The 72,089-nt window shown below is 36.4% G+C and overlaps 1 long non-coding RNA gene across 2 annotated transcripts; it reads right to left on the reverse strand.

Moving 5' to 3' along the window:
- Positions 1-21,541: 21,541 nt before the first annotated feature.
- LOC114151263 (uncharacterized) lies at positions 21,542-56,088 on the reverse strand. Of its 2 annotated transcripts, XR_003596907.1 has the most exons (5): positions 56,077-56,088; positions 52,258-52,268; positions 36,641-36,742; positions 22,407-22,410; positions 21,542-21,554 (listed from the first exon to the last, which is right to left on the reverse strand). It is a non-coding gene; the product is annotated as an uncharacterized LOC114151263 (long non-coding RNA). The 2 variants fall into 2 exon arrangements; XR_003596906.1 differs by lacking the exons at positions 52,258-52,268; positions 56,077-56,088 and having other exon boundaries at positions 36,641-36,770.
- Between the last annotated feature and the right edge of the window lie 16,001 nt (positions 56,089-72,089).

Here is a 72,089-nt window from a genome sequence, read left to right on the forward strand (position 1 = left end):
ATTCCAGCGTCCTCCCGTCGCATGTTGATGTGCCTCTGGGCAAGGCACTTAACCCCAAATTGCCTACCGATCTGCGTATCGGTGTATAAATGTGTGTGTGTTTGTGAGTGCAACTGGGTGAATGTGACTCTAGTGTAAAGCGCTTTAAGTGGTCAAAATGACTGGAAAAGTGCTATATAAGTTCAGTCCATTTACCATAAGAAGGCTAAAGAAGGCTCCTCCCAACGATTTTCATGTTTTGTTTTTACTGTAACTTCCACTTATGTATGCAGATGTTTGCTCAAGAGTGACATTTCAGAATGTTTACATTGCAAGTGCTCAGACTGTGCAACAGAATCACACCAATTTTAGAAACATTTTTGTCATTGATGGAGTGAGAGCCAAATTCAGTAATACTGTTGAAGTAGAGCTGAAGACTCAGCTGCCTTCCTTATCTCTGCCGCTTTCACTTTGCTGTGTTTTCCAGAAGATTGTTCACTTTCCTCCAGACTTAAAAGAGAGAGGAGAAAGGGTCCAATTACTACACCTCTGTGCAATGACTACACTCACATTTCCTCACCCTTCTGGTGGGAGAAAGCAGCATCGATTCAAACAGATAAAGCATTTGACAAAAATGGAAGAGAGACATAATTCCATTTGTCTTGGTTGAGTCCATCCCCTGTGAGGTGTAAGTGTTGCTGCTGTCAGCTCTGCTCTACACCTGTTTGTTGGAGATAAAATCCCATCTCCAGACAACTGCCCTTTAATCACTTCACTTTGCACAAGACAGAATAGTAGGCCACTTGAGAAGGATATATAACTCACTAGATTTTTTTTCTTAACACTTGTAGCTCTGCTTATTGCTTTTGTATTAGACTGATGATAAATGACTCATAATGAACAAATTTGATCTCCATATTCTTCCACTTGCTTTCTATGAATATCTGGTTTTTGGCAGTTTTGGCTTTAAATATAACTTCAATTACTATTTTCAGTTTTACAATACTAAGTACCTAAATAATTCATACTGTGTAGTTGTACAGTCACTCTGTTCAGTCAGTAAAATATGCTGCCTAGTCCTTGGTGCATTCCCTTAGTTACCCATTTGGGCTTCCAACTTGGAAGTGTGTGCTGCCTTTTGGAAGAGTCTTGCAGCTCCTCCAAACAGCTGTCCTGTGCAGAGATTAGTTTTACCAAGACTACAGAGAAACAAAAACATGAATTTTAACAAAAGAAAATGTTTTGGCCAAAACATTGCTTTCTACTGAAAACAGAATACAGTTTTATTTCTGACTTCTGTTTATGATTATATTTTTGTATTCTATATTTCAAATCTTTAAAATGTGGACAGGTCAAATTCATGAACAAATGCTCAGTATTTTTAAATATGTCAGGCCGTAGCCAATGCCTAATTTCCCCAATCCCTGAATCCCTGTACAAAATGAAAAAAAGAGTCTGTATAAAAGGACACACAAAAGATAACAAAACAATGAAACACAAATGGGAACACAGTTGGCACATGGTACTATAGTCCAGGAAAATCTTATTCTTTAGGGTGGGTTTTATGTCATTCGTTGCTTTTGTTATTCACTTCTGTATTTGATTACTTACAGTATATGGTGTTTCGGTAAGCGTGCATTTCACCACAAGGAAATCAGACAAAACAGTGGCCATAACATAAGTACCAACAAAGAGTAAGGTAGATTAGACAGGACCCAAGAAACTAGCTTATGAACATTTCTGACCATTACATGATTGTGGTGTCTGTTGGTGTATTTACGCTTTTTAAACTAAAAAAGATTTACATAGTGAAAGTTTCTGTCTTTTTTTTTGTAAGCCAAAGAAACTTTAGTATTAAAGTTGGACTATTTTAAACATTTTAAAATATATATTATTTTTTCAAATATTCTTCATTAAATCACTTGAAAATCTCCAAGTTTATCCCAGAAATGTTCCTCAGGCCCATTTGGATGACTGAAATCTTACTTCTTTTTCATTAACATACTCAGCCAAATTATTCCATGAGCCAACCACCATTGACTAACTATGTTATCTTTCTGAAGGACAGTTCTTTCTAGCCCTCAAAGAAAGAAAAAAGAAAAAATAAGCTTCTTTCAGCTTCTTTGCTGAAAAAAGCATGGGAATACTTTGAAAAACTGATGGCAAAGAATATGATCAGAAGCTCCACATTTTTTCCAAGATGTGAAACTTTGAGGTTAAGCTGTGTTGCTGAGAGTGCCAAAGCACAGTTGCACAGAGCACAGGTGCTCACTCAAGAGTATACTTAGCCTTTTACATAAAAATCCAGTGTGTTCTTAAGAAAGCCGACAAGTATAAAGCACTTACATAGCTTCAAATATGCAGCCAAGAACAACAAAAAATGCACCATTAAATAATATTACATTTCACCTATAAAGCTGTCACACATTTGATATATTATTTCTTTAAATATGAAAGTGATTATGTAATTGTTTTCTTTTAAAAAACAAGTTGACCTAAAGTGCACTCAGTATTAAAAAAATACTAATCCAAAACTAGCATATACTGTATTAGATATAGCAAAATATGTACATAGTTAGTGTATTTATTTTCTTCTCTTCCAATGGAATAGGGATTATTAGTTTAAGTGAAAGCAAACTGAGACTTCAGATTTATCCATCCCAACAGATAACAGGAAACAATTCTGAGAAACTATGAATACTGTTCTTCTGGAGCTCTAAGTGAAATATAAAGAAAAACTAAAATAAAACACTACTGTAGGCAGATGGCAGACAAAAATTGTTATTGATTACACACCTCACTTCGAATTTATTCTTTATTTTACTTTTTTCTCCTCACCGTTATCAAATATCAGCCTTATTGTGATGTTAAGGAATGCATCTTTCATGTAACAGGAGATGCAGCCATGATGACATTTGTTCTAGTGATGGAATCTCCTAATGGCTTCATTTCCCCAGGCTTCATGCGGTTCAAGTTGAAGAGGATGATGGTTTTGATGGATAGTTCAATAAAACTTAAGTGCCACGTCAAGCTGGGTTCAGCTGTCATTTTAACTGAAGAGCCTATAGTGTTTGATGTTTTTATTCTTTGAAATATTGCAGTTAATGTAATCAGGCACCCAGCTGGGTCTCCCTGGGGGTAAATCCCCACCCATTGTAGTTTCTAATACCCTCGTGATTTTATTTAATGTTTTAGCTGATGCTGCTTTAAAATTTAAAGATTTGTGCGAGGTCTTTCCATAGTACCATTGCAGGCTTCAGTCCAAGTAGGATGAGCTTTCCATTCATGCTCCCCTCCCAAAGGCAACAAGAATGCAGACAGTCAAATTCTAATCGCAGCAAATATCTTACTTAGCTGTTCTTCAGGATCTGATGCTCATTGTTCACACCAGTTTCACTGTGATCAAAACCTTTTATAGCCCTCCTGCTCTGTCAATGGGGACAACCGCATTCTATATGACACTGCTTTTACATAGATGGCTCACTAAACCTATCTCATTATAATCCCATGAGAACAATTTAGTATTGATTTTCAACTCATTGTTAAAGCCACGGAGAAGGTGATGTGTGAGATGGTCAAGGCTGTAGCTAGATAGGTGTTGGGGAGCAGACAGACAGATGGACAATGATGCTCAAGGAGTTCTGTTATGGTCTGATAAGCAGTGGTTTGGTGGTGTAGTACAGAGGTCACAGTGACTTCTACCAGAATGACCGATCGTCAAGTGAAGACAGATTGTCTCAAAGCTCCTTGAATCCACTGCAGACAATCAACTGATTGCCACCAGGTGTAGAGTCTGCAGCAGAACAGCCACCCCTCCCAGCAGAGATCCTCTATGGAGTTAAGAAGTCACACACCAACACACACCCCCACCCATAAAGCCTAAGCAAACTCCAGGATTATGACACTCGTCTTTGTGTTTGTATCCATCTAAGACAATGTTTCTCAATTCTGGTCCTTAGAGACTAGGAGAAGTTTTGAATTTTTTCTTCTGCCATACACCTGACTTGAACTCATGGGTAATTAATAGGCTCCTGCAGCTCTTGATGGCATGGAGAGGAGGTGATCATTTGAGTCAGGCGTTCGAAAACAGAGACACATCAGTGATATTTTATCTGTAAAATATCAACAATGTAGACAATTGTGCATGCAAGTTCTTTACCCCCCAAAATGCTTACATATTAGTCAATGGTTCCATGAGGACACTGTTGTCCTTATGACAGTTAAGGGTTAAACAAACTATTAAAGTGCAATATGGAATGTCAACAAAACTAACTAGTTCACTTTGTCTATGAAAATTAGTTAATTTTTGCCATAGCATCAAATACCAAGGGAACAAGAAATCACTCCAGCTTTTTCATTTTCGTTCACCCTGTTCCACTTGAAGAGATAGCTGCTGTAGCTAATGGCGCACAGCAAAGGTTACAATCACTGGTGAGCAGAACACAGCCATATGTGGTGTGACCTCTGACTCACCTCAGCAAATCTACTGCAAATACTGCTGTTTTTTCTGTTACACTTAAATGATCCAACACTTTGTCCTTAGCCCCATACCTCCTCAAACGATAAGTATCACAGCACAGCACTTCAGATGGATCTCGTGAGGCTTTTATGTCATGCCACTACAAAAATATATATATGAGCTAGGGAACTGCAGTTATGTTTAACTTTGTGCAAAAGCTTAATCATAAAATCAGCTAGTGTATATTTGTACATCAGTGAATTTTAATATAAAGTAATACAACCATGCAGACATATATTGCATATATTCATGCATATTAATAAAATACATGTGTTTTTGGGTCACCTCTATTTTCCCATGTGCTTTTTTTTTGTTTTACATTGACAACTTTGAACGTGACAATACTTTGTTGGCTAAATAGACCAACAGCAACTAAAAACTTATATGAACTTGTATGAAGTACTGAGATAACTTCTGTCATAACGTGGCACCAAGGAAATAACATGAACAGAAACAAAAGACAGTACCACACACATAAGGTCAAAAACAGACAGAAAAATAAAAGAAATCCTTGCAGAATACATATATCATGTGACATTTTTACTGAATAATTATTAGAGATTTTAAATGAAGTCAGTTTGTTGATTGATAAACCAGGCTGGATGCCCATCCAATCACAGTAATACGGGTTTTGTCTGGAGAAGGACATTTTTATTACTGGGGTAAATCGCAGTCAGAACTACAGAATTAACTTTGTTAAAATAAATTTAAACAGCATGCTTTGAGATCAAAATTTGAGTTAAAAATTTGGTGTTGACATGCCAGTATAAAGTATATAAATATTTCTGTTTCCAAAACTGCTTCAATTTTTCCTGATTCTATTCCTACAATTTAAATAAATTATGAGAAATGCCAAAGAAAGTGACAGAATGATGGTCTTTTTTCTTTGGCTGTATGGAGCATAGAAACATATAAATAGCGGACACTCACATTGAGATAATGCAGTTTTGATAATGCTTCTCTGTCTGCATCTGGCAAACAGAGAAGCAAATCTTTTATCCAGCTGACAAAGATAATGATCTACTCACCCAATATCTGCATCTATATCTGTGTTATTCTATATAAATAAAATTTTAAATATGTATTCTATTTTTTGCATTAATTGCTTTAGCCCAGTGGTGCCCAAAGTCAGTTCTGGAGGGCCAGCATCCTGCATGTTTTAGGTCTCTCCCTGGTTTAACACCCCTGGATCAAATGATGGCTCATTCGAAGGCCTATGTAGAACATTCGCACACTGAAAAGGTTGTTATTATCACCAGGGAGTGAACTAAAACATGACGGATGCCGGCCCTCCAGGACAGTCTTTGGGCGGTACTGCTTTAGCCTATTGATTTTCTTAAGGCTTTTTTCTACTTTGGTGAAATCTTATAGATGCTGTAAGTTATATTAGTATTTCTGCAACAACCATATGCTATATATATATATATATATATATATATATATATATATATATACATTTTTTTTCCCCCAGTTTTAAATTAAAGCAATTAAATTTTGTCATGCACTTTGATTAAAGTAGAGTAATATATAAGCACCTTGAACTGCCTTGCTGTTGAAATGTGCTAAATAAACTTGATTGACTGATTGTAAATGAGTGGTATTTTCGACTCAAGATAATAATTCCATTAAATTATATTTTAATATATTTTTTGTCTATAAAACGAAGGCAAGTTATACCAATTGAGTTATCCGGGTAGAAGATTTATTTTTAAATATGTTGTATTTAGCTTGCAGCCTTATATAATCTTTTCTGGTCCTGAAAAGCTTATTATGTGGTTGTTATTTTAAAAAAGTGACATTGCAGTTTTTATTATATTTTTCCTCCTTATATCTGCATTTGCACCACTTTTTTTTATCTTGAACAACACACATTAATAAAACGGGGCTGCAGAGTTACACTTTTGCCCAAAGGGAAAGAATCAAAGCTTCTAGTTGAAAGAGGATCAATCTGCCCACTGGACCATAGAAACTGAGCAAAAGATAACAGGACTCTGACAAGCACACTCATGCCAATTTGATATGCCTGCAATGCACTATATTACAGAAGACTTAGGAAAATAAAAACTGCAAATTCTCTTCAACTAGCAAGTTAGAGAAGAAGCATATTAACTATAGTCAAAGAAATTAAACCGATTAATACAATTTTCTGCACAATTATTGCACAACAGTAGTAAATGCTTTAAAATGAACTATCAGACAAGTGAGGAATTTTTGTCAGAGGGGGTGCACATCTAGGTGCAGATCACCAGCTTTACAAAAAATAAAATGTACTTTTTAGAGAAAACATTAAGCCCTGTAAATCTAGGGGAATTCAAGCAAATATTAGAATAAAACAACTAATGTAACAACTGATGTCTTAATCTGAATGTTTTGTGTTAGTGTTGCATATGGGCTACGTTTCTTATTGTCTTCTTTGCATTTAATGCTTTTAGAACATTTGTACAACAAGCTTTTTTTATGCATGATATATAAAACTAAAAATTCTTACAAGATTAATTGCATTATAAAATCTCACAATCTGAGAATCGGGGAGATGTATTTTTGACACACCAAGCAATATCTTTCTCCTTTGTGTAAAACTGCAAGATTACAACTGTGCTTACTAATTGGTTCTTATCAGAAATTGTTTTACTTTTACCAAGAGTTAAAAACTGAACAGCTGACACTTCAGCCAATTACTGAGGTTCTGGCAAATCTTTAGCACAAAGCTGAAAATCTGCTGCTACTTTATCTACTCAGTCTGCCTTTAGACGTCTTATGAGAGACTCAGTGTGGGGCCTCACTTTCAGCTAAAGAGTTCTACCCTGTAGTCTGTGATCCTGTCTTGTTTTCAACAAATATTAGCCACTTTTTCTCCTCAGTTTGTCAGACTTTGTGAGGTTTTTCACAATATTACAACATTGCTCACTCAAGCCAAGTTATGTAGTAAATTTTTATGCTGGTACACTGTGTTCTTGTTTCCTAATTAAACACCAAAACCTATTTGCATGATTAGTTTTAAAGATAGTCATTGATTATTTTAGTGGCCAGATACAATATAACTGAAGTGTTAAGATTATGAAATTAAATTTCTTTTTATACCATAGTATGATGCAGAGGCTGGATAAATTTGAGGCTGATTAGATATGCTTTAACCAATGACACTGATAAGACTGTTGATACATACATATAATTAGGCAAAACTCTTGGTTGCTAGAGCTAATGACCCACATTTATTAGGTATTATCTATTCCTCACATACAGTAGATCCATAGTGAATAGATATTGTCAAACTTTTCTTTTTAAGTGACATTAGTTATTTTTCACATTTCAAATCCTGAGAAATATACTTAATCTCTTCATTTCTCCTTTAAATATTTGTTTCTGTGGATGTGCTGTGGTGTCGCAGGGGTTAAGCACAACCCACATATGGAGGCCTTAGTTCTCGACGCGGCTGCCACTGGTTTGATTCCAGGCCTGGCGACCTTTGCCAAGTGTCTTCCCCTTCTCTCATTACCCACTTTCCTGTCAATTAACTGTCAAATAAAGGACACTAGAGCCAATAAAACTTAAAAAAAAAATGTTTCTTTCATTTTTTCCTAAAAAAATTACTCCCTCAGATAGATTTTTAGGCAAAAAGGGCTATATGTGTTTTTCACTATTTTTCCAGTGTCACTGGGAGGCATGCGGAAGAAACATTGCAGTGGTTTTCCCCACTACACATCAGCTTTTCACCAGACCTAGTGACAGAACTACAGTAAGCTTCAGGCATTGCTTTTTCAATCACTCCGACTCCTTTGTTGTTACGCATTTTTGTGTAGTAAAATTTTCATTTGAGAATGACGACACATGGTCACGGATACACTTACACACAGGCACAGACTAAATCTGTTTCACAATATTACAATTTTCTGGAGTGGACATAAAGCTTTAAGTTCTGTTTTGCATTTACAGACTGATCTTATCTTCTGTAACCTTTTGACAGGCATTTATGTCCCAAAACACTTCAAAATAAAAAGGGAGCGAGTCAGTCATTGCTGAAAATGTGTTTGTTTTTGTGCATAATTATAGCCAGATTTCCCTTTGCATTTTATATTTGCAGTTTGTGACGGACTGTATGACTCAATACTTCCACATTTCCATTTAATTTTACATTGCTTTGACTGATTTTTGCAGTCAAGTAGGTTTAGCGGCATATACATTGGGGATTATTACGCATGAAACCTATTTCACCATGAATATCCAGAGAACAGTTGTTCTACTAGCAGTGTGGCCAAGATAAACTACATAAGGCTCCCTGCTGGGACTATTTCTTTTTTTGATTCATGATTGATAGTTGCAGAAAAGCAGTACAACCCAGATACTGAAAGACAGGCCTGACTGTGAATTTAATGGTAATGACAGAATAGTGATGAATCGAATCCATTCCATAATTCATCTTTTAATTAGACTGGTCCATGTCTATCCATCATAGTTGCAGAGAGATGAATGAGATAATTGTGGTTTATTGATGAGGCGGTAGTTCTTTTTGATTGCCCTCATATTTGACTCAAACACAGTGACTGTATGAATTTCTTTTCACATAAATGTGTTCCTTTAAGATCACTTTAATAGGTAATGTTAAATGTGTATATAGTATGATGTATGGAAACAAAGATCTTACAAAATGGCAGAATTAAGCTACTAAAACATTCTTTCTCATACTGCTCTTTTATCTTTGTCATTCTTTTTGAAATTAACACTTTTTTTCAGCTAAGTTTGCTGTGATTAATCTGCGTTAAAGCAAAAAGCACTTACCTCTGAGACTGAAAGAATTGGTGGGTGTTGATTTGTGTTTGTGTGCTTTCAAAGAGAGGAGCTCAACCTTAAGAACCAAACAACCTCACTGATCATTTCATAAGATAAAGCAACATCATTTTCTGTTTGGTTGCTGGCCAATAGGAAACAAGCCAAGATGGTGTTTTGACAGTGCAGAAGAATCCTGCTTATTCGCTTTCTCAAAAGCCAAACACATTTACACTCAGCTTCTCAGAGTATAATCCCACAACAACCACTCTATTTTATGCTTCTCCCTATGCCCACAGTTATACTGGCATTTTATGCCATCACAGAGATCTATCCATGTATCACTGTTTATCATTCCAGCTTTTGAGAGCTATGTATGATACTTGAACAAAATTATTCTGCTCACGATAGAAAGCAGGTTTCTGCTCATTTAAACATGCTTGAAATATTCAACAATCAACTTATTGTTTATTCATACTGGTTTCTTAAAAACTAATGGTGCCGCCTTAGGATAAGGAAGCAAAAATCCCCCCCAACAATTTGTTGGAAAAGAGGAGAATTTGACATAAAAACCAGACAAGGTTGTAAATGAAGCAGGAAAAATATTATATTTGAAGAGAAATGTTTTGCTCAGTGAGATTCATTTATAAATTTCTGCTTTAAATAGGAAACTGGGCAAATTTCTTCCCCCTTTTTTGCCATTTTCAAGCAGCTAAAGCAGGGGTGTCAAAGTCAAATGGACGGAGGGCCAAATAAAAAATTTAGCTACAAGCCGAGGGCCGGACTGATCGAATGTTCATTGAAATTTTTTTAAATGACGCATATAGTCTAGTGAACCTAATTGAACCTACTGAAAACCTAACAAATATATTCCAATATGATCAGATAAATAAAGCAATATTTTCTTATGGCTCTGTCAGTAATCTTTAATTTTCAACAGACACAACTGAAATATTTTTAAAATATAATTGGATTGAAATACAATAAAATAAAGTGCAAAAATCTATTAATCAAAAACAGCACTTTCATCAAGGAGAAGTAACATGCAGTGAAAACAAATATTAAACTTTAACTTTTAAACTTGAACTGAGTAAAAAACTCTAAATATGTGATTGCACAGATTGCACCGGCGACACATCTAAATTTGCAGTACCGTAATTCCGCCACATGTAGCGCTAAGTGGAAAAATTCCAACGGTTTCTGAAAGGGGAGACGTTGCACTTTCCAGCTGTAACTTCGCAGCTGCAGCTGCAGAGAGTGTAATTAATCCGGGGGGCACTCCTTTAATAGATGGTATATTTCGGCAATAACTTGATGGATATTGAAAGTTCCGGTTGTTATGGATACATGGGTAAGTACATCATCTCACAGAACATTTAAAGAACTACTTACAGTTCAAATAAGGAAGGTATTTTTTTTTCAGACGGGGTGCCGGCTTACTGCGGTCTGCGGGCCGGTTCTAATAATAAATCAAGATCATTCCAGGGGCCGTAAAAAACCTTCTCGCGGGCCGGATGTGGCCCGCGGGCCTTGACTCTGACATATGTGAGCTAAAGGATGTCATGACACCAGGGCAACGGAAACGTGGTAGAGATTTAACTGGGGGTGTAACTTGCACAAAACCCATTGTGTGGTATCTTTTCAGTATGCTTAAATCAAGAGAAACAGATGAAAATGTGAACAAAGACATTTTGAAATATCTGAAAAGATTTTATTGTATTGTCCTCAAGAACTGAAAAAAGTGCACAGTATGAAACTGACTGAAATTTTTTATTATTTTTTTTCAGTTAAAAGAAACTTGAAGGTTATAACCAATGCATGGAACAATAGATTCATTTGACTAGAAAAGTCTAGAGTTTGCCTCTGTGTGCATAAAAATCTCCCCTCCATCATCCATTTATTGGCTGTCCAACCTCTCAATCACAATTCACAGCAGTTAATTAAAAGATATTGCAGGACTTTTCAGAGCAGCAGCACAATACAGACATTTAGTGCAAGACTGTATGAGAGCAGTACTGACTTTTCAGTTTGTTTTTTTGTTGTTGATTTTTTAAGCTACTTAAGCTAGCAAGGGAAGCTTTTTGTATGCACGCAACAAACTTTAAGTAAATAACATTTGAAATAAGCTGAGTTGTTTTTTACCAATCTATAATATTCATCTGTCCTGTGATGTATGGCGACCTGTCCAGAGCGTACCCAACCTCTCGCCTGTTGACCGCTGTAGATATACCAGCCTCCCTGGCGACCCTGAAGGATAATGTTAGATAATGGATGAATGGATGGAGAATATTCATCATGTAAAAGTTGCATTTTTCCATGACAAAGGCGAAAGGAGGCTCATGGTACATATACGTAGAGTTGCCTATTATGTATGCAAATGTTTTATTTTTGACATCCAGTATTTAGCTTAATAGTTACTATGTTGATAAAATACGTTTATTGAACAATTGGCACATTATGAGACGGCTATCAACTGGTGAACTTGTTTTATACTTGTGTACTTTATAGAATCATACAATAAGTTAGTGTAATGTGGACTAAACTGAGCAGAGTTTAATAAAACTAATACCTGACAAGGAAAGTCTCTTCTTTAACCCGATGTCTAGAGCTTTCCACTAGTGAGTGACCAGTTATCTTTACTTCAACAACTGCAAAAAACCATTTGAAAAATTACTTTTTGATTTTTAGGAATTTTTGAAGACTGGGCTGACACTTGAGGAAATAATTTTTAACTCAAAGTAGATTTGATACAGGGAGAATGCAGTTGGCAAGTTATATAGTTGACATTGTACTGGTATAATGTCACATGCCATGCTGTGTGGAAGGTCGGCTGGTTGAAGCAACATGCAGCAGGATTTGAGTTTCACCATTTTTGGTTAGTAATTAAGTGAAAAGTGAGATACATACTTCATTATTGTTGAGAAACATGCACATAAAGCTCCACTTCTGCCCATTTCTTTTCCTCCATTGTCACTGCAACAGATTTCAATGATGACTTGGAGTCCTTTAGCGTTGTGCACTAAGTTCTGCACATAAAGCATTCATTATGTTTTCACGTTCAAAACAACCCTGTACTCAATACGTATGTGTGTGTACACGCATACACACAACAAACAAAATAAATACAGAAGCCATTTTTCTCTTCACCTTAGCCATACACTTTCAGAGGGAAAAGTTTTTGTTGTCAGTGTTTTCAGCCTGTGAGGGCATGGATGTCTTTTTTAGGGATCGTATCTATACAATTTTACAAAGCTTGCCTTTTTAATGTTTAGGTAGCATTAATATTTTGAAGCAAATCAAACTTGAAATGTGTCATACTGTGAAGCAGATCAAGAAATAAACTAATTAAATTTACCTTATATGGCAGGGTGACTTGCTAGCTCTGCAAATTTATAATTTTCCAACATATTTCATTTCTGCTTTTATAGCACATTTACTATACAGTTCTTCACTCTTATTAACCACCTTTCAAGCCAGAGCTTCAAGCAGATCATCAATAGCAGCTTGATTTTCTGATTAATGTACATACCACCAGCCTGCAAACACCGACATATCAGGCAATGTTAGCAGGTATGTAATTAAGCAAGTGAAAAATTTAGCAAGATAAAACTATATTGAATTGTCCTTATGCTTAACACATTTAAGTAGTTATAGATCTATGTTTTGACTTATTTTTCAACTATAAGCCTTAACACCAACCTACATTGATGACCCAAATAGCTGCCAGATGAGATTCATCTAACTTTTACTTATCAATAAGCCACTTGTTCTGTTCTGTTGACATGCATACTATGATATCTCTGCCCCTCTTTTCTATTACTCCTTATTTCCTCATTTGTCAGAATAATGTTCTGATCATTTCAGTGAGCTGTGTGTCAGATTCTACCTTAAAGTGGTAAAAATGGTGACCGCTATGCGTTCAAAATGCCACCTTCAGTGTTTCCAATGCAGATTTTTTTTTCTTCAGTTGCGCTTTACTGTAAATTATGCTTCAGATAAATATGATTTCACAGACGTTCAGAGCCTGGAGGCTCTCCACTTTTGATTTCTCTTGAGCATAGGCATGACACATCTTCCAGCTAAAAACTGTTAAATTTGCATCCTTTCTCTTCTTGAGAGATGATTATTTCAAAGTCTACTTACAGTAACCAATAACTTGCTGACAGTTGGTAAAATTAATGCCTGGAGGTACAAGAAAAAATAATTGCATTCTCTTCAAATTAATTCATATGTTGTTTTGAAAATGATGGATGATTGGGCTAGATTGATGAGTATGTCTGAAAAGGAATAGGAACCAAATGATTTAGAGTTTAACCATACAATCAATTGTGTCATTATTGTTATGAAATGCTTCTCCCCTTAGGAGAATTTTGGCATACCCTAAAGCTGTGTACTATTTAATTAAGATATTTAAATGTTAATTTAGTGTCTTAGCTGTTCTAAATAAGTGGATGTTCACAAAGAGAATCGCACATTATATTTTGCTTCCCCACTGGCGAGCGGCCATTTGATCATAGCTTTTGACCCTAATTAGTGTGTTTGCTAACTGGAATGGGCAGTTGTTGAGTCTCAGATCAACTTTAGCAACTCTGTATTACATCTAATCCCTAACAGAATAAATAATTATCTAATTAATTAAGAACATAACCTGGACAGGTTGTCAGTCCACCCCAATGCAACAGAGGGACACAAACAACTATGCAAGCAAACACTCATACCTAATGGTCATTTAGAGAGACCAATTAACCTAGCAGAGGTGGTCTAAAACTTCAATTGTTTCCCCTAATGGTGTGACAGTTGTTCATCAATTTGAATTTTATTCCCTTGCCTTACAAATTAATTTTTTTTTAAATTATTATTCATTACGTAAGCCAATGCCTGGCCCATTTGCTAGTGGTTAAAGGGAGAAGGTCGTGGCTTGCTGGTATACTGTGCTGCATATACTACATGCACATGGTAGCTTACCACTATCAACGTGTGATTATGTTCTTGAATGTGTGGCTGACTGAATTTAAAGTAAAGCGCTTTGGAGCCATCTGGATTAGAGAAAGGGTTATACAAGTACAGGCCATTTACCATTTTACTGGAAGCTATAAGAGATTCTTGGGAGTGATGGCATATAATGGTTGCTTCTCATTACTGTGTGTCTCAGCTTTTCTGCTTTGTTAGATTAAAGTTAATTCAAGACTGTGATTGAACCTGCTCTATTCTGCCCCATCCAATAACCTGAAAATAATATAATGGAAAAAGTTTCACCAATATTTTTGAACAGTTTCTGTGGAACACCTCCCCAAAGTTTCTGGCTTGCAAGATGACTGTTGTGAATTTTTCATTTTCAGATTGGTCCCACTGAAATATGTAAATTGAAAAACCTTAATTAATAAATGTGTAAACGAGAAGAATGATGAATGAAAAAAGCTCAAAACACATCTGTAAATAGAATGTATTCTGATTTTATATTTTAAATCAAAGTCTGAAAAGCTTTTGTAAAAAGGCATACCTGTTACAACAAATTTCTCATTATGAATGCAATTTAAATCAGCAGCACTTTTTAACAAACAAGCATTTAACATGAAAGCTCTGATGAAGTAATTTTCTGCATCGTTTGAGACACAGCAAAATCACAGAGTGGAAGTGTTGAGTCACTCATGAGGACAAAGTTAAAACTGCCATTTACCATTCACCTCATCTCATTACAATTTTGTCTAACTCTTTGCAAGCGGTCATTGTTTGAGTGTAATTGCATCTGATGGCTCCAAAATGTAAAAAAGAAAAACAAAATACATAAGTTGTGCTTTTCCACAGTCAATATTTTTAAATCATGCTCAATCAAAGACTGGAGTATGTTTTGATTTAAATCATTCCAATTAGCTCTCATTTTATGTTTAGCATAGTTACTCTGATGGAAAGTGAACCTCTGCCCTAGCCTGAACTTTGACCAACTTAGACTTAGACTGACTTTATTGTCATTTTGCATGCACAGGGTGTATACAGAACGAAATTTCGTTGCATACGGCTCAGGACAGTGTTTTGAGCTTCCAATGTTGTGAGGTTAATCCAGAATAAAATAAATTACAGTATAAAAAGACTTTGACCAATCTCTTTTTATTTAAAGATTCCACAGGATTTTATCTTGGTCACTCTTCCACCTCCTTGGAAAGTGATTCCAACTTTGACCTAGAGGTCTCCAGTTTGCATTCTGCATACATGTTTCTGTACACTGGGACAATCGGTGGGTTGCCAGTTCAATCCCACCACAGTCTGTCTCTGTCATTGTGTCCAAGGACAAAGACACAGACTGAAACAATGACCGAGACCCCGGGTGTCCCGGTACATGGCAGTCTCGCTTTTTTACACTGCCCCAAAGCAGCTGTGGCCAATCACCAACAAGTGATTGAGTGGGTTAATGACTGAATGTAGTGTGAAATGCTTTGGGGGTTGTCTGGACTTGATAAAGTGCTATACAAGCACAGGCCTTTTACACTATTCCTACCACCTGGTTATGGCATTCCATGTATTCCTTTCTTATTAGTATCTTACACCCTGCTCTGAGATGCTGGATTGTTTCTGGAGCTTCTTTGCATAACCTTGACCTGGGATCTTGCCTAATGTGGTAGATCTGGGAATCTATTGCTCTGGTGGAAAACAACAGACCGTGGCACTGCAGGTTTATCTCCAGAAATGTAATTACCAGGTCACAAAACCTGATAATTCAACCAGACACAGGGTAACATTTAGAAGGTTTATTTGACTACTAGTGTCGGACAACACGGTGAAATAAAATCCATCAGGGTAAATCCAAATAAGCACCTTCCAGCTTGTCCGGGTTTGATTTGTCAAAGTCAAAAATGGCAGAGGTATCCAATTCTTTGTTCTTAGTTGAGGTCAGGGAACAGCCAGCGGTCATGAACAGGAGATCAAGGCAAGGCAAGAAAAAAAATGCTTGACATTTACAGGCTGTGAGGTTCAAAATCATCTGGAAAGCAACTTCTGCCTGGGAAAAGCTTATAACAGGCAGAATCATAGGTGAGAGGCAGCAACCAATAAGTAGGCACAGGCGAACAGTTTGTGTATGATTAATGGCAGAGCAAAAAGAGGAGCAGGAAACAGGCAGGTTTCAAATTACACTGAAAACTATATTTTATATAAAGCAAAAATATTGTTTCTTAATTAAATTGCCAATCAAGTTAGAGCTTTCAGAATGACAGGCCTAATCTAAACAGACAAAACAGTGAAATATTGTTTTTTGTCTGCAGTTGTGCTCAATAAATAACATCTTTTAAGACACAGTCCCTGTCTTCCAAAATAAGAACTGGATTATTGTAAGCATTTTCTGAGAAGCTAGATGGCAATAAATAACTTTATGTTTAAGTGTGTCCGTAGTGATTACAACCCTAGATATTTGGCTTTTGAAAAATTTAATCTTCTTTTTTATGGTTCATATTATACATTTATATGTTTGTGGGCTGACTTTATGCTCTGTTCCTTGGTGATATTAAGTTTTAGAGATAAGCAACTCATATATTTCATGTTATATTTTTATGTTTGATGTATTTCTGGTCAAATATATGGGCCGAGGTGTTTGACTCTACTATCTAATAAAGCTTACATATCATGCCAGATAACATTAAAACAGACAAAGCACACTGTCCTTCTCTGTTCTTCATATAAAGTGAAAAATAATCATATTTTCCCATTTTCCAACTGGGATGTGCAATGTCAAAGGCACTTACAGTCAGTATAATTAGATACTAGCAATACACCTCACCTGGGGCGTCTTCGCCTTTTCCTCCTGAATCGACCTCCTAACAAAAGGAATGGAATAAAAGTCTTTGCTTGAAGATTTATGCTACTCTTCAGTCCATTAATGTCTCCTTTTTATGTGTCCATTTGGCCACTCTACTCACATTGTTTAGGCTGGATGCTGTTAGGACGGTGAGAATTCCATGCTGTTTCAGGTAGATGGACAAAGTGTGCATTTGTGGCAGAGTAGATTTGCTATATTTGAGAACACACAGACACTCATTCTTGCTGAGCAGACATGATCAGAATCAGCTATAAACTACTCTGGAAAAACATAAACCACTGTTGGGTGTACATCAGCTTGAGAAGGGTGAAGAGAATTTTTCCATGTTTTGTCAGTGGACTTCCACAAACTTGAAGGTATTTCTTATAATATGTAACATGTCAATATAACCTAGCATGTTATTGTGAAGTGGAATGAAAAAGATATATGTTTGTGTTCATTTGCATTCAGGACTGTCAGTAATTTTAAGAACCTTTTGACAAAATTACAGCTGCAATTTTGGTTATGTCTGTTCCAAATTTAGAGCAGACATAACCAAATCTAGAGCCTGAACATTTTGCTCATTCTTTGCAAAATAGATGCAACTCAGCTTAATGTACGGGATTAGCATCAATAGATTCATTAGATTTAAATCTGGACTTTGACTGTAATTCTTACATAAATATGCTTGGACCTAAATGATGCTATGTATCTCTGGCCTTTTTTGTGTGGTCCTCCTGGTAGGTCAACTTACACCCCAATTCAGGATGCAGGATTTCCTTATTTAGCTCCATTCTTACCAGCGTCCCTGTAACTGCTAAAGAAATGTTTCCCCAACTGAACAGGATTAATCTACCATGTTTAATCCTGTTCAGTTGGACTAACCAGAGAGATGTACAATGTTAGTTTGTGCAAGTTCAGTTTTGGTCTAATTTTACCTTGCATGAGACACACCCAATAATGAATTTATTTAAGCTACAGCCTTTTAGGATCATCCTTGTGTGGTCTTCAAACCTCCCACTCAGCTACAAAGGTCACAGAAAGTGTTGTCGACATTGACCCACCAAAAATATTCCTTCTGTGGCTCGTCACAGTACTGTAGCAACACCGAGCTTGTATGTTTTTATTAAATCATCTGAAAAAATGCTTTAAAAAGGCCAGATATGTGGAGTACACAACGAATACTTGTTTTGTCTGCAACAATCTCCCACTTGACCAGCTGATCTCTGTTCCTTTTGGCTGCTTTGCTCATAACTGCTCTGCTTGCCTGGACTTTGACTTAAGGTGTACAGCCATTTACCACCTTGCATTTGCTCCATCCTATTTTAATTTTTTGGTTGATTGCTTGGTCCATGCTCCTTGAGATTGAAGCCCCTGATATGATTTTAAGATTTGATCACGTTAAACTTTTTCACAAGCTTATCACTGACCTCTTTGTTTTGCTGACTTCTCTTTGTGTTGCTGTTTAACTCATGTTCTTGTATAATCCTTTGAGACCTTCACACAACAGTTGTATTCATACTAAGTTGAGTATGTTTACTTTTGAATGCAACTGCACTTGATTTTGTTTCACGTTGTCAGCATTAGGAGAACTTCTCAGATTTCTTTTTTATTTGAATTATTTATTAGTTAAAATAAATAAGGCTTGTTTAGTTTTCCTTCCAGCTCACAATCATGTTCTACTTTGTGTAAATCGGACAGGTCATAGACAGGTCGCCAGTTCATCACAGGACCACACAAAGACAGACATAAAAATCATTCACACACACACATGCCCACACTTAAGGAGAATTTAGAAATCAATCAACTTGACAATCATGTTTTCGGAATGTGGGAGAAAGCCAGAATACCTGGAAAGAACCCACACAGAGACAGAGACCTCGGGAAAGAATTGGAACCCAAGACCTTTTTGCTGCAAGGCAACTGTGTGCTACCAACTGTGCCACTGTACAGCCTGCATTTTAAACCAGCATTTTAATTATTTGAGTAATATCTGACTCTGACAAGCAATGTGCCACCACAAACAAACCTCACGGAGCATCTGCAATAGATCGCCCCCTCTTTACTGCAAAACATTTAGAATTCTTGGCAAGTCAACATACCTTCTATCACACATCACTAGCAGGAACAATATGGAAGAAAACCTGTTTCTTATTCACCACACTATTTTATTGCCCCGCATCTCCATGGGGTTTTTATTAATTTTTATAAATCATTTTCAACATTCTACATTAATATAGTTACCATGGTTAATATAATTGCAGCCAAGCAGTTAAAGGACAAGTTAAATTCATAGGCACACCTTTAATCACCATTGCATTCTTCTTTTCTTCCATCAGACAGAAAGTCTGCCTTTCAAACCTTTCATTTGCATCTGCGTAATCACAGTCATGTATCCTCACATTTACTTCAATAAGGAAAGTGTGATTCACATTATAATTTTGCGAAATTGTAGCTGAAACATCTTTTCACATAAACAGAACAGCACAAACAAGCATCACTGCATGGACGATGGCTAAAACATAATTTAGAACACAGAAAAATCTCCCAATAAAAAGAAAAATCTACAATCTATCTTCCTTCTAAAAGGATTCCTGGCCCATTTGCTGATTTGTAACAAGGAGAGGATAGACAATCACAGTATAATTCAGTTGGCTGTGGTAGTTTGCCACAAATGAAAAAGTACAATAATGATGAAACATCAATGAGAAGATGAAAAAATAATCATTCTATTGCAGCCGGGTCCTCAAAAGATCTAAGTGTCAACACTCAGAGATCAATATGCTTCATTCTATGTGGGACAATTTACACATAATACATCCCTCATCATTCCATATCAGAAAACTTTACTGTGAATTTGACCTTGAACTGATATCCTCACTGGAATCATAAAGCAGCATTTAACACACAATTATAATAAAGCTTTTTATGTAAGCATTATTCAAACATATTTCAAATAGCTTGGAGGCATGTTTTGCACTTTTTAATTCATCCTGTCTGACTCAAAAATGAACCATTACCTCAGACAAGACTCATTTTAACCCACGTTTATTTCACAGACACACAAACCCATCTTAATTATACTAAGAGCAAAGAGACTGACATTAATATTCATGAATGCAGATCATTCAAAAAACAATTCACTGTTATTTGAATGGCATTGGCTAAATGGGTAATTTAAATGTTCTGCTAGAGAAAAAACGTATAAAAGAAGAACAAAAGTGAGGATTATTGGTCTGGAAAGTGGAACTCTGACTGTGACTGTGCTACTACCAGGTCTCACATAACCATGACATTGATCTTTCAAAACAGAGTAAAATGAGAAATGGTTGAAGTGAAACTCAGACAGATAGACAATTAAAATACTGCCATAACTTTACTATTAACTATTGCACCATGTGAGAGTGTTATTATTTTTTTAAAGACACTTTCTACACCTTCTATACCTTTCAGGTTAAACCATGTGTTTCAAATTATCTTTTTCTTGTTATATGAGAAGGTAACACTTTGACAGTTTGTGTATAAGACTGTCATTACACCGTCATAAACATGACATACCACCTGTCGTGAACATGAGTAAGTCTTCATGAATATTTATGACTGTTGTTATAAAGTGTCATTTGGTAAATTATGACACTTTTAAAACAAGTTGGCATTCATTATGATGACTTGACATTACTTTAAAAATTATATAGCTTTATGTTATTAGAGCTAAAGTTTAATCAGTAATATTTTTATAATAAATATATATCAGATCATGATTTCTTGGTTAATGTCAAGTTGTCATAACAAAGACATTTTTGTCTAGGTTAATGACAAGTTGATGACTGCTGGCATTTCATAAATTTTAAATAATTTATTAATGTAACTAGAAAAGTATATAATGCAATAATTGAGATTATTGATTCCTGTCAATTTAGAGAAGAAAATTTTTGACCAATCAATGAACAATTTGCAATCACAAATAATTTGAGTTATCACAGAACTAGCATTTGATCACCTGCAGGGAGACAGAGTAACAAATAAAATGGCACTGATTAACCAATATATAGTACCAGAGTACATTAAGTTTAGAAATATGGACTGGGTACTGTCTTAAATGAATAGGAGGAACTGAGGGAGAGATTACTTTTAACAAGTATTGCATTAAAGATTATGTTGTTCAAATTTGGAGGTAGACTTAGTTCATACCCTGCTGGGCACTTGAAGGAATCTAGCTGAGAGCCTTACTGAGATGGATCAGCCTTGCCTTTTCAAAATGCAACCAGAACTGCTGATTTTGTGAGCTGTATAGAAGGCTTTGGGTCACCTCGCTGCAGACGTCAAGCCTCATTGATGGCAGGTGTCTGCTGGCTTCAGCCAAAGCACAGATATGCCAGAAGAATCAAAATTATTCTACCAAACTCTTACACTGAAAAACTTACTGACGTCCACGAACTTCTCTTAAAAGTTTTAAGAAAACCCATGTGCTGATAAAACCAGCATAGAAATGCATATGTAAAATCGCTGTTAGTCTCTCCTCTACATTACAAGTGACATTTGTATTTCCATTTGAACTATTAAACAATCTGTTTTGTGATTTTTCCTTCCTTTCGGGAGAGTTTATTATTTTTTAAGCAACAAAGCAAGGCAGACAAACCATTATTATTTACTTTTGAAATTATTTAAATAATTATGTTTGCTTCTTTCATTCCTGGAAGGCAACAAGACTCCTTTAGCATTAATCACATACATAATATTCAAATGATTGAAGTAGCTGGAATAAAATAAGCTTAGAATAGTTTTTGTTTACCACAACAAATGTAGAATGTCTACATTTATTGACATTCTACACACACAGTTTATTATTAAACTTTATTGATTACCGAGGGAAGTTATTGAGTACATTAAAATACTGTCTCCTGTCCAAGTTGCTACCATCCTTTGGTTGGCACTATGATTCCATTTCATCCAGGCTTCAATAGAGTTTATCAATAGTTCATCTACCTGGGATTCTCATCTGTTATTTTGCACTTCACCATGAGTTATGATTATGAGAGAGGAGTCCTGACTTCAGACCTGCATAGTGTCAAATCCAAGATATAAAGATTTTGTTATTTTTCAACTTTTCTTGCTGGTTTGGTTGTATCACCAAGACGGTCTGTTTGGTAGTTTTACAATTCTCTGCCTCTCTGAAGGTGAGAGGTTATTCCATGGCCCATAGTCCTCCTTAGTTTTTCTGAAACAACAAATTCCTGTGAAAGAAAAAAGTATTCTGTTCTTAGTACTTTCCTGTAGTGTGGTGCACTCCTTGTTAACATTTTGCAGTAATGCTTTGATTGCCTGTTTGTACCAAATGCAGCAAAGTATTCCAAGAACACTTCTCTCTAGTGCCAATAAAATTTCCATGTGAATGCCTAACGCAGCGCTTAAGCATTTTATACAATCTTTGCTCAAAACAGACAGTGCTTCCATCCGTATTTGACAACATGCTCAGAAATGAATTTTCCTTGAGAATATTAACAATTTAAGTCTGCAGTTTCCAACTTGCAGCTGTATAGCCAAAGCTGTGAGAAAATCCTCCTTCCTGTGTGACTACACTGCATGTATTTACCGTTTCATTGTCTGTTCCTCTCACCTTCCCTGCACACAATCACGCACACTTTTCCTATCCTGAGTTCTGAAATACACACCCCCACACACGCCCGTCCGCGCACACACCCATAGCATTGAGTGTGGATAGCCTGCCAGCAGCAAGGTCTGACAGATATTCCTTTGTGGCCATTTCAGAGAGTGGGCACAGAGCTCCAAGCACCTGCTAGCAGGCTTGCATGTCACAGTAGTTGTCACCAACAATCACATTTTTTCAGCTGAGACTAAATATAAGTGGGAAGGTGTGTTCCTGTATTTGGCTTCCTAGCAAGAGCTAATCAGACAAAGTTGGCTAAGGAGCTTTCGTCTCATAGGCCAATTGTTACACTCCAAACAGTTAGCAACCCTGAATCATTTGAGTTTAGGAATTATTGGAAGAATTTTCTTGTCATAAAAGATGAAAACTTTATCCATAAGTACATGTTCATTAAGTATAATATTTATCACAATTGTGTTTATTGGGTTTCATTGCTGTAAAAAAAGTCTTAAATCACCCTCCATTTTTTAGGGATGATGTACAAGATATGCAAAGACAAAAATTAATCACATTTTTGTTCTAGATGCCCTTTGTAGATTAATCATTTGTTCTTGTGATGTATACAATCCAGTTATTGTTATTTTTATTGAGTTCAAAACTATATGTACATCTCAATTAATTTTATTAGCATAAAAAGTGTATAGCTCAGTTTTAAAAGAAAAAAGTAAAAATGTTTTCATATATTGTAACACAGATATATTTCATCAGTTAATTTTCAGTTTAATGGTTATAGCTTGCAGCCAATTTTTTAAAAAAAGCTTTTGATAAATTTTAAAAAGTGGAAAGCACTGACTGAATATTTGGTTGGATTTTCTTTAATTCATTAAACAAAGAAGCCTAGCATAAGCAACTATAGCCAATATCTGGATATATAAATTATATAGCAATGTAATACCATTTAAAAATTTTGAATTTAGCAACAGGTGTGAGTCCTTTGTTTTGGTTTCATTTTTTAAAATGTGTCTTAATGCTGCATTGCATTGTATTGTTTGGTATGCATAACAAACTGATTTCAAATTTCAACCTGGCCAATCTGCAAAAAGAGTTATGTTAATGTTCTGTACTGTTTTAGAATTGTAGTCTATCTATGCTGCAGATTGGCAATGACAGTATGAAGTGAACAAAGCCATCAGTCCTGTTGGTAGCTCTTTCAATATTGAATTGACATTAACAGCCAACCCATTCAGCTTGGTGCTTCTCTTTTTGCAGCGGGGGGTGGTTGTTTACAGCACAATGCTAGTAACCGTCATACATCTCATTACATGCACCACAGCCAAACATTTCCAATTGGGTAAAATTTTAAACTTTAATAGAGTCCAAGCAATTATTTGTCAATTGCTGCGGGTCCAGACTCTCTGCATGAAACAAAGTGTAGAACAAGTAATAGCTTGGTTTTTACCAAGCTATTACTAGTGTGAAGCAAGATCATTAGTTCTCACAATCCATTTTTAATCATAGCAAATAAAAGCAGATAAGATCACCACACAGGAGCTTCAAAAGTGAGGAGGACATCCAGTTAAACAGCCAAGAACATTCTGTTTCTTTCTATTATATGGACAAAGTACTACATATTCAAATGAAAGCCCTTTTACATTTTGCTATTTTGTAATGTAACCAGTACTTTTAATGCAATATAGACTCAAAAGAAAGAAAAAAAATACTTTTATAAGCACATTAATGTATCATACAATGTGCCATAGAGATGTTTTATTAACAAAAATGTTTTTCAGGACATGTGGTTGATGGTAAGGGAGATGGATTGGAAAGGTGCAGAAGTAGGAATGAAATCCAAACTACATCGTGATGAGGCAACATGCAGCAGGCTTTTAAGTGAAATGAGGAATGAAAAGACTTTGGCACCATGGCACACATTAGCTCCACACACCAGGAGCTCATCACACGAGGCTGATAGCTTCTGATAGACTATCTCTTTTGTGATGCAGAGGACCCTCTACACTCACACTCTATCTGCATTTCTATGTGACTTCAATGCAATTCATGTGTCCCAGGTAGATTATAACTGCTTCATGTCTACTTGTTGCTGATTATATTGATTTAATACACACTTTGATGAGTAATCCACAAGATAAGGTATTTTTTCAGGTCCCTAAGGGCAACTAGAATTGATTCAAGTGACAATATTGTAGTGAAAAAAACAAATATATACATTGTCAATTTATGTTGCTTACCTTTTATCATGCATTTTGCACATTTATAAGTAGACTGGTTTTCAGTATAAATCCTGCATTGTTTATTTCCATGTAAACAAGCCTCTTAACAGTTTTTCTTAGTCACATTAGTATGTATCATGCACACAGCTATAGTTCTGTAGAACAACGTGAAACAACTCTATTGTGCTGTGCAGGTGCAACTTTGTCTGCATGCTGTGACAAATAAAAACACATAAAAGAAACTACAGTGTTCACGTTTTGCATTTCTTGTGTGATTCCAGGAGTTATTTTTATATCAAGAAGCAATATTTGTAAGGCTGCTAAAGACCCTTTGGCTCACTTGCTGCAAAATCTGCAACAGGAATACTTTAAGTTCACCTGTCAGAGACACAGGCATAAGAGCTCACATGGGACTGCTGTTCTTCTGCTCTGGATTTTGAAAACCACTGCTGCATTTATCCAAACAGCTGTGGTTTACTTGCCTTGAGAACAGAGCCCCCACATTCACAGTTGCGAGGAAGGGAGACAATTACTGAGATTCATCACTGCAGTTTGTCTTCAGGGCACAAATCCTCTCTTGAGAGTGAGGGAGAGGGATTGATAACTCTGTCATGCATCACATGACTTGCAGATGTTTCGTATCAAATGACAAAAAGAAATGTTTTTAAATGGAGCCACTTATATGTGTTTTAGGGAAGTTTGCAGATGTTTAGTTTTGTCACTGATTTATTTATATGCCACAGACAGTTAAACAGAATAATTTTATTGTAGCTACAACATGAAAACGGGTTTAGGATTTATAAGAACATGTGTAACTTCCAGCCAGGAAGCCTTAAAAGCACATCTTTTGTCTTCCTTTACAGTATAGAATGCAGAATGATATCCAGCTGTGCAGAGAAGATTGTTTGGTACGGCTTTATCTTATGTTGGTACCTCATGCTGCCTCTACATTTGATTGTTCAGATAGGGTCTTATTCAACCAAGTCAAGATGTTTAATCAGAAATCCTATTGTTAGATGAGTAAATAAAAACTAACATTTCTTTCCAATTGTTTATTTTTTTTTCTCATATGTCTATTTACCAAGCACTTCAAGATCTAAAGTAAGGTGTTTGCAGAACCCAAAGATCTGCATCGTACTCTTTTTTTGAGATAGGCCAAATAACATAAAATGTGTCCAATCGCTTGCATTCTGAAACATACAACCAAGGAAAATAAGAAATAAATAGAACAAAAAAACATTAGTTATAAATTGGAATGCATTTAATTGGGATTGAGTATAATGGACAACTAACAAGAAGCAGTGTATAAATATGACCTGGAAGGAGGAGAATATGTTTTTTTTTATATTATTGATAATAATCTGAAAATATTTATATTTAGCTTCTCTGAGCCGATACTTTGGACAATCACTTTTCCCTGCAGTTGCAGCTTCCCTACAATGTTGCTCATGCTTGGCCAGATTGGAGATAGAGCTCCTCACCACAGTTTCTCAGTTCAGTTTAAGTCTGGACTTTGTACTGTTCAGTCTCATCTACAGCAATATGTATTGCTGTAGATTTAGGGTTGTTGTCCTCTAACATCTTTTTCAGAGGTGCCCAATTTTTATCTCCATTGATTTGTTAACCATCTTCCATATTCCTGCAAATGAAAAGCGACTCATCAATTTGTTATTGAAAACAATAATAAGCAAATGTATGTCTATCAAACATTTCAACTGAGTACTAAAATTAGGATTTGGATTGTCTAAGTAAGATTCTCCATCTTCTTCTCAATGGTTACACTTTGTTGTCTTAGTAAGAAAAAGAAAATTAAGTACTGTAAAATGAAAATAGTTAGGATGGGCTTTAAACAAATGGGCACAGCAAACACATACACCGCCATTCACCATTGTTATCACGGCCAGGTAACTGCTGGAACTAAACCTCAGCCTTCTGCTGCAATCAACATTGACTGTCCAGTTCAGAAACAATGCAAGCAGTTTCACAACCAGCAGAGTAGCAAATATGGAAATTTGCTGGCACAGATGAGGTTGTTGTTTTTTATTTCAGCAGGGAAAAACTCCCTAATGTGATGCTTTGTAAGCTTAGTGGAATATGGAGCTGATGAGACTTTTCTGAGATAAAAAAAAAAACAACCAACTGGACCTAGCGATGTGTTAAAGCCTCAGCTTGGGAGACAAGTACATTATAAGATTGTGAACTAATTAGAATGCCATGGTAGATTGCACAAGCCACTCTGTTATTTGGATACATCTTCTCCCACTGGAGGTAACACTTATAAGGACTTATTAAGACACTGGCGATGTTATAATCACTCAAGTAAAAACAGATAATAATGTTATAATTTGCAACACCTGAATGTTTCTCATGTTGGTAATTATAGATGAAATGCCACACATTTATAATTCAGGAATCAAAAATAGGTTTTACAATAATTACCTGCTGTCTTGAGTGAACTCAGCATTAGTCAAAACAGAATGTGCCAAAGAAATAATGTAAACTTATACAAAAAATGTGTCTATTGTGAAGTCTTAAACATATTTTCTTTCTTTTTTAAAAAATAAAACTTGCCTCTTAATAACTTATCTCAAGTTTTAATTTGATTGCTTTATATCCAATCAAGACCATCTTCAGAGACATCCAGTAAAAAATAACAAAAACATGTTGGACAGAAAAAAAGGACAGAATTTTAAAATATACTAGTCCAATAAATTAAAGCAACATGTGAGCAGTACCAATCTTCATTAGTGGTTTCCATTCTTTGGTGTGGAACAGTGTTTTGCAAATTAGTTGATCCCTTAAACCAGGCATGTCCAAAGTCCGGCCCGGGGGCCAATCACGGCCCGCGGTCAGATTTCATACGGCCCGCAGCTTCGGTTTTATAATGTATTATTTATGGCCCGCCTGCACTGTCAAACAGAATAAATAAATCATAAAACTTGAAACTGTAATTCCTCCTTTCACCAAATGGTGGCAGCACCACTTTAATACTATCAGTCTGCCTCCGTGCAGCGAACCGCTCTCCACTCATTTCTGCCATGGCCACTGCAAAGAAAACGAGGAAAGTTTACAGTGAGGGCCGCCGCTTTCAAGAGAGATGGGAATTACAATACTTCTTTTCTGAAAATCAAGGCAATTGTGCTTGTCTAATTTGTGAGACGGTTGCCTTGTTTAAGGATTTCAACGCAAAAGGACACTACCAGACTAAACATGCTAACACATACAACAAGCTAACAGGAAGTGACCGTGCTGAAAAAGTGAAGCAGCTCCAAGCTGGACTGGCATCACAACAGCGATTCTTCACGCGGGCCTGTGAGTCAAAAGAAAATACCACCAAAGCAGCTACGATGTTAATGTTAATAGCTAAACATGGCAAACCTTTTACTGAAGGTACATTTATCAAAGACTGTGTTATGAAAATGGTGGAGAACATTTGCCCTGAGAAGAAGCAAGAATTTGAGAAAAATGTTTGCCTGGCAGTAACAGTGTGGCACTGAGAGTTGAGGACATGAAACTGAGTATTTTGAACGGCAACGTCTGTCACTATCAGCAGTGAAGAGCCAATCGAACATTTATGCACCTGGACTTATGGCACTTATTTTTATTAAACTCTTGAGTAAGATTTGGTTATGAACCTGTAGATATTGTAAATGACGAGCAAAATTCACTTGTTTTAAGATTTAATAATAACAGACAACTTTGCATTACTTATAACTCCTGTTTAAAATGTTCTTGAGGCAAAGATATTTTTAAACTCATGTAAATTTAAGGTATTTCATACAGTTTGTTCAATGTTATCTGACTCTCCAGATATGAAAGAAAGGCAGAATTTGGGTTTTTAGAGTTGTTCTCATTTGCCTGAGTGGCTTATATATATTTTTTTTTTGTCATTTGAAAAATAAAGATAATTGTGATAATGAAAATTGTGTATTTGCATGAAACTTTTGTAGTTAAAAAATGTCCAGGGCGTGCCGTGGTGGCGTAGGGCGACCCGTATTTGGAGGCCTTTAGTCCTCGACGCGGCTGTCGCGGGTTGATTCCCGGACCCGATGACATTTGCCTCATGTCTTCCCCCCTCTCCTTCCCTGTGTCCTGTCAGCCTCCTGTCACATAAGGGACACTAGAGCCCACAAAAGACCCCCTGGAGGGGTAAAAAAAAAAAAAAATCAAAAAATTGGCCCCCGGGCATCTTCACTTGATCAAATCTGGCCCTCTTTGCAAAATGTTTGGACACCCTTGCCTTAAACGTTTCCACATCTATTCATGCTTCAACTACAAACATCAATGTATTTACTGTAGATTTTTGGAGACTGAGCATTGCAAAGAAGCACATAATTGTAAGTAGCCTGGTTGTTCTATGCTTTACTTTATCTAGACCCATGTCTGTTGAGAACCCTGAACTTTTTGGGCTTTGTGGTAAATGCTATGTGTTGAGAAAAACACCTCACCATCGGTCACCATGAACTCATCCACAATGTGAAATAGGATGGTTTCAGTTTTTTAGCAGGAGCATGCAAGTGGACAGAGTTTATAAAAAAATGGGTGAAGCTAATTACGGGTCAATACTGGGAGACGTGTTTGAGAGTGTGACAGACTGAAGGTGTGACAGACTGAAGACTGGGGTGGTTCACCTTAAAAGTGGATTTTATCCATTTCATGCAAGAACTCCAAGACAATGGGTTTGCTCAAAGCATATTTGTGTGTTTGAATGGGCCAGTCAAGTCCACACCTACTGTGATTTTCTCAATTTAAAATTGAAATGATGATTGTGATCCAACCAAATTTGCAGCTTAGTAAATAAAGGTTCAGCTTAAACCTGGTAAATTATAAAAAGTCTGAATTATAAAAACCGGTAAAATCAAAAAATGTGTTTGATGGATAGCTTGATTACCATAAGCAAATTAACTTTTCATAACTTTTGAAAGTAATAAGCTCTTAAAACCTTTCTTTATGCACAAAAAATGTAACACCAACATTTTCTGAGATGACAATTACATTTTCAAATAAATAAATAAATAACACTTGTTTTACTCGGAATCTTTTTCTTTTAACAAAAATACATCAGTCTGGAAAATTCAGCAGAAGGTTACTCTGACATCACAGTGCATCTTATTAATAGTTTGTTGAGTTCTGAAACATTTTCCAGGGTCAGTACACCTTGGCCTGTATTCAGTATTCTGCCATAATATGAAATGTATTTATTTTGATTGGAAAACTTCAAGATTGGCTGACTCAGCTTCTGGTTTGGTACAATTCACTCCCTCTGCACATCCTATACTTTTTCATAAACACCTGCTTTGACCATGATGGCAGGCAGACGGGGAGGTTTGGGTCTCAATCATCTCTCCCTTCAAATTGACGCAAAATATGAAAACTTTTCAAATCTATTCATTAACCTCCATCCAAGGTTCAGTAAAATCCTATGACTTATGTCAGCACCTTGCTTTTTATGCGAGCTAGAACTGCAGATGGTGTTAAGAAAAATATTGCTTGTACCATCTCTGTTCCATGGCAGGAGGGGCAAAATGACTGTCAAGGAGCATCAGTGTGGACGGGGGTGATAACACCAGGCTGCTGCTCCTCTCCCACCTCCTTTTCTTTCCCTCTGGCCCAACAGCATCCATTCTTCCTTATGTAAATGTCACCATGGTGCCTTATAGACCCCACAACATCCATCTCCTTGTGGAAATGCCACAGCATCAGCACCACTGTGCATCGACCCAACACTGGGGCTGCTGGTCCTAAGAAAAACGGGGTCAAGAAGTGTGGTGCAGTTTCTGGAGGAAGTATTTGGAAGTTAGAACACTCAAGAGAGAGCAAACCATGCCAGCTCAAATGACCTTGCATAGGCATGAAGTGGAGCCATTAATAAGGATAAGGTGGACAAGAAAAAGACACAGACAAGTACAGTCAATGGAAAAAACACAAGCATCTATTTTTCACTCTGTGTACACAGTGTGAGAGCGCCTGTCGCTCTGTGCGATAAGGAGTGGTCCTGCTTTAGATTAATGACCTGCTTACAGTGCAGCACAAAATCAGCGCAGATGTTGTGCAGAGAAAAGATGACTTTGCTGACAAGCAGCGTGTCCTCTCTGTCAACAGGAGAGACTCCCGGTTCTTACTATTACACCGACACCCCCGCTGAGCAGCATCACACTGATGAAAATCTCTCACCTCTGAATTTAATCAAGGTGTTTTTCAGGTATTTCTTGCTCAAACTGCATGCCTCTTCCTCTGCTGGATTGTCTCCTTATCCCCCACAGGGCAGTTCTGGAAGATTTCACCAGCTAGGTCTAAAGGATATCTTCAGTGCATTTTTTTCTTATTAGTTAGCATTAGTTTCTTTTTCTCTTTCTCTCTCTCTCTCTGCAGGGTGTGTGGGTGGCTGAAACTGTATTGGTAGCTTAATCTCACACACAGAGCAGCAGGAATGGCCAGCTGCAAGCTAGTTCTAGATTAAGTGAAAGAATCTAACCACCTACTGAGTAATATCTGGCGCCCTGAAGGAACTTTTTATTGCTCTTAGTATGCCTTGACAGCTTTTTGTCTGGATCTTTTCAAAATTATATCTGACATATCTCCCTTCTCCATGTGGTTTCAAAGACCACATGGAGCCAGTTTATTACACAAAATAAAATAAGGAGCAGCTACTCTAATATTTTTGACAAGGGGTATGGTGGGACACCTATATAAAACTAATTAGCATTCGGGTTATGAGAGGATTTGAATTGCATCTGGCACTGGTGTGGTTTCACTGTTGGGTTTGATTAAATAGCTGGACCTCCTGTTATACACAGTTGGGCTGGCACCACTTGTCTGTGCTTACTGGCTCTTCTCCTGGGCAGCTCTTCCCTCTCCCATCTGGTACCACCATCACTGCCAGTAAGCTTCTTGCACTGTTTCACTCCCTTCCCTTTTCTATCTATATTCCACTTTGAACTTTCCTTAAAAAAATGGCTGTAATTGATTCTGTCAAAACTGAGTTAGACATCGTTCAAAGTTTCACTTCATGAGAAACTTCTTGGGTGTTGCAGTAGTTTGTCTCAGAGTAAAGAGGAAAATGAGAGTGACTCATGAAGACATTGCAGGTGCTTCCGAGTCAAAGATTTAGAGCGCTCTCTAGATGTTTGTGGGAAAGAACACCTATCAGCATAAACTACTGTGATTTTTTTTTCGTGACAAAATTTGCAGTGACAGTGTGATTGTGGTAGGAAAATGGAAAGAATGCCGTAACAAATGAAATGCAATATATGGTCTCTTTGCACGTTTACACACTGCAGCATAAATTGAGAAATCTCAATGGTTAATTAGCACAATTTTTGGCATTAACGATCTAGTATTTCTGAGGGCTTTCTGTCTTCCAAAATCAGGGTTTGTTGCTTCCCAAGTGTGTGCATTCACACAATAAGTGAAGCAAGCTGTTCTTTGTTTTCTCAAGTTTTACTTTGCCAAGCCAGCCTTAAAAAACAAAAGAAGTATGTTTTAGCACTTGTCTGAGCTTTCAATGAGACTTTATAACTTATTCCAGTTACATATTTAAATGTGCAGTGACTCTTCATCTATGTCAATAAATTTTCTTAAAGAGGACCCATGGGAGAAAAAAGTTGTTTAATGTGTGAGCAGATGTGACAGCTCTCGACTGTACCTGCTCAGTTTTGGTTGCACAATACAAAAAGTGAGAGGCATCATTTTGGAGCAGAATAACCTCGTTAGAGAAAGCAGTATATTCAGTCAGAGGAGACAGATGTCAGAACGGTGGGTGCTTTAAAAGAAAGACTTCTCTCAATGTTGAACTTTAGCAGGTAGGTGTCAAGAAAGTTTTAACATTTCCAAATTTTAAGTCATGGTGCAGAGCTGTAAAAAGCTGCATAATTTTTAACTTAAGCTTCTCAAGGAAAGAAAACAGACCGTTATCAGTTGGTTAAAAAAATGCATACTTTCTGTCAATCAACTAGCTACAGTACAAACAGTTTGTAAAATAAAAATCTTGAATTGGGATTATTAAAATTATTTCTTAATGAAGTTGTACAAACAACTCTATGTTTGTTGTACTCTTACAGCTTGAATGTATATTTTCTGCTGAAAAGTTGTAAAGATACAATAGCAGTGACATACAGCATGGTTCATGACTGGTGAGAAACTGTCTCCTCTGAAGTCAGAGACGGTGTACAAAATAGTATGGACGCATATTTTTATATATTAATATAGTTTTAAATTTCACATTATGATTACAGTTAAAGATGAATTGTTAACCCTTTTAAATTCTTCATCAGCCATTCAGCCTATTAAAGAGGAACGATCATCCTACTGGGTAATATGGCCTCACTGCATTCGGATACTGGACATATTTCAGAAAAAGCGAAGTTGAGAGTTTTTTGAGGGTTTATCTTTTTTGTACATGTAGTGGCGTGCTGTGTTGCCTAGGATTGAAATCTTGATTCATCCATCTCATGAATGTTGTATAAAGAAAAACTATAACAACAAATGGCTTGATTTGAAATATAAAATTTGTTTCTTTCCCCATCTTTACATAGATTTCATCCTAATACTATTTAACATTATGACTCAGCAATAAGAAACAATTTCTGGGGGTGGGGCTCATGTTGTAGACAGTAGGGTGTTTTGTTTAATGTTAAAGACGCATTGACTGTTAACCACCACACCTCAGCTGTTTTTGCTGCCAGCATACCTTTGCTTCTGTGTCAAATAAAAACTTTTAAATGACTCCCCCGCAGAATCTGCACACTGTGCAAGAATCACAACTAGAGATGAGTGGCAATCATGACAACTTCCACGTGTAGAGGGATGAAAAAAAAAAAAAACTCTTTTCCAACCTATCATGCCAGAGAGGCTGACAGGGAGACGTAATCTCCCCAGGAGTCTTAACTCTGTGCTGTGGATGAAGGATAAGGGGAGGTAGAGAGGTGAATGAGTGCTATGTGGATAGATAGATGGTTGGAAGGATGGATGGGTAGAAGGAAAAAATGAGAAGAGAAGATTGAGTAGTGGAGGGTACTCTAGCGCACTCATGCTCTTGATTTGAGATAACTCTCCAAAGTCATCAAGGCTGACAGTTACACATTTTGTACTCATAAACAGGTACAGAACAACACAAAAACGGTATTACTTACACACACTTGCCAAACAAGACAGCTTTGCATCAGGGATCTTTGCTCAAAAGCTGGAGAACAGGAAAATCCCACACCACAAATCCTGCTGCCATTGATGCCAGCAGGATGTCCTGTGAACGGCCTGGCATGCGCCTGCATTTTATGTGCGGTAGAACAAGCAAGAACTGTCATGACTGATAAGGAAAGAGACTTTATCTCTGGATCAAACCTTATCCTGAAAAAAAGCCAGACATCTATGAGTACTCGCTGACATTTCACAGAAGGCAGTGGTTTTGCAGTAAATAGCAGAGAAAAGTTGCTTGTTTTGCAGCAGCATTCCAGGGTTAATTTTCCCTTGTTGCTAATGACAACAAATGATCCTAGGAGGGTTGTTTGATGTAAACATAAAATCAGTTAAGTGCATCTTTTTGATTCCTTACATACTACTTACATACTGCTAAAGCTAAGGCTGTAGAATTTAAGGATTGGTGTCTCATTCTTTTGTTTTGGTGGTGCATCTAAGACCATAACCCACACAGTGGAAATGGATTTCATAGATCCTACGTAAAACAAATTTTATACATTTGTTGAAGCATAAGTTTGTGGAATAGATATTTTGCAGTTTCATCTGAATGAATAGTTTAAGACACTGGCATAATCGTAACACGGAAACTAAATTAATGAGTTATGAAAATGATATCCTAGTAATCAAAAATTCAGCAACAAATAACATTGAGAATAATGTGCATGTTAATATGTATTCTTAATTTGCAGAAAATATTAGAATTACTCAAGATAGAAATTTGTTCAGAAGGCATAAGCATCATTCAAAGCAAAATACTTAGCTTAAGAACAATATTTTCATAAGCTTTGTCTGCGCACGAAACAACAGTTGTGTGAAAAGTTATTTGCCCCCATTCCTGATTTCCTACTGCTCTCAGGCACGTACAATTGACATTATGACCTGTCACCAATGGACCGATAGGCAGCTGCAAATTGTCCTGAAGTGAAACGCTCCGTACCTGGAAGAACTGAGCCCACTTTACCTCCAACATTGTTTTTGGTTTTAGAGATTTTGTGAAAAATGATGAGAATAAGTTGTCAGTTGTCAGTGCTCAAAGAGAGAACAGACAAAGAAAACTAATTGAAGGCATCTGATGAATCAAATCTTCATGAACCTTTGTTTGATTTTGAATTTCATTCAGATATCATTAAAGACATTAATAAATAAAACTGTTTGCTTATTTATGCTAACCACTAGGGACTGACAAATTTCATGCAACAATACTCGAATTGTCCTGTTTCTACATGTTGCCTAGAAGTAAATCAAAGTTACTGCACTGGCCTCTACCTCCAGAACTCTTTTCTTTTTGTTCCCTGAATCCTAGATGAAAGCTAAGAGAGCTTTCCAAGGGATTTAAATTATTGAGTAGCAACATGAAATCTAATTCAGAATGATAAATGAAATTACATTAAATTAGAGTCCAAGCCTATGCAACCCAATCGTTGCTGGGAGGATATAGAGGTAATGCTGTGTGTGAGTAAGGGAAGCCATGTGGGGGAATGTTTTGATGAATTTATGTCTCTCTCTGGCTATAGCTGTAGGGTTTGGTGTGCTGCAGAACATCACCAACTCCCCATCATTAACTGTTCTCTTGTAAAACAAAGACCAGCCACTCACTTGAAAGAAACACTGTCTCCAAATCTGATCAAGCTCTATCAGCCTTGCAGGAATAATCATTATTTATTTTACTCATTTTTTCACTCTTGCCTGTGCTGTTACATTCTACTCCTGTCAAAGAAAATTAAGACAGGTGGGGGTGGACTTGCCATCTGCAGAAGTTTGGAGGTTTCCCTTAGGGACTGTCATCCTGTTAGCTGCCAGGAAGACGAGCAACAGTGACAACATTTAGAAATCTAACCCAAACTTTTCGATTGGGCATTATGTACATGCTAACTATTAAAACTGTATTGTTGCGTGTGTCATTAAGGTCTATCAGGGCTTTTCAGCAAACAAACTGTCTACAACCATATATTTTTGAAGCCGAATGCATTGTGTAAATGTCACTATATCAAATCAACTATCACAGTGATTGATTTGCAGTCCCATTTTATTTAAACAGGGACAGAATGTTTCCTATTCAAATACAGTAAAAAGCTTAAGTAAACCATCAATCATTACTGGTTGCATGGAATTGTCAAATGCTAAATTAAGATGCAATGGAAATAGAAACTCATGAATCTAAGCAAATTTTCTGTAGTTGTGCAATGCGTAAGTAACATGTTGGCTCCTTGACCAGTGTGGGTAAATTTTTAATGCCGTGAAACCACTGGATGTAGTGGTGAAATAGAGATCTTGAATATATTTCCACCAGACACACACCCACACATTGGACACTACTGTTCTTCACCAAAAAGAAGTGAATTGTAAAACAATAAACACTATATTTTAATTAAATTCTAGCTGTTGTATAACAGATGTCATCAATTATTTATCAGCTAGTGATGTTTAATAATAGTAATTATAATAATTTTTACTTTATTCGTCCCAGCAGGGAAATTATTTCGCAGTTACAGCACACGACAGGAGCTGTGTCTGCAGACAGCCAGCTGAGCCGGCGCCATGTTGTTTGACTATTTGACTATTTAGCTTCACATCATGCTATAATGTTATTTCCTCATCAAAAACATACCTGGAGTGTTGCTTTGATTCTGTCATGCACGTTTGAGAAATCCTATAATCTCCTCTGCGAGCCATTTAGCTCTACAAAATACCTGGTGGGACAAAGCGACCACTTCGAGGACAATACTTCTCCTTGGCAGGGTTACAAAAGTTTTGTTTTTTTCAGAGTTTAGTTTTATTTTTTTGTGACATTTTGTTTGTCTAGTTCAGTTAATTTTAATTAGTTTTTATAGTGTATTTTCTAATTTGTATTAGTTACTATTAAACATTCTTTAAACAGAGTTAAACATTCTTTAATTTTAGTTTAGTTTGCATTAGGTATAGTAGTAGTTTTATTTTTTTTTGTATTTTGGTTTATTTTTAGGTGCAGCATTCAAAAACGTCAAAGTATTGTATTGTGATTATGTATGCATCGATTGGGTAATTAATACTCAATAAAACATACAATTAAAAAAAAAATTCAGTTATTGTTGAACAGCCACGTGACTCTGACAGAAACCCGATTTCAAGCCTTTAAATTATGAAATCTAATTTCTTTTAAGTCATATTTGACATATAAAAAAATTATTGTAAGTGAAGTTTACATAGTTACATTACATAGTTGAATGTGCTATAAAATGATACGATGTGGCTGGAAAACACATAATACTGGCCCTTTAAACTGCCATCTACAACTGGCTAATTCATCTACAACTGAGATTCTGTGAATCCAAGAAAAAGTAGTTCTCATTCAGTGGGTTGTGCTTAAAATCATATGCTTGACATGGCTTCAGTAAAATAATTTTGCTTCACTATGGAGAACCAAATATCATTTCATTAATATGGCTTTTTGAACACACACATTTACTCTCATTTGAAATTGCTCAGTGGTGTAATTTGAGTGCCTGGAGGTTGTCTGTAAATGTGCACAGTGGGCTGTGTGTTCCCAGTTTTTCCACCACAGTCCTCCTTGAGACTGGCACCCATCAAAAAAACATTATGTCAGCTGCAAAAATCCAACTATTAGGCAACTCTTGAGGCCATGTCACCTTTTTGAAACTCTGGAATATACACCCAGCCTGATGCTCCCTAACACACACTTTCAAGCTGACTCTTTTGATCTACATTACTCCTCCCAGAGGACAGGTAAGTTATTCAGCCTTTTTTGTGTACCTCTGTTTAGATTTTTCTTTTTTTTTTTTTCTCGAGACATGGTCTTTTCAGCCCTTCATATGCACACCTGAGGGAAGAGGCCTTACCACAGGGTTGGGATCAATGAACTGTGTTCACTGTGCTCAGCCAGCGCAGGATCTTATTTAGAGGCCCTCCAGGTGGGGAGGATCAGTGGTGAACAGAGGGGGAGAGGCAAAGCCATCATCTATTATTTATTTCCTCATTTAACACTAGCAGCGGGATCCTCGCCCACTTTTATTTGTTCAAAGGGTATTGGTGTGGGGTTAATTCTCTAAAGGGGTTAAAATAAGGAACATAATTGGATTCTTGCACCAGGACAGATTGGCGTTTGAAAGATAAGGGCTGTGTTGTAAACACGCAAAGCCTTGTTACTGATAAAAGATCTATTTGTGCTCTCTGGTCTCCTGCTCTACTGTCAGTGCATGCCAGAATGATGTGGGAAGGTGACGTTTATTGATCTTTTTTTTTCTTCTTCTTCAATTAGTGGAATGAAGAATATGTCCTTGTTGATAAAAGTTCTTTATTTTCTACAAAATCACTCACATTTTCTTTCTATTTATTGCATATCTGCACCATTTATCTCAAACAAAATCAGATAGGAATTAGGAACAACTTTATTTTGTCCTGCATCAGACAAAAATATCTTTGTAGAAAGTATTTGAGTTATTTTAGTCAAAATAGAATAATGTTTCCTAATTTTATTATCTGCTACTTACACATATTATAAAGGGGTGGTATCAGGTATTTCCTAGTCACATAGTACCATTTTATAGGAAAACCAATTAACTATGTTACCTTCAGTTGTTACGGAAAATCCTTTGATACATCAAGCCTGACTTAAAATAAATTTGACTTAATAATCTTACATCTTGAAATTGGGCCCGTTTCTTTAAAAAGCTCCTGCTCTTTCCAAAACTCTACCTTCAGTGGATCATCTCAACAATCCTTCTTGTTATGTCATTAATAGTTGTTTACAAGAACGTTGGACTGACAAGTAGTTTGTATGATAAGCTTAGCACACTCTGAGTTCCCCCAGGTGTTGGCTAATTGCTGTTGGCGCTAGTCTATTGAAGCTGTGTGGGAAAGGCACCGGGGAGGGTGCACTCTGAGGTGGAAGCTTGACTGGAGGCTGTTGCTCCAAGGAGGAGCTTTGGGTAAATAGGCAGCACTTTGTAGGAGCAAGCCTTTAAGCACCAACAAATGGTTGCCATGGAAGATTCAAGAATTCTTTAAACATGCATGAAAAAATCTATACAACACTCCAGGTATGTTTTTAATGAGGGAGAAACATCATAACATGAAATATAGCTCCAAAAAGCTTTACTTTTTGCCCCCCTTTAAATGACCTATAAAAATATTAACACACAAGAAATACACCTATCTCAGTGAACAAATCCCATCTACAGATTGAATTAACAATAAAATGAAAAAATCAAAAGAAGCTCACAGATGGGGAACATTTCCTTGGTACCCATGGTATAAACTTAAATAAAATGTTACTTATTGCAGTAGCATCATTCCACACTAACATTCAACCTTTAATTTTGATACTTAAATACTTAAAGTGTTTCTAGAAAAAAATTATTTGTAATTGATTATTATGACTTCATATTCTTCTGGGGTGTAAATGTGAGCCAACACCAAGGATGATTTCTCTTATCCATTTTTCACTAGGCACTGAGCTCACTGTGTAAGGACTGCCATCTTGGGATTCCCAATTCCTCATAATCATTAGGCACTCTCTACTTATCAACTTGATCTTTAGCTGTCATGCCAGGACAACTTCCTTTTTTCTCTTGGCATCATAAATGTGGAGTTTGCTGAATTCTAGAGCAACTTGAACTGGAATGTGTGTTTTACTCAAGTTTTTGCAACAAACACTTGATATGGTATGCACCAAATTATTCATGTGTGAAGAAGAAACCATGCCCACTGTTCAGTTTGGTGGAGGAGCTGTGATGATGTGATCATGTCCCAAAACACCAAGGAAACTTGTCAGATTTCCTAAACTCTTTGAAATAACAAAACATTTCAAAATCAAATCTTGTACAGTCTGCTAGACAACTGAAAATGGGTCATTAGTGTGTCTTTTAGCAGGATAATGACTCAAAACAGATGGCCAAGTCAGCACAGAAATTATTCACCAGAGATAAAATCTATCTTCTTCCATTGTCATTTCCAGTCTTAAATCCTTCAACTTAACTGAAGAGATAATTAAGAACATCAGACAGCACACCAGATTCTGGACAATCTAAACAGATTATGCAAAGAGGAATAGTCAAAAAAAAACTCTCTCTGTATACTCCAGTCTTAGGAAATGTTGTGGGACAAGACTAATAATAACTATCCTCTTAGCCAAAAAGATACCAAACGTGCATCTCCTGAGATTTGTTCAGTGCAGTCACTCCTTGACATGGAATTTGTCCTCATAAAATGAATGTGCCAAAAAATTTAGTATTAAAAAAGTATCTGTGAACATTGCAGTGAATGTTTTAGCCTTTAACACATCTTTACAAGATGAGACAACAAATTTGTCCATGTATATAATAGTATGAGTATAATGTAATTCTAATTCTGAAATCCAAACTGACCCAAACAATTGTAACTAAATCATGTCTCATATACCCAACATAATCTTAAATATTATGGTACATATCAGACAACAGTATGAAATTTATAGGTAGACACAAAGTTTAGCCTTTTGAGACGATGCAATATATTGGAATATTTCTGAAGTCAAAATAGTTGCATATTTCAAAGGATATTTCCTCTGAACATACATATATTTACATTGCCTGAAGGCACACCACTCAGATGCTCCATTCACTGGGATTCTGTAACTAAAAATGCTAAATGATCTCTTATTAAAACACTTAGCCTATGATAATAACTACCACTGCCCCAAATGGTTGAGTGGTTTCCATTAAAGTTTAAGCTCTAATTAAAAATTAGAAAGAAGACGAAATGCATTCTGTAGCTGAGCCCTCAGGGAGGAAATCTGTCTTCTATTCTGGTGTAAATTGAGCACACCTATCAGCTCAGTGCAGAATAATCAGGAATTAGGGGATAAATGCAGCAACTGTGAAGAGTAATATTTGCCTGCATTGCTCCTGTACCCAGGTTTATAAAGCTTTCTCTCTCCACAAGCTTGTGGCACTTCTTCTCTGTTTGAATGCAGGATTTAAAAGTCTCAAGAGAAGCACAGTGGGTGAGTAAGAAGGGTTTTTATGTGATGTTATAAGGTTCCACTCATATTTTCCACCCTTTTGAAATTCTCTTTCTTTCCTCATGAATGCATGCGAGTTGTGTTTTGAAATCGTGGAGAGGGTATGGAAATTTCTCATTGCTGTGTTGCAACTGAGAAAGGAAAAAAAAATACTTGCATTGCTTCATTATTTGACAAGTAATTAAGAGTAAATGTGTGCCAGCAGACAGTGAGCCACACACACACACACACACACAAACAAATAAATAAATCCACTTTGAAATGGGATACATTTTAAATAACCTTATTTACAGTAGTTAGTCTCTTCTTTATTATTTACACTTCTATTTTAAGATTGAAATGATTGCACTGTGATATAAAGTATGTACCCAGTCTAACTCCTGCCAAAGAAAAGATAGGAGCAGAATTTACTGTCTTCATATTTAATCTGTCATCTTGTATCAGCACAATCAGGCTCCTTCGCAAAGGCAAGGGACATTGAAGAGGCCATGTGTGCCTTCACATATCCTTCAGAGGAGGAAGTTAAACCCCTGTGCTGACAATCAAAGCAGCACCGCGTGGCCTGGGTGAAAATTGAGCGTCAGGTATTTACTTGAGAGGATTAAGCAGTGGCCGAAGGATTGCATGGTGAATGTCTTTAATCTGAACAATTTTGCTACTGCTGTTACAACTGTCCATCACTGCCATAAAAACATGACCACAAGCTGTTGGAATTGTGCACCTTTTGTGTTGTTAATGGGATTTTGTTTTCTCTCACAGTAAGGCACGTTTGGATAGGAAAGCTTTTTCAGTTTGTTGATGAACCATTTATTTCAAGGTTTGATTTATTTATTTATTTGGGGGTAACTAGCAATGGCCAAGCGCTTTAAAGGCAAAACTGTTTTTAATTATATCCAGACAGTTAACATAACTGTCTGTCCCAATTCAGAGCCAGGAATTTCTACAAATACAGGCTACTTTATTATCCAGCAGTTTGCATTTGCAGACTTAACATTGCGTTTATCGCCTTACATTTATTATACTTTGACAAATTAAGCTTACCATATCAAAACATTTTTTTTTATTTTCTCAAAATGAGGCCAGACCTTTAAAAGTTTAAAAACAAATCTAAAGAAATCATAGAAAAGACTCAAAAGTGCAACTGGTTTTCTCCACTGTTGCTTCATGCTTGATACAAGTGATTCCAGTAGGCTTGTGGAAGCATTGGTCCATGTGTTTAACTTCAGAGTGGACATGAGGAGTCAGAAACTGGTATTTATTTTTTGCAAATATCTTTTTCCATCTATCTCTAAATGTTTTCAACAAGATTTAAGATAATGAAAACAACCAAGATTTTCCAAAGCATACATGTTATTCTACTGGAATTTTTTCATATTGCTATTGGACTATAGCATTGTCCTGTTAAAACCCCTTAACTGTCATCTCAATTTCATCAGACAACATGTCAATATTTTGGGGGTGACAATTAAAAAATAAAAGATCCTGTCATCATGACACAAACTAAGATTCTGTAACATCTCCACATTGTCAGCCACTGTGAGGGGCCCTTGCACAAATTAAATCTCAATCTTTCCATAAAATAAAACACTCTGAATCTTTTAACAAATCTGAAAAGACCTTCTTATTGTGTCTAACCTCAGGAACTATGGCACATTATGAGAGGCCTTATCTGTGCAGCTCAGCAGTCCTCCCACATTCAAAGACAGTATTTTTTGCCTTTGCCTTCAAGGGTTTCTGAATGCCCAACAGAAAATCACATAAAAGACAGATTCATTCACAGGTTTTGACTTTTTAAAGCTAATGGCTTGTTTAAGTTTAAATGCAGTTATTAGTCATTTGCCCATCTTATTTCTTTTACTTCTGTTTTCTCTTCTTTAATTTTGATTGTTATTGGATTTTAGGTGCATCTTGTTACAACCCCCCACAAAACCAGTAAGGGTCAGGTCTGGCACTGGGTGTAACACAAAAAGAAGGCAGCCTAAACAGTTGGTATCAGTACCAAAAGTATAATTTAATTTACAGTTCAAGTAAAATGTCACTCACAGTGGACAACAAGCACAAGGAAGCTTTAAACTTCAGGGTCTCCAAGGCCAAAACAACAAACATAACATCCCACTCTTAATTGTAAAATAGAAACACTTTCTAGAAGAGAACTGAAAAAGAAAGTACAATACCTGAACTCCCTGACTAACCAAAAACAGGAGAAAACAGTTAAACAAAATGGCAGAGAACCCCTACCAGCTTCCACTGTGACAAGAAACAAAACTTAAGTTATACACTTGATGCTTCACAAGAATGCTCACAGCAAAACCATACAAAGTCTCCTCAAACAATCAGCTCACTGACAAGATCACATCAGATCAATGCCCAAGGAAAAAGGGATCTGACATCTCCGGTTGAAGCTCTTTATGGGGTGGCTGACGAGCTCCAACACATTGCACCTGTGGCAGCCAGGTAAAGCTGAAACACAAAGAAAGAGCTCTCTCATGAAGAGAGCCCCTAGAGGTCAGTGACCGTAACACATCTCAAAAAGTACAATGTTGTTGAAACATTTATTCAGAAAGTGAAACTCATTTGGCTATGTTCCTACAATGGATCTTGATGCTCAATTCTAATTTTTTTGCTCGGTCGTTCATACTATTAAACAAATGTGACTGGAATCAGACTTCTGTGTAAACAGTTTATGACTCCAAAGTGACTTGTATGTGAAGGAGAAAGATATTGATGTCACACAGCTGTGCAGATGTAATAATGGAGGGACAATGTGGACTGTAATATTCTGTGATAGAAGGCAAAGATGGAAGTAGCAACATGTAATTTTGCAGCTGCAATGATAGCAGCCAACTTTATGGTCCTTCAGTGTTTGTCTAATGGGATAACTAGATTATTAAACGGAAATGAGACACAAATATTAACAAGTTACAGAAGGCACTAAATAACTTTTCTTGCTTTTGGATCCCTTTGGTTGGCCTGCAACAGGATTGTAATTCTGAGTTCAGTCAGACCATTTAGTCTATTTAGTCTTCTAATGAGGTCTGAGGTGCAGAGTAACAAACCACATTTGTTTGCTTTCCCAATGTCAACAGTATGCCTTAAGATATATGACCTCCATGATTTTACGTGATCCACTTGTTCATCTTGAACAGTTTGCAATGTTTAAGATGCAGATGTCATACATCTAACTACTGTATTTTGTTAAATATGACTCAATGTTCTCACATAAAGATATTGCTTAGATGTTCTTGTATGTTGTTCTCCCTAAGTCCACAACAAAAACAGATAAGGACAACTGTCTTACTGGTAAAAAAAAAATCCAAATGAGCTTAAAGTGAGTGCAATAACTACATTAGACACTGGAAAGGATGTCCCTTATTGCAAAATCACCCAAACTGATACCCCCCCAAAATTAGTCACTTCTCTGTTTTTTTGACCTTTGATGGTTATTGTGGAATGTTTTTCTGTCCTTCCTGTCACTTAACAAGTATTCTGTTTTGCACTTTTTTCTTTTCTCCTCTTGTTGAAGCGTTCCTGTACAATAAAAGATTCTGTACCAACCTGCTGCCTCACAATGTCATCTGCAAGCCTTATAATCCAGAGGGACCTTTGCCAGATCTTGTACTTGAGCTTGTCTGTCAGCAATGAAAATAAGAAAGAGCAGACCAGAACCTTGATGTAATCCCTGCATCACCTTGAACAGTCAGTCACTCCTTCTGCACACATTCTACAATCTCACTGCCTTGATACCATCCCCCATCACCTTTCCATATTATCCGGACATTCATGATTTTTCATTGGGACATCGCACTTTATCCCTATCGGATGTTCTCTGCCTGCTAAAACCAACTTGTCAGACCTTCACTGCACTCTTCAAGAGTCATTTTGTCCTGGTTCTCATAGCAACCTTCTTTTTGGAATGTTTCTTTCTTTTAATAATTTTTGCTCTTTTTGCAAACTTTATGCAAGCAGCATAAAGTAACATTATTGCTGATATTACATTTCTATACTTCAAACATTTCAGCATATTACTATTTCTCTTAAAAATGACATTAGTACACTTTGTCTCCACTCTCCTGCCATTGTTGCACTATTAAACGATGCCAAACTTGAAATGCATCTATTGAATTGTGATCTAGAGAAAGTACATTTCCGTTCTTGATTGTCACATACCTGCTATCAGCCCATTCTTTCTCCCAAGTCATTACAAAGACAAAATAAAAAGTACTTTGATTTATTCAGAAATTCTACTTATTCACTTTCTTTTGATCTTCTTTCTTTAAAAATTAATTCATATTTATGTTTCCACCAAGTTAACCCTAGACAATTTCCACAATAATAAAAATGGAACATAGCATGTTTTTTGCATTTTAAATCAAATCCTAAGACAATTGTTTAATATCATTGTGTTACTTTTTCCAACACTGCAGAGTCTGAATTCCTAACTTACAACAATGTAACACTGAAGTCAAACATTACATGTAGTTGATCAAGAAAGAGACTTAAGAGTTGAATTGAACTTTCCCCTCAAAGACTTTCCATGGACTTGAGAAATTACTTGGGAAAATTTCTTATCACTCTACAGAAACATTGCTGACTGATCACTTTGGCTGAATACTCTCTTTCTTAAGAAGGCTAGCAGGACTTCATCAAACAGTCTTTTTTTCCCAGATAGATATACAGCTCTCACACCTAGATTTTAGCTCTTATATACAAATACCTGTCAAACTCCTGAAATCACAAGGCGTTCTATTGTACAACACTGCAAGCAACTCTCACTGCTAAAACTTTTCACTTCCCTTTCACACTATGTCAGAAAGATGTAAACCCATGTTAGACATTCCTAGTCTTACACCCAGCTCCCACATGGTATCTTGTACTGACAGTATACTATATCTATCTATCTACTCTCCAACTCATAAATGAACTCTTTCTGTTCACCAGTCAAACGTGTCAAAATTGGATGTTCTGGCTCTTATCCCCGGAAGTATATGGACACTTCCTTTCCTTCTCCAACAACATCTTTGTATTCAGTCCCCTGCCTTCCTTATACATATGGCTAAAGGTTTTTTGATAAGCTAGTCTGATTCTGGAATTTGTTTTGTGATGTTGGGTATTTTTGCCCTCGTTTTTACTTTGGTTGTTCTGTTTATCTTATACTCCTAATTTTTCAAACTTTGCCCGATTTGTGAATGTGCTCATCATATTCCTACAGTCTTTTGGTTGACATGGTCTAAACTGACCTGTACTATATTAAATATTTTATTTAAAAACTGCTTTTTGAGAGCTTAAAAAGATTCAGAATCAGTGTTTACTTCCTGATCCTGATCCAATCTTTTTAGAAGACTATTCCACACACTGGCAATATGTAATACGTATGCAAATATTTCTAGTTTATCTTGCTTTGTAAGACTGCAATAGGTTATTCTACCTGACACAAAAAGTAGTTAAGTGTTGCATCACTTGGCAGTGAAGACTTTAGTTCTTAGATTATTTATTAATTTCTATAAAAGCCAACTAGATGACAGTTGCAACTACTTGCTTCAACTTGTACCAGATGTGGCTTGGGAGCTCAGCAATCGTTCTAGAACTTTTGTCTAACTGACAAATTTCAACTTGCTCTGTTAAAAAGTAAATACCATGCAGTCTTAAAGTCAGATACAGCATATTGATGATTTTCAGTTTTTACTGCATGTAGAATTACAAACAGTATGCAGCAACATTGCTCTCCAGGTCATTCGAGCATAACAAATAATTCACAGCTATGTGCACTTTGATTTTTGCGCTCTAACAAGTAGGATGACAGCTAATACATTTCAAAAGAAATGTAATTTTGATTGGATGCAGCGGACACACAGATATTAATTTCTCAGAGGGCAGGGTCTGCTGTGGGGCATCAGATAAAAAGTAATTATGCCCACATTTAATCTGAGATCTTCTGTTCTGCAAATATAGGCATATATTGGGTTCATGTAACCGGGCTGTATTAATATCTTGTTATAATTACAAAAAATATGTTGTCACCACAATAGTTCACAAATTTAACTGTAGATACTCTTAAAAAGTCACTGTGTTTATTTAGAACATGTGTCTTTAGAAATTAAAAGCTCATTTTAAGTTTGTCGTCTGTCTTACTCTTTTGTTACATATACAGTATATACTGTGTATATACTATATATATATATATATATATATATATATATTTGATCTCCTAGCCTCCTCTTTTGTAATATTCTCCTGAGGGAAAGGTCCAGCCCAGTTAATTCATAATTCATAATTTTTTTTAAAACAGATTTTCTCTTCATCATCTATGTGATCCATGGATTAAATGGATGACATGCCTTTCCAAAAGATGTCAATAGTTGGACAGCTAAGTATTAATATAGTATCTATACTGAAATTGGCAAACTCCACAACAGAAAAATAAATATTTTTAACCCTCTTTTCTTTTTGTAAATTCACCTTCAAATTATTTGTTATTAAACTTTTGTTACTTGTATTAAAGAGTTTCATGAAATATTTAAACCAGTGCCAAAGTAATATTGTAGAGCTGATTTCTTGTTTATTTTAAATGATCAATACTTGCCACTTGTCATTTTAACAATTCTCATGGATGTATGATTCTTTGGAAACATATAATACATCCATGCAAGCACTTGGAGAGAACATCTGCATTAAAGACAAAATGACTTATTTTGCTGTGAATATATTAAAACAGGATTTTTCAAGTTATATCAGCTTGGAAACTCTGACTCTTAAGTGTTCATATTTTATCTCCACCTTTTCTAACCCAGACCTGTAAAAGTCCTAGGTGCAGGGAAGGTCATCAGCTCTGATGATCCTCTCTGCTAACTTAATTGTTTGATATATTTTGGACCTTTTTTTGTAGATGAGCCAAATGGCAGCAGTTAGGCCAGTGATGACTAGACAACCAGACAATATGTTGGTGGACAAAGCAGAAAAGAGTTACAGACTTGACAATTTGTGGAAGCAGCAGCATCAAGAAGAAGGAACATGGGAAGTTTGAAAAATGCCAAGGTGTCAAAGAGAAAATAAAGAAATTTTGGAAAGTCATGACCTCAGAGGAGCTGGTAGTTAGTGTTGCTCTTGGAGTGCTAACCCTCATAAAACCATATTGGCTAATAGATTCCAGGAGTAACCTTTTAGATTTCTGTCTTAGAGAGTTCAGACCTAGAATCAGCCAAGATACTGAACAGAACATTCAAGAATCTGACATGACATTTTTGATAAGTAGTGGAATTTACTCTGAACAGTCCATATGCCTTCACATATAATTTGTTTTATGTGAAGGAAAGAAAGCATAGCAGCCATCTGTCAGCCTGAATAGTCTTGGAAAAAAAACCCAACTTTTTTTGACAGCATCATATAAATCTGAAGAAAACAATATGTTATCACAAAGGTGTTTTCAGTGCTGTGTTAAAACAGAATAGTAATTGCAAAAGAAGACCTTTACTGTCTAGACATGCCTGTTTGAAAGGTTAAAGACCATGTCAGTGACTTGGCTGATCCAAGTTGGGCTGTACGGTTGAGCAATGGTTAACCATGAACTCTTTCTGCATGGTATTTGCACATTTTCCCTGTGAATATGTGGGTTCTCGCTAGGTACTTTGGCTTCTTCCCACAGTCCAAAACATGACTTTTAGGTTAATCTCTTGCCCTGAAGTGTGAATTTGCTTGCATATCCTTATGTGTCGTGCATTTCTCTGAGGTAACCTTGTGATGGACTGTCTTCTTGTCCAGGATGTGTCAGCCTGTTGGCTATTGACAGCTGGTGATAAGACACCAGGAAGAATTAAGAACAGCTATGCTTCAGATGTTTTCAAATTAACCCCCAAAGAAATGTTTAATGTCATATTCTAAACATACTTCATGGACTCAATTGTTTTATAAATTTAACTTAATCAAATATATATACGTACAATTTTTATTAAAGTGTTCATCTGGTAACCAATATTATCAAAGTTATCAAACTACATCTACTGATAGATGTAGTGGAGTCTTGGTTTGAAATGTTTAAATAAAATGAAAGTTTGAGGCACAGATACTAATCAGGAAGTACAACCATGATTCCACACTGTTAATTAGATATACTTTGTCTCATATGAGTCAAAATGTGTGTCTTTAAGATATAAAAATATATTCTACCTGAGATTTAGACTTAAGTTGTTACTGAAGCTCTGCATTTGGCCATATCCAAGAGTGCAACATCTGATCTGTGACTCTACTTCAGTCTTCAAACTTCACAGGCCAAGAATCAATTTTCATGTCTCAGACATGCTCATATAATCCATTTCTTCCCCTAAAACTGCAGAGTGTTAACTCAAACCTGGTATTCTGTATTACATTATGCTGACAAGGTCAACTGCTGCTGGGCTACTTACCATTTTTGAATTTCTTAGAAACAAAATATTCTGGGTTTGAGTTCAGTCCTGGGTGGATTTTTGTTTTAAACAATTAGGATTGCTTGTGAAACAGAAAAATGTGGCCAAGCATTGAAGACAAGATTATCTTATATTACGTAGTTAACTGTGAAAGTATTAAACATCAGAGTCACAGATGAAACCCAATACATTTCTCAAATAGAACTTTGTTCAGCTGCACTGATCATTAAAATGATAAATCTATTAATGTGTTATTTTATAAATATTTTATTTGTAAAGGAAATAACATAAAATGAATAAACTATTATCAGATGACAGATACATTTGATAGAATTTTGATAAAAAACAACTTTTATTTATCTACATTTTATTTACATTTATGAAATACCAGTAACCTAATTTGTACCTTAAATGCATTGGTGAAATTTGTTTTCCTTATCACCTTTAAATGGAAAATTCTTCCAAATGGACTCTCTGATCCTTCAGGGTTATCCTCCTCCTACTTCCTTCCACCAGTGTAGAGAGTAATGACATAAATCATAACCAATGCCCTCTGCGTGCCACATCTCAACGAGTGTCAAAGAGCTCATCTCTGCACTCCCTGAAAATCATATGCTCAGTAAAATTTTTTTCCCTTCTGACAGAACAGGGAAATCGCTGCTTAATTACATACTGTAATATACTGTACCTAACTATTTTTTAAATATTTTTTTTAACATACATTGCACTTGCAAATTCAAAGACATTTTGCAAAGCGGGCAGATGCATTAATCTAAATCCCACAGCCAACCACCCCCATTTCCTCTCTGCACACAAAACAATCTACAATCTGTTTTCCCCCCGGTGACTCCTCCTGACTTATGCAGAAATGAAATCTTGCAAGAATAATTTATTACTTTCATTCGCACTGGTGAATCTACATTTTGCCTCATATGCTCACGCGTCATTACACTTACAGAGATAGTGTAACCTGGCTGACATGTCTTAAGTGTTCGCTCTCAGCATAGAGAGTAATCTGTGCAGTTATAAACTGATTCAAGAAGAATGCCACCAACAGTGAGAATATCAGGGCTCTGACCCCTGAAAGGGTCACTGAATTCCTATGGCCAGTCATGTAGAGTCCAGTTCACAGTATGTGTTCGGTTCATCTGGAGGACTGCAATGTCATGCCTTACAAGGACACAGTGAATCATGATTTGGTGTGTGAGTCATATAGCTACTGGTTATTTATTTGTGTTAGGGTGAAAGATACATAGCACATGAATAGGATATGTACTGTACTAACCAAATGATTTGCTGAATGCATTAGAGGACTTTCAATCTCTCATTTTAACAGCTCAAAAACTATTTGTATTATCTGCTCGTCTATATGGAGAGTGCAAACTGCCGAATTACAATAGGTAAATAAATTATGAAATAATTATTGAAATGTGTCATTCATTTATTAAAACTGGAAACAAATAGTTATTTGATATAGAGTTAGTTTTATATGCCTCAATAGAATTTACCTATTTCATTTTAAAACTAGATATAATTATTTCATGATTTAATAAATAATTTAATGTTCCTGTGCTGAAGCACATCATGAATTAATTTAAACTGTCAACTTCACCCATCAACTCAGTGGGCAAGATTAGGACTGTTTCTATTCTTATTTTCACTGGAAGTCTGACAACAGCTTCAATAAATTGTTGCAAGTTATGAGTCAGCAACTCCAGCCCCTACTTTGGTCTAAAATATCTCCACTAAGTGTGAAGGACACTTGCATAGACTTCAGGATAATTAACCCTGACTACTAACTAACACCAGGTAACTTCTTGTGAACTTATTAGAGATATTTCAGATCAAATATTGAGGCTGTTCACCCAGAGTTTGTGGAAAACAAATTGTAATGATTTCATTATGTGATCAAAGTTATTTCTGCACTTTCCAGAGAAGATATTGACCTCAGTCATATCAAATTTGGAAGAAGTTTCCTTGACTTGCTATTTGAAGCAGCCAATCAGATTTCAGGGTGTCTGTAGAAGCTATCGTATTTACGCCCACTGAGTTTTATTTAGAATCATGAATCATGAACATAATGAATTGATTTTGAATTAATTAGATCATGAAAAAAAATGTGTAACTTTTTTAAAAAAAGAAAAAAGGAGCATCTTATTGAGGCACACATTATTATTTACATTTATAATAAGTTCTGCATTTATTTCCCTTGTAAATAAATTAATGACACATTTCAATGATTATTTCATAAGTTATTTATTTATTGTAATTTGTCACTCTTCCCTCTCAATAAGTCTACACCCATTTGAAAAAAAACAACATTTGTTCTGATGTGGATATTTGACCGAATGTGACAGGGCTTAGTTGATTGGTTGGTTTTACTATCTACCTTTTCCAGATTTGTCTGCAGGAGAAAAAAAAAAACATTGTTAAAATGTATTATTATTTTTTTACATTCTGGACACTTCCCTCTTGGTGACAACAGGGAACCAGTACTGACTAAGTCAACATCAGACAACTCATACATGTCTTGTCATAACAAGCCATCTACTTTAGTATATCTAATCCTTCCAGACTGAATTAGTTCTGTGATCATGAACCAGTGCAAGAAGCTGACCACTTTCCTGTGAAGTCTGTTGCCTTCCTGGGGTTCATGTCCCTTCACACATCAGAAGCTGTTAATTTCTAATGGCCATAACTATAATTCTCATGCCTTATTCAAATTGTGACTAGAATGTGAGCAGATGGAGAGTGAACTTACAATTTGCCAATTGTTACCAACCATGGCAAATACTTCATGTCCTCAAACAATAGGAAAATGCATTTTTAAAATCTCAATCTTTGGTCTTGTAAAATATTGTAAAATAAATTACTTTACAAAAGGACTCATACTTCTTGAACTTGTTTAATTTTGTCATGATGCAACAGCAAACTAATTTATTGCATCTGCATTTAATGTGATAGTCTGACACTCATAGCATCATGCTGCGAGGGACATTTTTTTCAGCAGGGAGACTAGTCGAAGTTGATTCAAAGGTGGAGCAAAATATAGGCTAAAACTGGAATAAAACCTCTATAAATAGACTGGGTTAGAGGTTTAGCTTTCAGTAAGAACTAGAGTGACATGACCAATCCCCAGGTAACATCATAGCTCCACAATAAATACACAACCATGAACCACTAGTTAAGTATAACTTTGCCTAAAAAATTAAAGATGTATGAATATTTTGCGAGACACAAAATAAACATTTCTCATGAAAATGAAAACATAGTAGAAGATTTATCTTTAGCAAGTCATAATATTACATGTAAAATATGTCTCAAGCCTCAAGAAATACGTCACACTGCATTTTATAAACAGAAACCAAAGCTTTCACGATATTGCTTATTTTTCTAATTTGCAATGAGTTCAGTTTATTGCAAGAACTATGAATGAAAACACTACATTTTTAAATAAATGTTAATTTCATACTTAGCTATTTTATAGTGCCAAAAATAAAAACTCTTGTTTTCCCCTCAACCTCATTACAAAAAGAATTCAGACTGAAATGCAATATATATATATATATAATTTTATTTTATTTTTTTTCATGAATTTAAGTTGGTACTGTCAAAACAGCGTTGTCTTTTACAGAAATATTGTTCTGCCAAATGGCTACTCTGGGTTTTCTGTTGGATCAGTGGAATGAGATTTGTTGCTCCAAGCAAGTGTCACAACACACATGGAGTTGTGGACTGAAAGGTCACTCTGTCCCACACCAATACTACAAGTCATTGCCTTGAGACAACTGAGACCTGTATGTACTGTATGTCTGAAAGGTATTCTGGTAGAGTCAGGGTCAGCAATATGAGACAACAGTCTATTTTTTGCTGTGATTATAGCTATTACATTTTTGAAACGGGCGTAATAAACTGCTGGAAATCCACAATGTGAACCAGTGTAGCAATTACACTTAAAGAGAAAAAACAATGTGAATTATTGTTGGTTATATCAGGCAATGGAGATAATGAGGAGCAATGATAACAATATCTGTGATGAAAGAAGGGGGAGAAATGCCTTCTATGCATTCTTTAAAATTAAGTTTATTCATGGTATGTTTCTTCTTGTACTATAAGCAATTTTTGTCCAATCAATAAAAGCGACAGCTAAAGTGCTTATTTCCCTTGCAGGTAAATCATTTCAAAATTGGCTTGATATTAAGGCGAATCCCTAAGAGGATCTACGCTCTTCTGATAGTGGGTGATTACAAAGCAAGCTGTTGCAACCCTCCTTGACTTCATAAGACCAATGTTCCCTTTCTAATTAGGTCGTTATCCCCCCAGGACACAAGATAATGGCTAGGTGTGAATTTAATTTGGAAAAGGATTTTACTTTTTGTCCTGGGAATGTGTTGCATGCTTTGTGCTCTAGGTGACCTAAACCAGTTCATAAAGCTTCAGAGTCAAATAGGAATTAGCAACATTATTAAAGTGTAATCTTGTCCATATCCCAGTCCTACTGGTGCCCCAGGGCTGAAAGATATAGGTATACTACAATTGAGTAGAGATTGTGAGTCAATATAGTAAACAAATGTGGCATTCAGAAGAGAAAAAGCAACATAAAGTAGTAGCCTATATGACACAGAAATGAATACATCTGTGGTGTTGCTGACTGCTTGGTATGTATTCATATACTGTATATATATACACTGCTCAAAAAAATAATGGGAACACTTAAACAGGTGTTTAACACTTAAAGTGTTCCCTTTATTTTTTTTTTGAGCAGTATATATATATATATATATATATATATATATATATATATATATATATATAGATATATATAGATATATATAGATATATACTGTATATATACAGTATATATGAATACCTGAATTCCTTTTGATCTTTGATTTTTTTACAAGACAAAATGACAAAGATAGAGAACACAGTGACTTGGAAAAGTAACTCTAATTTGATTACTGGTTTGGAAACAGTAATACCTTTGATTACTTGCTACTGAAAAAAGTGGTCATACTGGAGTAATATGTTACTGGCATTACACGACAGGCTACTTTGCCCACCAGAACATTTTTAGAATTACCTACATTAGAAACACTGTCTCACAGTCTGTTACAGAATCATAGAATTTGGTCTTGTTTTCTGTTACACTTAATGTTTTCAAGGCAAACCTCCAAAGTTTTGCCCCTTTTCTCATTTTTTTGGATTGAAGCTCCTAGATCCTAACCCAAGGCGAGAGTTTTGCCATGGAAGATCTCTTCTTGTCCTTGGCCCTCCCTTCAGAGGTTTGAGTGGAGAAGAAAGAGAAAGTCAATAGAAGCCAGAAGTGAATGTAAAAGTCATTTCTAATTGCCTCTGAGCATTTCTTTCAACCCAATGTCAATTAAATATGATATGTTAGACAGTCACATCATTCTGCTACACCCTATTTGCTTTATTTTGGCAATCCTGGCAGGTGAGCATTAGAAGCATATTTGACAGCCTATCTCTTTATTTAAATGTATTTTACGACACAAGGATTAACACGTCATTTGGCCTTTTGACATCACAGATGCCTAAAATGGAAAAGAGGGCCAGTGGCTACTGGTGGTACCAATTATTGCCCCAGATAATAAAAGATCACCTTGCCCTACCTTTGACACTAATGCAAGAGATAAACAAGTGCATCCTCACAAGCTCTTCATGCAAGCCTATTCCCTCTCCTCTCTGGTCCTTTCTCCTTCCGGCATTTTAGAAAGCAACACATTCTTCAGCATATTTTGCTGAGGTGGGTCACACAAATGAGGATAGAGGATAGTGGGTACACAATAAAGAAGCCAACTAAGCTTCTGATGCTCTGTAAATCATAGCTGTTGCCTTATGACTGGATTCTGTTGCAAAATGGGCAGTTATGCCCAAAATTTCAGTTTGCTTCTGTCACAAATCTTTGTACACGGTACAAAGATTTGTACCGAATATTGTTTCTGACTTGACCTACTTCTTTGCGATAATATGTGGTTGAAGAATTTCGGATAGATCAATAACCATTGAAGGTTTTCACTGGAAGGTCTGTTAAGGTTTTGTCTGCTTTACAATTTAAGATTGATCCTTTTGGCTTCCAACTTCAAAAGAAGTACAGGAACCCACAGAGATGTTCTAAATACGAAAGAATGTGTGCTGGAATATTCGCCCTTGAGATGTCCGTTGTGGAATAAGAACAAAGATAAAAAAAAAGTATGAGAGAAAATAACAGGTCATGTACTGCCTTTTGAAACAGACATCTGGCGCAACTTGGGTGGAATGAGTTTTTATAAAGATATATTTGACAATCCCAAAACGTTGCTGACAAACTTGTAGCAACAATACTGAACAAAAAGATCCAGTATTTTATTCTCCCTTCACATGTGCCTTCAACTATGTTTTTCATCATAAGCGGTTATTCTTGCTGAGGAAGGGGTTTCGATAAACTTTGATTTTCTTATTTAGGCATATGGAGTTACCATAGTCAGACACAGCTTACAATTTAAAGAATACATACTTTCTCCTGTCAGAAAATTACCACTTGATTTTCAGCAAGAGAACAATTGCGAGGAAGGAGCTCTATGAAGGTGTGGGTTTTAACTCCAACTGTGCATTTTTCTTATATGTTCATTAATAACACATGCACAGGTGCTTTGTGATTTGTCAGTAAAAATCTGTTCTTTTTAATTCGCTGTCATTCCAAAGTCTAGTAAAGTATCAGTCCTCCTCAATGACCCATAACTCTAGACTAAATAAACCAAGCGTGGAGAAAGCTACAGGCACATGGATGGATTATCACAGGAGCTGCATTTACTCTCTCTCAGGACATACAGACAGCAAGTTTATACCAACACAATACATTAATTTTGGGATATTAATTTTGAAGAACACACATGCATTCATACATATGAAAAACTCCAATATCTGTTCTGGTCCTTCAGTGCTCTGATTTATAAAGCGGCGACTATGCCAGGATTATTGCTTCTCTGCTCTGTACTGCAGGGACCTCTAAAAATAAATGAGTAAACAGACTGTAGGAAGTATCATCGGGTTGTTATTTAATCAGGGTTCATCTGCTATGAAATTATAGATTTCAGACTGCTATCTGTTATTGTTATATATTTGCAATTGACTTTTTAATGTAATTTAAGGAAATAATACACTATGTAACAACTGCCATTTATTACATCTAATTGTTGGCACAGGGATCAAAAGATGGAAAATGAAGTATTGTATTTGCTTGCCAGTGGATAAAAAGCATGTGGCACTGCTGTTCAGTGTATATGGCAGAAAAAAGTCTATAAAAAACACGCAGACTCATCACAAATAATTACAAATTCTTGGGGAAAAGAGTTGATATAATAAAATAAATACGGAGAACAAACTTAAAAGGAAGAAGTTGGCAAAACCGGTGGCAAAAAAGACAATAAGGCAAATATAGACAAGAAATGAGAAAAAGTCAATTGGAGATAAACATTGAAAAAAATAAAAGGGACAAAAACAAGCAGGCTAATTTTGAAAAAAAATAGAACAAAGGAAATCTGGTGAAAGTACAGAAAATGTGAAGGTAAAATATCTACAGAATTATTCAAACTGAAAAAATATATATATTTCAAGAGACAAAGAAGAAAATGTAGAGTCAAGGAAATAGACTGAGGTATTAAAAGTTATGTAGATGCTGCTAGAAAAGTAGCAGTAAGATGACTACTTGGTAGTAGCCAAGTAAAAAAAAGAAAATATGCATCCAGGTAAAGATATCAAACACCTATGGTAACGGTCAAAACGGTCCAGACTCCTGTTAAAATTTCAAATTATTTTGGATCTAAAATATGACACCAATATGTTCCTAATGTAACATGTTTTCTGTACAATTCAGTTGGAAACCTAGCAGATTCATGAGAAGGAGAAACATAAAAGCTAAAAAGAAATGTCCTGGATGCCTAAGAGTGCACACCCTCAAAGTAGAACTTTGTTGAAGCAACTTTTAATGAAATTTTGTTTTCCCACATCTTGACTTAGTAACAGAGTTACAAAAAGTTGAACATTTCCAATAATTCTAAACTCTGGTTAGACTGTTTCAAAACTTTTCACATGTTGTTCCATGGAATAATATTTTTTGTTGATTTAGTTGTATGATGGTTCAAAATTAAATTCTGCTTCCTCTTTAACATTCTAGCATACACCTGAAGTTTTTGGTTAAAAACAGACTGTTCATTATTTCAGACACTTTGACAAAATTCAGGATTTCTCTGAGAAAAGTATCCCCATATGTTAACACTGCCAGCACCATGTTTTACTGTGGGCAGGCTGTTGTTTTTGTAAAAAAAAAAAAAAATAGTAACTGTTAGTAACTGTGGCCCAAAAGCTTCACTTTTCTTTTATTTTTATTATTATTAACCTTTATTTCACCAGGAAAATCTATTTTCTTTTATAATGTACTCAGGTCTTTGTACACTCACAAACCAAAGACCTTACAACCTTACCTTATTTTTATCTGCATGGAGATATAGATTCTTGGTAATCCAACTGCCATGCATGTGGCTTAGAAGGAGGGAATGTTTATCTCATTTTGTCAATACTAGACAGACAGTGTTATTACATATGCTGCTTCTATTGCTGCCAGCACCTTACCAATACAGCCAAAAACTCCTAGTTTCCATGGAGGTAATCTGCAGTGGCAGAGGAAAGTAACATTATGAAGAGAAGACTTTGAGCTAGCTACAGGCATCCCCCCAAGCTTTTGTCTGTCACACTGTTGCAGTGAGGCACAAGGTACCTCTTTTAGGGATGAAAAGCTCTATCTGTCTGTAACTGAACTTGCAGAGAGGATGAAGTGGATTTTGCTGGGAAAAGGCTGGGTGGGGTTGATGAAACATTAAAACATTGCTGGCAAACTTGAGTCCGAAAGCAAAATATATGGAGCATGATTACTTGACTTGTAGCAAGTGTCCAAAGCAATACTGTAAGTTTCAAAATGCAAAGCAATAGCTTTTATAAACAGTTATAATTCAGACATATACCATCAAAAATGTTTTTACTGATACAAAAACATTATGTACTTCTGTTGTCTGAGAGCCTATTTTCAGTGTCAAGGTTACGTGACCCAGTTTATGTTTCCAGCAGACACTGCATGGCATACAATGCTTTATTCATATTCAGTATTAAATAAATGTTCACTTCAAAATCTTACTAGTCGGTTTAATTTAATTTCCATGTATTTCTACAAGATCAAGCAACTCAGTTCAGTCAACTGGAAGCTGAAAGGAGTTTGTGTGTGTGTGCATTTCCACCAAGGCACAAAAGCATAGCATGTATAAATGCAGCTGAAAGACACTTGTATTATATTAGAAGAGCCAAAAGTTTACAAAGTAATGACTGCAGCAAAAGATATAATGTCTTGATTTAATTTCACATGAAGAGAGATGACAGAAAAAAGAAAGCACTTGAGGTAGCAAAATGTGTTTTTGATGGCAAAGAACAATGCAATAAAAATGAAGGGAAGGATACCCTGCTCCATCTGCAACAGTATCTAATTTAATTCAATGTTCTGTAAAGAAATTACAGTTTTATCAAGCTGAACTTTATGAGGAGGATATAATAGAAAAGACTATCTATATTTCATAAAACAAAGACATAGTGTTGGCACTTGAAGACAATGTTTACCAAGACAGAGGACAAAGTTTGCCGACCTATCTATTTCTGCAGTTTTATGTAGGTCTTATGTGGAAGATGTCATATCTCAAGAGGATATGAGTCAGAGGTGGTGTGTGCTGCAGGATTTTAGGGTGGAAGCATACAAGGTCAGCAAAAACATTTGTCATGGCCCCTTTGTTTGTCCACAAAGAATTTACTTGTTCTAGATTCATCTGACTTGCAACTAATGTGTAGATAAATGTCTTCAGGACATTAGCAGACCAACGGCAGGTGTCCTGTACAAAAGATATTGAGACACAGGATCGAATAAAGGTTAGGTGTGCCGTGGAGTCTAATATGAAAACAGTGTAAACACAACCAAAGTGAACAAAATTTTTGTTTTGAATTCATGCAATTGAAAGAGGAAATTTTAGACACAGAGCTTTTGAAAATATCCAGTAATCGCTCTTATTTTTTGGAAATCACAAGCTATTTTTGTACTTGTAAGATTTCTTTCCTATTGTAATATACATCTTAATGTTTGCTTTCATCAGATCCCCTTTTGGTAGCATGTGTACTGTATGAAATAGTTTTTAATTGAATTGCATAAAACCTGTGATTGATCTATGTCTTAGACGCAATTCCTGTGAATACATTATACATACATTCTACTGCTTGCTCAATTTCTGACAGCCCGTTGAAAACGTCTAGGATTTTTAAAAACACAAATCAAAGCTAATCAGTAACGTTTATGATAAAATCAAGTAATTCAGTAAACTCTTAAGAGTTTTTGAATACCCAAGGTATATGCAATATACTTTAACACCATATTTACTAATTGAGAAGTCTTACACACCCACTTTGAACTTAAGGACTTGTCAGCAATCTGAGATGTTATGTTTATGTAGTTGTTTATTTCCCTCAGCTTTTCCCTTAAATCTCCACAGGGTGAGACACAGAAAACAGGCAGCAGGAACAGCGGAGGGCTGATTTCTGCAGGTGTGCTTGCGTGTACATAGGTATGTTGAAGACAATGTAATAAAGCTGAAATACTCTGTGTTTCCTAGAGTTCCCTTTGCATTTATTTTTTCACTAATTCCTCCCTAAATGTTATCCTCAGTTTTGGATCTCCCTCAGTTAGACCAAACCTACAACAAACGTCTGGCTCACTTCTCACTACTTCTAAGGCTCCTCTTCTTAAGCTTCTTTATCTGACTTACTACCTGTCCAGCCTCGTCCACTCCTGCAGCTCCAACAATCTCAGCTCCCACAGCAGATGTACTGCCCTTCTGTCATCCAAGTCACCACCATTTTTTCTAACTCCTTGTCTCCCTGTTACATCACAGACCAACACCTCTGGATTCCTCTCACTCCTCTGTGTCGTTCATCCTCTCTGCCTTCACTAAGAGTTCATTCTCTCACCTCTGGTAGAATATGTTCTCATTTCCAATGCTTCCAGTACCCCGACAATAACATAGTCCTTCATTGCTGTCCCAAGTATATAGTGCAGCATACTTAATGTGCTATGCCAGGCTGCAAGGGACTTTTGGTATTTTCAGTGACATTAGTATTGATATTCAGAGATATTGCAGGTATTGCACATGTGGAATACCTGCAAACTCCAATAAAATTTACATAGATACTAAGCAAATACTGTAGGAATGACCGAGTAATAACACTACTTGATATTTTGTCACACTATGCAGGTGTTCTGTCTGTATGATTGAAGATTTTCTCTCCTTATGGACCGCTTGCAGTGTGACATCACACGCAGAAGATCGCGCCTTCATCTCCCTGCTGGAGGGCAAAAAGCTGCTCCCCAACAATCACTACCATTATTTTTAGCTGTTAAGTTGTCAATATAACATATTAGATCTTAAATGCACATCTGATATATATATAAGAAAAAGGGGTCCAGTGCTTTGCTACACTATGACAACAAGGTCAGTAAAAACTTTGAATTAAGACAAACAAAAGGGAGGGAAAGAGAAGTTCATGTATTCTTGCTTGACTTTGACAACCTTAATATGTAGATGTGATGTGGAATTTGGTGTGTTTCGGTTCAGTTACAAAATAAGAAAGCAGCCCGCACACCAGCTCTGATAGATCATGAGTAGAGCAGGTGTTTAAATTAGCTAATCAGCCACCGCAGTGTTAGATTAGCTAACAGCAGCAGCAGCTAATCTCCCACAGTGATCTTATTAATAATAGTTACTCATTAATAATTGCAAAATAAACATCAAGCCTATAACATAATACTGCAACAGACTGAATGTTCTGTTCTTTGTGTGGAAAATGTTTGAGTGTTTTCTGGTGTTGAATCCTGAAACAACATGGTGGCACTGTTGTCTGTTGCTATGGCAATGAGTTTGCGTGTAACATAGCCGACACAGAGAGCAAAGAAAAAGTGGTTAAACGCATACATATCCATATCAAATGTTTGAAATGGTTGCAAATCTATATTCTATATTTTCCAATGAATTATTTTAAGTTTATTTCACTATTTGAAGGCACTCTGGCAGTGTATTGAAAACTGAACTTTTGCCCCACATGGTGTGCTAGTTTCAGTTAAAATCAGTAGTTTACATACACAGGATTAAAAGACATGTACACCTTTTTTGCCTTTCTGAAGTTAAAGTAGCTAAATCTGGTACTTCGTGCTGTATGAAGTGATCATATGATTTGTCTCTTCTCAAACAATATAAACTACAATAGATATTGCCATATTGAGTTTATTGCATGTAATTTTGCCTGATTTCAGAGATAAAGTTTTAGACTGGATATATGTAATTTATTAACTCATTTTAATGGAAACGATATGAAGATGCTTGTGTGTGAAGTCACTTTTCACTACAACATCAAACTTTAAAAATATTAACAAAGGTAGCCAGTGGTGACAGGAAGGAAATCAGTATTTCATGAATAAATCATGAAGTACATCTTCCTGTTGTAAACACGCAAGCATGAACGGCTCTACCAGTGTTGTGATGCAAAAGTGAACGGTGCTGGAGTTATCACAACAGGCAGATGTAATTTTATGTGACATGCTGCGGCAACAACTCTAACATTATGCATGGCTTTAACTTTGCCTATCATTATGAGAGTCACACAGTTTTCTATCTTTGTTTGCTCTCTTTCATCAAACCTTTGATGCCAACCTATGTATTACCACGATTCTTAACCAGGTGGGGAGGCGCCATTTGATGGGACTGATGGAGCCTTCTGATGGTCTTGGTTGTTGGCCTGTTGTGCTCTGCTGGATGGTCATTTTCTCACCAATTTAAGATGCATGGCATTTTATCTGACAAAGACATCCAGCTCGGGCAGAGAAGATTATTCATCAAATGTCAAGTGGGAATACTGGCTCCACTCCTTTCTTAAAGGAGCCTGAAAACTCTAAGACAATAAATTATGCTGACTTGGACTTTGTAAAACCCACGTAAGCCACTATATAGTGAATAAGAAATGTCTTGATGCATCAGAGCTGGATTAAAAAGAAAATGGGGCAGATGAGGTGATAGGATAGATTTGACGAAAACATAAATTTTTAAATTGTACAAAGAGGTGTATAACACAATCCAATCAAAGAAAAAGCATTTTCAATTATTCATGTTCCATCTATTTTGCTTTTCATTTGTTTCTGGATGTGATTAAATCAAACAACTTTAATTAAGGAAAGCTATCATTTGCTCCTTCTATCTTGGAATGAATAAATACCACTTCTGGATTCCAAATTGATTTCTAGCAATCTCCAAAATACATTTTTTAACGAGGTTGGAAGAGCATGTGCTTTCACACTGAAGGTTTTTGCCACAGGTCTTTTGAGTTTATATGTACTGTTTTAAACAGTATTGAAGTGTTATTTTATGAAGAACATTTCTGTGTAAACCTCTGCAGTCTGCTGTGCACCTTTTCTCACATTGGCACCAAAAGAACAGAGAAAATCCATAGCCTTACCACCCTGTCTCCAAATCTTCTGTTTGGGAATACTTTACACTTCAATTATAGTGGCAATTGAGAAAGAAAAGAGAACTGAAATAAAATCTTTGTCTCAGCAATTTTAAAACAGCAATAAGGCAAGTAGTTAGCGCCACAGCAAATTTCATTTCTCACTTGAAACGCCAATACTGTTATATAAATATAACCTGTGCAAAGAAAATAAAAAAGCTTTAGTACCAATCCAACAGCCAGTACCCTTTAAACAGCCCCATGTTAGCATTTCAGCCCAGGCCAAAGCCATAACAAATGCCACATAAGTCTTAAAACAGCAGATGTGACTACACTTGTTTTTAAAGGCATGCTGAATGATGAAACCCCGTTGTGAAATTCAGCCTGCGAACTATCCCTGGTTTACAAGAGCAACTCCATGCTACAGCTGTCTAGAACTCATCCAAAACTTTTGGGATCAGTGTTACGAACTTAGCCACATTGTCAATATTATTAGCAAGTATTTAGATGAAGCAGCATAGGGACAAAAAACTAGAAACAAACCTAATGTCTTCTGGTGTAGAAATCTTGTAGACTCCATCCATCCATCCATTTTCTGCACACCCTTTCTCAATGAGAAAAGGAAGCATCCAAAAGACACAAACTCCCCAAGCAGCAGTCCTGGTTGACAAAATATTTTCACTTTACAGATTTTTTTTTTGCCTGGTAAGCAAATTGGGCAACCATGTCATTTAACGGCTAGTAGGAAAGCCAATATCTCAGTCACTTACCAGAGAGTAGGCAGCACTGCAACTTTCCTCTCTACTAATGGATGACTGAGAGAAAGAAGAACATTATGGATCATCAAAATTCCACGTTCAAAATGTAGACTTTCTATATAATATAATATGGGCTAGGGCTGCACAGTGGCGCAGTTGGTAGCACTGTTGCCTTGCAGCAAGAAGGTCCTGGGTTCGATTCCCGGCCGGGGTCTTTCTGCATGGAGTTTGCATGTTCTCCCTGTGCATGCGTGGGTTCTCTCCGGGTACTCCGGCTTCCTCCCACAGTCCAAAAACATGACTGTTAGGTTAATTGGTCTATCTAAATTCTCCCTAGGTGTGTGTGTGTGTGTGAATGGTTGTTTGTCCTGTATGTCTTTGTGTTGCCCTGCGACAGACTGGCGACCTGTCCAGGGCGTACCCCGCCTCCCGCCTGGAACGTAGCTGGAGATGGGCACCAGCAACCCTCCCGACCCCATTAGGGACAAGGGTGAACAGACAATGGATGGATGGATGGATGGATAATATGGGCTGAAACGATTCCTCGAATCATTCAAGTACCTCGATTATTAAAATTCCTTGAGGAAAATTTATCTGCCTGGAAGCTTCCTTAAATTAGATTTTATTATGTAGCGCACTGTATTTGTGGAGGGCAGCGCTCTTACTTCCGCCTATGAGTTGTTGTGAAGTGCTAGCAGCATGGTGCTGAATTGTATGCCATTTTGCCAGGGTTTGGGGGACAAATAAGGATTGTTGAACTTTGCGATGGTTGGATGGACTGCGACAGTTTTGGAAAGGTATCGTCACTATTTTGGAGCGAACCATAGGAATGGCAGAGAGAGAGAGAGAAATATATAGATATATAGATATAAAAAAAATAAAAAAATTCCCTTCTCACCCACCGCGGGTGGTTCTTATCCTCTGAGCTCGGGTCCTCTACCAGAGGCCTGGGAGCTTGAGGGTTCTGCGCAGTATCTTGGCTGTGCCAAGGACTGCACATTTTTGGACTGAGATGTCTGATGTTGTTCCTGGGATCTGTTGTAGCCATTGGTCCAGTTTGGGGGTGACTGCCCCGAGGGCCCCGATGACCACAGGCACCACTGTGGTCTTCACCTTCCAGGCTGTTCCAGGAGCTAAAGAGGAGCAGGTTTGAGTTGAATGATCTGCTCTGCTGAAACCTGGACCTAAGTAATGAGACACTGCAAGCCTAATGTATATCAGCCTGTAACTGTTCAGTGTAAGTTTCAACTTTTATTGGCTATATGACAGCTGTTGGAGGCTGGCTGTGAACCAGGCAGAATGGGGTTGGGTTTTTTAACAGGAAACTGGCAGGTGGTATATTTTATTCTTCCTGGGCTGCAACTTACTGTTCAAAATTATTGTTCCAACTACAGTGAGGCAACCTTTCTTTAGGTCCAGTTCAAGCTAGCTGTCCTTAATGTCCTCTCTGCTGCCACTCCCAAGGAAATACAATAATAAAAAAAAAACACCTGTCATCTCAGACTATCCCTTTCTGGTTTCTCACTGTCACGTGTTCTGTCCTCTGCCACCATCTCTCAAGCGATCTTTCTGTCATTCCCTTGGGCTTTTCTTTTGTATGGGGATGCTATTTTACTGTCTTTCCCGTTCTGAACCTGCTTTCCCATTCTTTTCTAGTGCTCTTCACCTGTTTCCCATTTCGTAATTATAGCCTGGAGATTTATATTTACCTGCACTTCTGACCCCCTCAACATTTAATACTTCTACTTTTGGTATGAAGGATCTCATAGTCTGCATGGAGGTACAGTATTTCATATCAACCCTGCATCATTTCCTACCTTCTGCAAGGATGTGCTTTCCCACTTTGACAAAGTATTTTGTAAAGAAATATCTTCATGTGACCCAAATCAACCCCATCCACCAGCATGAGGTTGTATAAAGTTATATTTGTTGAAGCAGAAGGTAGAATCACTTGTATCTGATGCTTGAAAGTGAAAAACTAATACATTATGGTTCATTACATGAACCATAATTGTTCGCTTATGAGGTTGGGATGAAATGGCAACATTTGGATCTGAACGGGTAGAGGAGTTAGATAACAGAGCAGTCTTATCTTATTTGAGCATACCAGGTACACTGATGGGAAAACCTACTATTAAAGGAAAACTCAGCTGAACTTTTCATTAAATACTTAAATACTTGATAAATGAAAAAAAAAAGTTTAAATAAAAGATAACTTTTGACTGTATAAATACACCAAATCAATGCATAAGTAAATTACCCTTTTCCCCAAATGGGGAATATTTAATTTATACTTGGGTTTTTTCTTCAATTCATGCCTCAAACAACATGGTCTTAAGTTTGATGGACCTATGATAGTGCTCCTAAAATAAGCAGAACACACTAAAGAGTTTTTTTTTTACTTTCATAAAATTCCTATTACCATCCATGATAAGAAAATCATTCGGGTAAAGTTTTTTTAAATACTTTGATTGATTTGCTGTTTTTGAAAAACCCTTTTGAATTCCTGTGTAAAAAGACAAAACAAAGGATGATACTAGGTGAGGTGGTATAATTTCCTGTACTGTAACATCATGTGGTATGAAAATCTGTCCATTGCTGAAAAATCTAGATTGGTATAAAATTGTGGTCAACAATTGTAGGACATCCTCCGATATGGTGAGTTGAACTAGCAACATTGCCTCTAATCCTGACTATGCTCTGAATCATAAATATAGATTGCCACCATCTGGTTGACGACACAGGGCTCCAAAGGTTAAACTGAAAAATGTTTTTGTACACAAGTTGATCCTGATAGGGAACATGGAAGATTGACCAGTTTGGAATGTCATCATCTGCTTGCGTAGTTTAGATTTTTTTTTTTTTTCTGTGCATTGTATATGTATGCATTTGTACCAAAAATAAGAAAAATATCTCATAAAAAAAGCAATTTTGTATCATGCAAGGTAAAATCTGTACAATAGGTGATTTTCAAATATGTGTAATTTTTTTGTTTTATTTTCTCCTCACAGATTGCCATCACCAAATCTAGTTTACAAAATAACACTGTTTTTAAGTGTCAGTGTGTACGGTTTTGTGAGCTTGGGGTTTGATAATTGCTATCAACATGTTCAGCCTGGTAATTTGGTTTTAGGCTTAAAATCCCTAATTTTCTTATTTTCGGCAGTATCACCTGCTCCTGGCTATAACATTCCTGAGGTTCTTGAGAGAAAACATTTCTGTAAGGTACCGTAGAGACTGTTCCCTTTTCATCCACTGGGAAACTTTCTGTCATAGGACCTGGCAAGTAAGACCTAAGCCGTCTTACTAATATCTCAGCCCCACTGGGATCCAAATACCATCCCAATGTTAAAGTTTGCTGGACAGAAACCTGGTGTCTCCAGACCAAGACTCCCCTGACAGAGAGGCCAGGAGACAGGACTGTTATCCTGTCTGCTAGCTGATGGCCTGAGCTCTAGAGAGCTGGAGAATTGTTCAGTTTTCCAATCAGACATAAGGTAGTAAAATTTTGTGCTGCTCTACTGCTCTGGAACTTGATAAGAATGGATATGGAAGAGAGAACTTCAAACCCTATTTTCTGTCAAATCAAGCAGCATCAGATTAAGCACAGGTCTTTCATACAAGGATTCTATTTTATTTTTTTACAAAGTTTGGATAGTGACACAGTCTAATCAAGTGAATATAATATTGCTTTGTTTATTACCTAGGACACTGTTTTATTCCTGTCAAGTAGGTTGCTTGTTGTGTTTTTTGTGCTTATCTTTATCTTTGCTGTTAATTTATTATATTACTTTTGATTAGTAAAAAGCAGAAATAATAAAGTCACAAAAGGTAAAAATAAAGCAAGTAGGTGCCTTTCACAGGCAAAGTTATCACAAAACTATTTAAATCCCACCCCAAAAAATGATAAAATAGGTAAACTCATGAAAACACATAAAGAAAATACACATTTAACAGAAAGTAGGTTTAAACAACATTATAAGTGCTTTTTCAAACAGCACAGAAAGCTCTTGTAATGCTTTTGTTGACTTCCACAGCCTTGGTGCTGCAGACTGAAAGGTTGTGTCCCCCTTGGTATTAAATCTGGTGTCTGGAACAACTTGAAAATTTTGAGCCACTGAAGAAAGAGAGCGAACAGCAGTAAATTTCTTGAGAAGATACATATGTATTCTGGGGCCTGGGTGTTTAATCCTCTGCATCTTAGTGTGACAATTTTGAAACATAGCCTAAGATTTATATGTAGCCAAGTTAAAGAATATAAAATTGAGATAATGTGGGCTCTCTTGCTGGAACATGTAAGTAGTGTGGCCACAGCAAAAAGGTGAACTATTGGTTACTTTGGGAAGACCTGAAAAGCAGGGCTCCCACTGGGCTGCCAAACTTCAAGCTGGGGACCTTTCGACTTTTTATGTTTGCCAAGGCAACTTTGGAAAACATCCAGAGAAACAGAACCGTTACATGCACTCAGCTTTTGGGCCTTTATAAATGATCTTCTATTGGCAAAAGTCACAGAGCAGCCATTCAGGACAGAAAGCAATGACATTTCAGAGACCTTCTCAAAAAAGTCCCACAGATTGAGCCTGAATGTAAAACAGATTTTCTTTTTTCCCCCAAAGATTGTAACCATGCAGTGCATATAATACAGTCAGGCTAAGGATGTTTGATCACAAAGATAATTAGTTGTAAATACTGTGAAATTCTGAAGGCAGTCACAATATAAAAGCCATTGAAAGAGGCAAATAATGAATTGAATCTGTGTATGATGGACTTTTCAAATGGCTACATTCATATTAAAAATAAAACAAAAACTTTTGGAGTACTTCAGCAAATTTGTTAAACACCCAAGCAAACGCCTACTGACTCAAGAACAACTCATTGTGCAAACAAAGTGTGTCTACTGAGTAACTTTTCATTAACATTAGGATCATGTTGATCTGGTCATAATCTATCTGATTCTTAGTCTGATAGATATTGATTTGATAAACCACAAGCTACTGTACAAATTCAAATTTATTTAGGAATTTATCACTTGAGATCTGAACAATCTCTGATTCAAATGACTACATTGTTTGATAAGTAGGATCATTATTAATGTATGCATAATTGGATAGAATTAACTTTTGTTGTAAATTGGTGCCATATAAATTAACTGAACTGAATTGAAATGCATTCCTAATTTTTTACAACAGCACTAAAATTGTATATGGTGCTAAATTCTGAACTGCAAATCAGATTTCAAACAATATTGGGGATCATTTTGCATTGGACTGTTGTGTGTGTATGTGTGTAAGAAAGTGAAGATGTTTGTGTCGAATCCAAAAGATTTCTCTCTCCTGGCAAGCCATCTAGCAGGCTAACTTTGCAGTCTTCTCACACTCGCACAGCCCTTTCCTTTGGACAAACACAGCAGTCTCCTTTGTGATGGATGTGGAGTCTAAGTGCCACCACTGTTTTTAGCCTTCTAAATATTTCTGCACTCACACAAATGCTTCCATGTGCTTGACACTGGCTTCTCTGTTTTGCCTCTTCATGGGCAATATTTGCACCTGCTCCATCCATCTCGCTTCCTAACATGGCTTTGTTGTTTTTGTGTTTTTTTTTTCTTTTTCCTGTTTTTGGGTTGAGGGAGTTTTGCTTGCTTTTTTTCCTGCACATCTATCTCAGAAAAATCCACCAGAAATTTAAAGTAGGAGTTATGCAAATTTTTCTGACGATAGGATGTGAAAAGAAAAAAATTCTCCCCCTTACAAAAATAAATTGTGTTACCTCTATACATATGCCAGTTTGTGTTTTTACATGCACATGTTGTAAATATGTTCAGTTTCTTGCTATTTTATTTGCAAATTAGTTCAGTTTGCTGCATCAGAAAAATGTACATTTATTGAGGATCAAATGATATAGCATTATTAGAGGTGACTGAAACTTGCAGTGGATGGGAAGGAGTCTGAGCAGTTCAGTTATTTTCTCTAAAGTTTCCTGAAAAGTAATTGGATTACAATCATAGTAATGCATTTGCTTTCTGCTGGTCATAAAAAACAAGTGACCAGCAGGCTAACTTTACAGTCTGCTCACACTCACACAGCCCTCTCCTGAATATCTTTAAGAGATAACAAAAAGTATAAAAAATATTCAAAACAAAGCAAAAATTAATTGTGGTTCAGATTTCTCTCATTATGCAGTTCCTATTGTTTATTTGTACGGGGACAAACATAAGCTGCAAACTTCTCTAAAATCTACAGCCTTAGCTGAATTGTAGTGTGTAATAGCTCATGTTGGGATATCAGGCCCCTTATAGGACAAACAATCTGTGTTTATAAGCTGTAAAAGCTGCACAAGCCACTAGAATGACTCAAAGGTATAGCTTGTGGCAATGAAAAGTTTTGCAGTGTTGTGGTGAATCACTAAGCAATAACTCAGCATACAACTTTTGCTTACACAATTTCGATCCAATCCAAAACAAATGCACCAAAATGGACAGATCCTTGTAGCAAGCCCTCAGTTAAAACAGAAGTTTAGTGCAACAGCTGCAACCCCACATTGAAGGGAAGACATGAGTGCTGAGCTGTCTCTTGCCACTTAGGAGGTGGGAGAGAGCAATGCCAAGAGATTGGCTAAGAGTCAGGGATGCACTGAAGGGTGTCAACAGAGTACAAAATTGAATTAAAGTGTAATTAGGGAAATCATTACCTGACACTTCTGCAGTTGAGGGATTTGGTTAATTTACTGAACAATCCTTCGGTGAATGGACTGTGTCTTTTAGAAGATTTTGATGTCAAGGGTGACTGAGTGCCGGTAAGTGGTGTAGTAGCATGAATTCATAATGCTCTCCTCCATCATTAACTGGAGTTTCAATGACACCTGCTTTAAAAGTAAATATGTATGTTGCCTAAAAAATTTCAAGGTTAACTGTGTTTGCATCAAATCATGGACAATTACTTTTAGATGTGTAAACAACTTCTGGATGTGTACTCTACATATAGAAAATTTCCAAGAACTTTTGAAACATTAATTTAAAAGCAAAATACATTTTTGGTGCAACGAATGTCTCATCTTTTTATTTCTCAAACCCAAGTGTTGATGAAAACACATCTTTTAATGAGATGTGTTTAAAGAGAGGCTTACAGTATAATGACAAATTGGCTTTTTGAGCCTTATGTCATGTTATAATGTTCCTGGAAAAATACATAACACCACCTCTTTAAGATATAACCAAACATAAAAAATATTCAAAGCAAAAGTGAGTAAAATGGGAAAACACAGCATGAAAAGCTATAGTTGAGTATTGACCTTTTTTTTTTATTTAATCTCCTATAATAGGCATAACAACTTCAAAAGCAGATTTAAAAAATAAACATATTGACTGAGAGTCAGATAAATATGTTTTGTCAATATTAAATTTGGTTTCCTTACATTTATTCACACTTGCACATTTCTGTTGCCTGAAGCATAAACTTATCTTAAATGCTATGGTCAAGTAAAAGTAGACCTAGATAAAAAGTTGTTAGAAAACCCACTCTTTTACATGCATAACCGAGAAGAAAAATTGAGATGACAGTTTTATTAAAAGGTGTAAAAGAAGCAAAGATAATTTACCAGGGATACAGAGAGTGTTAAAAAGATGCAGTGGTTGCACAAGCTACAAGCTTCAATTACATTGGACTTAGCATACTTTCCTCTCAAAACACACAGCTTGGCTCACCTACAAAGATATTTGAGGAGTTCACATGACAGCTTCCTTGTGTGCTTGATTATTTGTGTTTCATTTTTGGAAAATATATGGGCTAGACAAGGGGTCTTCAAATCAAGGCCTCAAGGACTTTTAGATGTGTCCCTGGTCCAACACACCTAAATCAAATGGCTGAATTACCTCCACTGAATGCAGTGAAGTTCTCCAGAGCCCTGATAATGACCTTATTATTTGAATCAGGTGTGTTGAACCAAAAACACATCTAAAAGTTGCAGGACACTGGCCCTCGAGGTCTGGATTTGAAGACCCCTGGGCCAGACACTTTTGTATCCAACAGTGCATCAGTTTATCTTCGGAACATAGTGAGAGAAGTTACTTTGCTTTTAAAAGGGACAATTCTTCACTTGCCATGAACAAAACCTTTACTTAAGAGTCCCAAATTGAAAGAATGCATAGTGCAAAGATTTTAAAATCTGAACAAAAAAATTATATAACTTATGTACACAAGCAATCAATCCACACAGCAATAACATAGTAGAAAGAAAGACAAAAATCTTACTCTAAAAGCATATAAATGAAAAGGTCAAT

The sequence above is a fragment of the Xiphophorus couchianus genome, chromosome 9 (assembly GCF_001444195.1).
Source record: "Xiphophorus couchianus chromosome 9, X_couchianus-1.0, whole genome shotgun sequence".
NCBI lineage: Eukaryota > Metazoa > Chordata > Actinopteri > Cyprinodontiformes > Poeciliidae > Xiphophorus > Xiphophorus couchianus.